We start from the raw sequence: 69,392 nt of genomic DNA on the forward strand, positions 1-69,392 counted from the left end.
GCCCCACCCGGCCTCCCGGCCTCCTAGACCCGCTGCTCAGCTGCTTCTCGCTCCCATCCCCATCCGACTCTGGGGCTGTCGGTGCCAGAAGGGCCCCAGGCCCTGACTGTCGGAATTCCAGGCCTGCCAGAGCCACTTACCATCTGGAATGGTCTCTCCTCGGCTCTGTTTTTCCCTCTGGAAAATGGGGTTGATGCTCCCTCCACCGTGGTTGTTCTGAAAATTAAAGTGAGGCGGCGGGCGGCACTCGGTTGGTCGCGGCCCCCGGCTGGCACTGGGAGGCTGGGTGTACCTCTCCGCGATAACCCGCGTCCGGTGAAGCCTGCTGCGCCCGCGCATCCGCGTTGCCGTCCGGTGACTCGGCCGTCACCCGCTCCCAGAGGAAGCCGGTCAGAAGGTTACTCTTAAGTGGCCACAGCTCCGAGGGCGACGGCGTGGGCCGGGATGCACTTTGGTCACTGCACTCCCTGCTGCAGAAGTGGGAGGGGACTCCCCATCGCTTTACAGTCGGGGCCTGCCCCTAAGACCTACGCGGCCGGCCGGGGCAATGGCCCCCGCCCGCCACTAAGGCCCGAGCCTCTTAGGGAGCTGGACGGTGGAGACCTCCTCTCGCTCAGCGGGTGTGACATCGGGCGTTCTGCCGGCAGGGCCACGGGGATAGGGGCGGGGGCTAGCATTTTCTTACATTTTGAGCCTGAATCTGAGACCTAGAGAGTTCTATCGCACTACCTTTGGCATTAAATCCATATTTCATTAAGTGTAAATATTAAAAATATGCCACAATTTTGCAGCCTTGACATCCGGAGTCTAAAAAAATGACTAACCCATTCTCTTGCTGTTTCTTGGAAGCCCCGGGGTCTTCCTGCCACGGTATACACATGCACACAAATACATACAAGCACACACACACGTGCGCACACACACACACACACACACACACCACACTCGTGCGCGCGCACACACGCAGTTCCTCACTCTCGGTCCAACACTCTCCCCTCAGCGAGGTAATTACTGCCCTTGCCGGACACTGATTGGCCAGTCTGCTTCTCATCGGAGCCCCGCAGCCAATAGGCGGCCCCGCGACCGAGGCCCCACCTCTCCAACCCCCGGCTCGGGTGGCTCGGGCCGGGGGAATGAATCACGCGGGGCCGAACTGGCCGCGACCCCCCGCCTGGGCCGCCGGCCGCCCGCCCTCGGACGCGCGACCGCCTGCGCGCCCGGATCCGGGCGGCGTCTCCGAGCAGTGGCCGCACTCGGGGACGGCGCGGCATCCTCGGGCTGAGCTGGCTGCCCGCCCGGCCCGCGCCGCCCCGCCCCTGCTGGCCCCTCCCCTGCCCTCCCCGCCCCCAGCGGGGCCGGCCCGGGCGGCGACCAGAGCGGCGACGTGAAAGGCGAGCGAGGCTGCTGCCCGGCCGGCTGTCGGCGCGCACCCGCTCCCGGCCCAGCCCAGTCCGGCGCGCAGGCCGCTGCCTGCCCCGCGGGGCCCGACGCCAGCGCTCCGGGCAGCGGCTCCAGGGCCGGCCCGCGCGTGCGCCAGGGAGCCGCGCGCCAGCGTCCCCAGCGGGGACCGGGACCGGCCGCACCCCGGGCTCCCGGAACCCCGAGGAGCCCGGCAGAGCCCGACGGACCGGCGGCCGCGATGCCGGACGAGCTGACGGAGCCCGGGCGCGCCACGCCGGCCCGCGCCTCCTCCTTCCTCATAGAGAACCTGCTGGCAGCCGAGGCCAAGGGCGCTGGGCGCGCGGCCCAGGGCGGCGGCGGCCGCGAGGACGAGGAGGACGACGACGACGACCCTGAGGACGAGGACTCGGAGCAGGCGCGGCGGCGGCGGCGGCTGCAGCGGCGGAGACAGCTGCGCGCGGGCTCCGGGCCGAGCGGGGACGCGCGGGCCCGGGCGCTGCTTGGGCCGGGCGCGCTGGGCCTCGGTCCCCGGCCGCCCCCGGGTCCCGGGCCGCCCTACGCTCTGGGCTGCGGAGGCGCCACGCGCTGGTACTCGCGGCCGCACGGAGGCTACGGAGGCGGCCTCAGCCCTGACAGTGAGTGAGGGCGCGGGGAAGGGGGGGCCGCGGGGGGGGGGCGGGCTTCCTCCCCGAGCGTTTGCTCGGGGACTTTGGGCTCGTTGGCGCCCTTTCTGGGCCATCCTCCTCGTCTGCAGGAGGCTCTGGGTCGTGTCGGGCCCCAGCAGAGCCCCTGGTTGAGCAGGTCTGGAGGCCCACTCTCCAGGACAGGGTCCCCATGCAGGGAGAAGGTTTCGCAGGCTCTGGGCTTCACCCATCACCAGGCTCTGGAGTGCCCTTGGAGGGGAACCTGGGGACAGGGGACAACAGACAGCTAAGAAGAGAAAAGGAAGGGGGGTGGGGAATACAACAGGGGAAGGCAGGCCATGGGAGGGGGCACGGGGGGGAGGGGCAGAAAAGAAGAGAAAAGGACAGAGAAGAAAGAGAGGGATGTTGGGGGCGGAGAAAGGAGCGAGGGGGGAAGAGAAGGTGAAAAACAAAAAGCAAAAAGAAACCCATAAGTGATGGAGAGAACAGAGAAAAGATAAAGGAAGGAAAGAGAGAGGGTCAGGAGACAGAGTCAGACTCAGCAAAATAAAGGGGGCGTTGAGCAGAGGGAACCGCTGCTGTGGAGGCCTGGACGGGGGACAGCGGTCTTCCCCAGCAGCCGTGTCCCCAAAGTCCCATCTCCTCTACAAGCTGCAGCCAGGGCCTGGGGCAGGGGCCTGGCTCTCCCTCTTGGGCCTCCCAAGCCCCTGGGCTGTGGCTGTGCAAGGCCAGACGCCCCCAGTCCCACCCCTCTCTCTCCCTTTTCTGCTCCTCCCCCTCCCCCGCCTTTGTTCCCTGCTGAGGGCTCTGAGTCTGGGGGTGGGGGGTTTTTCAGCCCTGGAACCCGATCGATCGCCCCTCTTGACTGGGCGTCCCAGCCCCTGAGTTCTACTCCCCTCCCCGGGGTCGCTGCCTCCCTTGGGGACCTGCCGTTTGGAGGAAGCCCCCCGCCCCGGGCAAGAGAAGTAGGAAGCTATTCTAACCTCAGCCCCCAGGCTTTGCCAGCCCCCCCACAAACGCACACTGTGAGGCCAACTGAAGACTCTTCCAGGCCCTGAAATACTTTCAGCTCCAAGCGAAAGTTAGCGAGTGCTGGGGGGCGGGTGAGGAAGGGGGTAGTAGGTGGGCCAGACCCCTCTCACCTCTTGGATAACCCTTCTCTGGTGTGGGATTGAGCCCCTCGCAAAGGGACCCACATCTCAGAGCCTACACCCAGAAGGTCCCGGGCCCCTACCCCCTTCCCCTCTGGGAAGCTTGAGCAGGCCTCAGTGTTTGCCCCGAAACTGAGTGATCAGACATAGTGCCCTTCTGGGGGTGTTTGTGAAAAGGGTCTCCCTGCGGGGGGGGGAATGCATTCCCCGCTTGTCCCTGGGGTTCTTCTGCAGCTGCAGCCCCACAGGCGGCCGCCAAAGAGCCGGCCCTTCTTTCGTATAATGCGGGTTAGGGGTCCCTGTTTTGTACCAGAGCTGGCAGGCCTGTCTTGTCTTCGTGTGGCAGCACGTGGGCCTCTGTGAGTCTGTCCCCCCCCGTATCTGGTCGCACACATGCCAGCCTGGAACCTGACCCCTCTTTGGACACCATGAGGGCTCACGCCGCCAGGGTTGGGCGGGGACACACGCAAATCCGCACACCTCCGGGGGAGCCGCGGAGCGCAGGGACCAAGCTACAGACACAGCCTGCCGGCGCCTGCACACCCTGCGGGCTCCTCACGCTGCGGGCTCCTCACGCTGCGGGCTCAGCGCTGCCTTCTGAGGGCTGGCCGGGCCAAGCTCTACTCGACGGCCGCAATGCTGACCTGCGGCCTGTGTCCAGGAGCCTGGGCCTGAGGCACAGGGGAAGCTGGCCTGAGCTGGCCTCTTGAGCCCGGAAGTCAGGCGGCTGCCCTTTTCAAGCTGGGCCTGGAATCTGGACCAGCACCTGGGCCCTGGGCAGACTCTTTCACCTGGAGGCATCACCCCTTGCCAGCCCTGCGGAGGGGAGGCGTCTCCTCTGGGAGACTGTGTGCAGCTTGGTACTTGGAACGTGAGCTCGGGGACCCTCTGTGGGCTTTTGTAGCCCCAAACCCACAGGCTCAACCACGGGCCCAGTGTGTCTGGGGTGAGATGCGGCTGCCGCGTGTTTCTACGGAGCCAGAGCTGCCCTCGTCTGCACTCCCTCTGAGTGTGATTTTGGGTAGAGAGGGCACATCTCCATGGACATTTGAATTAGGGGCACAGGAATTGGGGGAGAATAGGTTCCCAGTGGCACCTGGTTGGAGTTTGGTTTGGGGAATTGTTTGCATTTGCTTATCCTCCATCAATGGGAATATTTCTGTGCACGCGGGCGTTCTGTATCTGCTCCTGGGCCTGAGCGGGGAGAGGTGATGGCAAGTCTTTATTTCTGTGTCTGGGGGACTTGGCCTAGGGCTGAGTGCGAGGGATGAGGCCCTCTCTGTGCGGGTTTCTGGTGTGTACATTTCTCAGAAGGACCATCCTTTCCTCCGTGAGGTGTACCTCCGGGGCTTTTGTGTGTGTCGATTCGAAGTCACTGTTTAAGGGAGTCAGTCTTCTTTTTGTGTTTCTGTTTGTGTTTTTGTGTTCCTTTTCTTCCGTCTTCCCTCTGTGGCCCTCCGTGTGGATGCGCGGTTCTGGGCGTGAGTGTGTGGCCAGCGTGTTGGTTTGCAGCATCGCTCAGGTCTTCAAGTTCACCTCCAGATGCTCTGCCTTTCTCCGGTCCCAGGGTGAGATCTGCCGTAGGTGGGGCTGCGTGGGGACAATTTCCCTGCCTGTGGCTGTGGGTGACCTCGCGGGGGAAGCAGCTGGCCTCAGCGACAAGGCCGGGGGATCAGCCTCCGGAACCAACCCATGTTCCTCCTCTCCCCCCTGCAGCCAGCGACCGGGACTCACCGGAGACAGGCGAGGAGATGGGCCGCGCAGAGGGCGCCTGGCCGCGGGGCCCCGGGCCGGGAGCGGTGCAGCGGGAGGCGGCGGAGCTGGCGGCGAGGGGCCAGGCAGCCGGCGCGGAGGAGGCGGCGGAGCTGGCCGAGGCCCGGGCGGCGGCGGCGGCGGGGGAGGCGCGCGGCGGTGGCGGGGGCGGCGGCCGTAAGAAGAAGACGCGCACGGTCTTCTCGCGCAGCCAGGTCTTCCAGCTCGAGTCCACCTTCGACCTGAAGCGCTACCTGAGCAGCGCCGAGCGCGCCGGCCTGGCCGCCTCCCTGCAGCTCACCGAGACGCAGGTCAAGATCTGGTTCCAGAACCGCCGCAACAAGTGGAAGCGGCAGCTGGCGGCCGAGCTGGAGGCCGCCAGCCTGTCCCCGCCGGGCGCGCAGCGCCTGGTCCGCGTGCCGGTGCTCTACCACGAAAGCCCCCCGGCCGCCGCCGCCGCCGCCGGAGCTCCCGCCGCGCTGCCCTTCCCGCTGGCGCCCGCCGCGCCCGCCCCGCCGCCGCCGCTGCTCGGCTTCTCCGGGGCCCTCGCCTACCCGCTGGCCGCCTTCCCAGCCGCCGCCTCCGTGCCCTTCCTGCGGGCGCAGATGCCCGGCCTGGTGTGAGCCCCCGGCCGGCCGGGCCCACTCCCCGTGGCCAGTGGGGACTTCTGCGGACGCGCACACGGGCCGAGGCGGCAGCGGTGGCGCCAGGGGCCGTCCGTCAGGGAGGGCAGGGACGCTCCCCTGGCCCTCCCGCGCCTCGGGGAGCGCAGGCTGCCGCCCGGGCGAGCCGAACCCCTGTCCGAAGATCGGAAGATCGTCCAGAATGTAACAGAGACGCAGGTGACTGTGGCTCCCCAGACAGTCGCAAGGCTGGATCCCCGCTGGGAAGAGAGCATCACAGAGACAGTCGGCCATGCAGCCCAGAGCCTCCCCCAGCCCCCTGCCCCCGGGGACAGGCCTCAACCTCGGAGCAGATCCAGCCCCCGCCCTGCCGGAGCCAGCGGCTGGGCGCAGTCCACGGCAAATCCAGGCTGTCCCAGGTGCTTCATGGAGGTGACCACTCTCCAACCCGAACAGCCCTGCCTGGGACTATGCACGGGCAGGGCAGCAGGCCTCCGGGGCACTGTGACCTTGGGCCGGCAGAGAGAGAATCCCAGGAAGAGAGCCCCTGTGGAGCGGAAGGGGTGAAGATCCTTCCAGGTGGCGCTGCTCTCAGATTGTCCATTCTGGAGGTGGGGCCAGACTGGGGCTTCTCTCCCAGGCTGCAGCCCCTGGTTATCCTGGCGAAGACATTTTTTTTTTTAAATGAATCTACTTATTTGCGTATGGAATAAAAAGGGACGTTTTCTGGACACTTGCCGCTGCTCTGTGATCACTAGGGCTGAGCCTCTCCTCTGGTAATGGGCTATGGTGGGCACCGTCTCCCCGCTCCTGGAGCACCCTCCAATGCTGGCCAGGGGCAGGCAGGAGCTGGGGTCTGCGAGCTGTACTCTCAAGCCCCCACGTTCTCCAGACAGGGAGACCCAGCGAGACCTTAGGGGAAGTCGGGGTCGGGGGGAGAGGGGCCTAGGGTGGAAGAGAGGATTCTGCATGCTCCGTCGCTCAGTTCCGGGGCCTTGGCGACAACCGAAAGCCAGTAGTCAGGCGAAGGCAGAGCCCGCGGGCCACCCACCTGGCACGAGGGGCTGCCAGCTGTGTGGCCCCCTGCATCCACTGCCCCGTCCCTCACTGGAGTTGAGAGCCATCTCTAACATAAGGGTTTTTTTCTTTTGGCCAAAACAAAACACCGGCGCCAGACAGCCCAGCAAGGTCAGGTGGGGAACAGGGCTCTCTGGCCTGGGCCTCATCCCCTGGACCATCCGCAGTCTCTCTTGAGCTGGGGGACTCGGACCCGTGGGCAAAGTCCCGGGTCAGGGCCCGAGTTTATGGGCTCTTGAGGAAAGCTTATTGAAAGCTTCTTCCAATGGCTGGATCTCTACAGCCGGCCTGTTGCAGGGTGAAGACAGGGCCCTCCTGCATGGGGGGAGGACACTTTACTGGGTGTGCTTCTCGAGCCCAGAGAGAGAGGTCATTCGGTGCTTGAAACGGTCACTTCTGTAAGAAAACTGAGCCCCCTCGGAAACCTGTCTCTGCCCCCTGGCTTTGGGACTTTGGGTGGAACGGACGCTCCCAGGCTGAGCTGCACAGCAACAGGGCCACCCTCCGGTGTCCTTGGAGTTCTCAGAGGTGGCGCCAGACAGCCCAGGAGAAGGCGCCACGGGGGTCACCCCCAGGCAGGAGGTCCGGCTCCCTGACCCGGAATCATCCCCTGCCCCAGCCCCTCCAGTCAGTTCCCAGTGCCCTGAGGCCAGGCCCTGGAAAGCCCCAGCAGCCCTCCTGGGGAAGGGGGCAGCAGTCCGTGGCCTAGGTGGTCCTTCCTCTGGGCTCTAAGGTCCCCACCTTCAGACTCCCAGTGCCCAGGGCATAACACGGGTGGGCAACCTGAGAGACGCATGGGGCACCTCCTCCAGCCCAGCCCCCGTCCTGTTGCCGCATTTGCTTCCCTTTGAGGGTTGGCTGTCCTCTCCCTGAGGGAGGGGGCACCTGCCCCATGCTACTGCTTCTCCTGTAGCTTTCACTCGATTTTGCCAGGAGGGACTTACGGTCTGCTTCTCTACAGCGAGCTTGCTCTAGCTATTTCCAAAGGCCTTCGCTCCTGACCAGCGGCCACGGGGGGAAGCGACGTGCCAAGAAGGCCACTCGAGGGGCAGCACAGACCCATGTCTCCCTCCTCCCGCTCTCTTCCCCACTGTGCCCTCTCTGGGCATCGGCACCCTTGGCTTTGCCTCCCCTGGGACCCTGACCCTCCCTCGCTTTGGTGGTGACCTCATGCTGTCAGCAGACGAATCATTGCCAGTCCTCAGAAGGACGCGTCCAGAAGGCCTGGGCAGAGCTGGCCGCACCGCGGAGGCCTCCGGGCCAGCGCAGGTCCCCCCGCTGGCCGCGGCCACCTGCTCTCTGCCGCTGTCCCTCCACGCACCAGGCGGGCCGCGTCAGGCGGTGCCGGCGCTCTGTGCTCCGCGCCGCACCTGCGCGGCGTTGCACCGCGGCGATGGGATTCGGCAAAGGCCCGAGCTCTCGGACCACGACTGGGATCCTTACAACCCAGGTTAAAGGGGTTATCACCACGAGGCAACCGTTTTATTCGACTGTTTGTGGCCTGTGCGGGTGCGGTCTCGAGGTGGTGGCGACCAGACCGCAGGACGCAGCGAAGCGCTGTGTGATGCCGAGGTCCCCAGGCGGCTCGCCCACAGCGGCGGGTCGGTCTGCGCCAACCAGAGCTCCGCGTCCGCCCGGGAGCCACCTAGCGCCAGGGCCACAGGCGCGCGAAGGGGAGGAGCCGTGGGCGCCGTACCCTCGGACCCGCCCGCCGGGAAGCAGCGAACCCGACGGCCTGCCGCTGGAGTCAGAGGGAGGAAGGGTCTACGGGCTGCAAACGCGGGGCGGATTCGGGGAGAAGGGCTGCGTCTTTCGATGAAGCAGTGAAAAGATGGGCTGGAGAGCGGCTTCCTTGCCGCAGGCTCCTCCGAGATCCGCCGGGTGGGAAGGAAGGTGCCAGGAGGAGGAAGGAGAGGCTGTTCCCCTGCGCAGGAAGGGTCGGGAGCTAGAAGCCTAACACTGAAATACAGAAAGTGGATCCAAACCTGGATCAGGGCGGGGGCTCAGGGAAGCTGGCTTTACCCCATGATTACCCAGCGTCCGGAGTGTCGCACCAGGGGCAGCACAAACCAGAGAGAAGCGCGGTAGGGAACACGCAGCCCTAGAGGGCGCGCGGGACCAGGCTGGGGATGAGCCTGGCTCCAGGCTCTGGCGCCATCACTGCGGGCCAACCTCACCTCGCGCACGTTGGCTCCGCTCGTGGTGGGAGAGGAATGGCTTTGCTCTGTCTCTACCGCACGTGCCGTGGCCCTCCCCAGCCCGCCAACCCTAACTTCTTACGTGAGACCCGATTCCAGCCACCCTGGGCCGCCTAGGGTTTCAGGCTGCAGAGTCCCTGAGCGCAGTTGGGTCCACCAGGCTTCGGACACCCTGGCCAACCTGCAAGGATTCCCAGCCAAGTTCATGCAGAACCAGACCTGCTAAAAGGGACAGGCCAGTCTCATGTCCCCCAGGGTGGTTCTCTGCCCGCCCCACCCCACCTGGGCACTCCGGGGTCCTGGCCGAGAGAGCAGGCACCGCCCCACCCCAGCTCACGTCTGCCCGCCTCATTCAAAGCCCTGGCGAGGGAGAGACGGGCATCCCGGTAAGTGCCCTTCTCCTAGCTGGCAGTTCCCCACCCGCACCCTGCACCTTGGAAGCCCCCGCTTTTGTACTTCTGCCCACCCAGGGCCTCCCCTCCGGCTGACCCCTTCTCATCAGATACAGGTCAAGGGCTGTCCGTGGCCCCCAGCCTCCTCCCCACATGCTTGGCCTGGCTTCGTGGGGTGACGGTTTCTCAGAGCCTTGGCTCTGAGCCTACCCAGAAGGCGACCCACCTGGGCTGAGAGCTGGGTCAGGTGGGTATCAAGAGGGAGGCCAGAGGGGCTGGGCCAGCTTCTCTCTCTTTCTCCTGTCTGTAGCCGTCTCCCAAGCATCCTTCAAAGCCTTCTGGCCTCACCTGGCAATTCTCAGCAAGGTAAACTGGGGACCGAGGGGCAGAGACTCTGGGGCAGGGACTCCGTGAAGTCACTCAGCCACCGAGGCCCCGACCCCCCCCTTCCTCCACCTGGTGCTATGGAGGTCAGGGCCCCATCGTGGAGTCACCCCTCCCTGATAGCCTGCACACTCAGGCAGTGTTTGCCCTCCTTTCCCACCCGTCAGAATCACCTGGATCTTTTCCTTTGGCCGCCCTCAGTGCGCATGCCTCCTGCATCCCTTAGCTAGGAGCAAAGCCTGAACTTGGTGATCCAAGGTGGGTCCCCAAGGCGGCTCACCACACAACTGGGTACAAGCCCCGCTGCCCTCTCGCGGAGAGGGACACTCCCTCATGGGTAGACCGGAAAGGGGGCCACCCTGTTCTGATAGCACCGAGCTCTGAATCTGGACCTCGGATGGACACTTGGGACAAAGGTGCAAAGATAAAGATCAAGAAGCACGAGGCAGCCTCCGGCTTCACCACCTGGAGAGCAAACGACAGCTGACCGCCTGGCCCGTGCCAGCTCCTGCAGCTGTCGGCCTCAGTTTTAGTCTGTTTGTTTTATTATAAAAGTAAGAATGCTTATGATTGATTATCTGGAAATTGCAGTAAAGTCAAAACGGAAATACTTGGCATTTCCACCATCAAAAGTCACCTGCTTCTGGGCTTTCCTGGTGGCGCAGTGGTTGAGAGTCCGCCTGCCGATGCAGGGGACACGGGTTCGTGCCCCGGTCCGGGAAGATCCCACGTGCCGCGGGGCGGCTGGACCCGTGAGCCCTGGCCGCTGAGCCTGCGCGTCCGGAGCCTGTGCTCCACCACGGGCGAAGTCAACTGCTTCTGAGTATTAGATGAAGCTGTGGATTTATTGTGAGGCGACTTATAGATGTATTGTTAATTTTTAAGAGTTCTTATCTTTTAATTTTTAAAAGTTAAAGATGCACTTATGTATTTACCGCTGAAATGATGTGATGTCTGCGTTTGTTCGAAAATATCTCAACAAAACTAAACAAACTAATTAATTAAACAGTAAAAATGAAAGGGAGACGCACAGATGAAATCGGATTGGCCAGGAGTTGATCATTGTTGAGTGGGGGCCGGCTACATGGGGCTTCATTTTAAGGCTTCCTCTACTTTGTTTTATATTTGAAAACTTTCATAATAAAGATGCTTTAAAAAGTGACTGCCCAGAAACGTCAGGGGTGTGTATCCCTAGCGGCTGATTCTCTGCCGGGGGCCGTTTTCGTTATACGTTTATTTTCATCGGATCGCAGTCTGACCTCGGTTCGGTTTACATCCTGCTTTCTTCCCACCCCCCTCCTTGCTTACTTCGCAGTGCGCATTAAAGCCCGTCAATTCGGTCTCTGCAGACATGTTTCAGGCTTAAACTTCCCTCTTTCTCCACGTATCTGTCCCTGCCTCCCTCCCTCCCGCACTGGTCCGGGCGCTCCTCTGGGTCCCCGACCTGAGCGCCAGCGCCCGCCATCACCTCCCCCCGGGAGGCCTCTGAGAGCCGCGGAGGACGGATCCGGGCTGCAGGATCGCTGGCGCCGCCTCCCGGCTCTCGCGGCCGGCGTCACCCACGCGGACCGCGATCTCCCACTGCTTGTGCAACCCAGGTCCGACCCCGCTGCGGGCTGGGGAGACTGAGCCCGGCGGCCGCCCCTCTGGTCCTGGGTTCGTGTCTTCGGTTTCTCGGCACCTCCTGGACGCTCTCGGCGTCCCTGGGTCCGCAGCGCCAAGACTCGGACTGAAGTGGGGTGGGTTGGCTAAGGCTGGGCCGGACATCCCTGGAGGGCAGATGGGGAGGGGCTCACGTGCTTGGAGCTCCATCCCGAGAGGCAGACCAGTCCGAAGCGCGCTCCCCATCCCCTGGATAGAGGGTGAGCTCTCGGATCCTGGGGGTGTGAGGGCCCCGCCCGACGCGAGAGCCGGCAAGGTGCATGCTGGGGGCCTCTGGGGTGCGGGCGCTCCAGCCCCGAATTGCGGGTCTCCCTGGGGTCTCGCCAACCCCCTGGAGGGGGACCTGGTGAAGGCTAGCCCGCACGACCGCGGCGGTGCCTCCGGGGCCCCGGCTGCGCGTTTCCTTTCTCGCAGATTCTCTGCTTTAGTCTGTCTCCTCCTCTCCGTCTCTTTCTCTCCATTCTTCTCTGCTCTCTTCCATCGGAGCTCAGGATTCCGCCCGTGCGTCCGTCCCCCCTGCCGCGGTGCCCCCCTTGGCTCCGTTCCCCCCTCTCCGGGAGGAGATTCCTCCCCCTTTCGAACCGGCCCAGATAGGAGTCGGGGAGGCCCGGCCCCCTTTAAAGGTTTTATTTCTTTGCGGAAGAGCGCACTCCGGGACGCAGCGGCACACGGATCCCGACCCGCCGAGGCCCTACGTCGCCTCGATCCGGCTGGGGGGAGTCGGCGTCGCCGCTTCGCGTCCGGATCCCGCGCCTGCCCCTCTGGGGCCCTCGAGCCGGGCTGTCCCCTCTCCCGGCCTGAGTGTCCCCCCGGGCTGCCCGAGCTTGAAGGAGAGAAACTGGCAGTGGCGCCAGCTCCGCGGCTCCCGGGACCCGGCGGCCGGCCGGCGCGGAGCGGCCCCCTTCTCCTCCCAGGCCGTGGGGCGTCGGAGAGCACGGCCAGCGCCGCTCTAGACCCTCCGGGCCCGCGGCTCTCCGGGGTGCCCCGCCCCCTCCCCGCAGTCCTTCCGGCCCCGCCCCCACCCTTCCCGCCGGAGCCCAAGCCCCCTCCCCGCCCCCAGCCCGGCTCACCTGGCGTCTCCTTGGCGTCTCGGAGTCTGGCTCGGCCTTCGGGCCCCGCCCCTCGGTTCTCACCTCGCCCCTTCCCGCTCCCTTCTCCACAGCCCTTCCCTTCCCCCTCGGGCTCCGCGCCAGCCGTGCGGTCCCCGCGCCACCACCTAAGACGCCGAGCTCTAGCCCAGGGGCCGGGGCTGGGTCCGGGGAGAAGGGAGGTGCCTGAGCCCGCCCGGGTCCCCGAAGGCCTCTGGGAGGAGGCGGTATTAAACCCGAAGGCTAGAGAGGAGTGAAGCTCCGGGCGCGCGCAGGTGGAGACCCGGCGGTTCGCCTTGTGTCTCGGCCCTTGGTGGGAGCAACTGGACCCCACTCTCCGCCGTCTGGCCCTCGGGTCGGGCTCCCCGTTCCACTCTTCCCTCCCGGAAAGATGGGGCGCAGAGTTAAGACTGCCGGACCGTGTGCTTCCTTCGCCGGCCCGCTGCGTGGCTCTGGGAAAGTCCTTTGCCCTTTCCATCTGTGGAGTGGATAGGTAGCAGTGGCGAAGGTCGCGCGGCCTATTGACAAGAGCGCGGGCTCAAGGCTTGCTGCTGGGTGCACAGCCATCTGTGCCCCTGCTCAGTGCTGACCACCCCCGGGGGCACCTGCCGCCGAGACCCTCAGCCCACAGGTCCGTTTCCTTCGGCCTGTGCCGGGGCCGCCGCCTGCCACGGCTTGGTCCTGAGCGCAGAGTCAAATCGCTCCCACCCCCATTCGCGCGCCTAGTCAGGCTCCCACTGGGGCTCCAGGACACATGAGGGTGCCCACGCACCCTGTCCCTGCAGGCCTGCGCACGAATGCGCAACAGCCCTCCAGAACTACAGCTGCACCCCTAACCCCGCCAGCACCGTCGACATCTCCGTCTGCCCCTCCAGGGCCCAAGCGCCCACACTCCCAGACCCATAAATCCTGACCTTTGCCTCATCCCCAGCGGAGACCCAGCGTGTCCACACGCGTGTGTCCCCCACCCCCACCACGGGCAACTGCGCCTCTTCCGTGCTAACCACACAGCTGGCCTCGGAAATTTGACATCCGGAGGTGCACACAGACCCTGGCCCAGACAGAGCCTTGGGCCAACCAGCCTTGCTCTGCTGTTTCTTTCAAGAGCTCCTGGTGGATGGCCCTTGACCCTCATCCACATCACATTGAGGCTTTCTTTGAGCTGGGAGCTGATCAGGCCCTTTACCCGAATTGTCTCACTACATCCCCACAATAACCTGGTGGGCGGAGTGCTGTCCCCAGTTTAGGAGTGAGGATTCCGGCTCAGATGTGCGATCACACCCAACCCCAGATCACACAGAACATGTGTGTGGGAAGGCAGAGCTGTGTCCAGCTCTCTTTCCAGTGAGGAAATGACACAAGCCAGCGCGTGTGGAGAGCTCAGCCCTGCACGCGGCGGTCCTCCTGGACAGGCTGCCGGAAGGTGGGTGGGTGACGGCAGCTCATCAGCTCAGCAGGGAGGTACCTCCCGTTCTGTTCCTTCCCCTCGCCATTCCTCAGGCCTCCTCTCCCTCGTCCAGATGGACTTTCCCTACCTGAGTCCCCCCTACATGGGGGGGTGTTTGGGGGCAGCACCTCTGTACCCTAGGCTGCCCCTCAGGAGGCCCCACACTGCAGAGCGCCTTCCTTGGAATTCTCTAAGTCCCTCAAGAATGGCTGGGACCCTTCAAGCCTTGGTGGGATGTGAGAGGGAAGCCCCAAGCCAATAGAGACCTGTGTGGGCGAGAATATTTGAAGGGCAGCCTGGCCAGCTGCGGGATCAGAGAGATTAGGTCGACAGACTGATGCAGACACACTGATTCGTGATGATTCAAATTGCTTATGTAGACAGGGGGCCCTTAAAAATATTCCATTTCCCTGTGTGTGCGGGTGGGGGCGGGTGGGTGGTGGTGACAGCCTCTGGGACCCCTCCCCAGGAAGCCTCCAGCTTCTTGAAAGAGACCCTTGCCTGCCTCAATCTCACCTTCTGTGCCCATTTCACAGATTAACCCGGTGTGGCCCCAAGAAAGGCAGAGACAGGCTCTCCAGAAGCCCGAAGCCACACCTCCCTCGGCACCAGGGGGAGGTCCCTCCCCAGCCAGGGGCCTCAGGAACCAGAGGGGCCATTGCCCCACCCCCCCACCCCAGGGTGGAAGAGAGGAGGGAACTGGGAGGCCCCGGTGGAAAATGGGTCTTAGAGGAAGCCCACCCTGCTCTGGTGCCCTCTCTGATCTCCCGTGTTTCCCCGGGGGCTTCCCAAGGGTCTCTCCACTGGAAGTCTGATTCTCCCGCAGAGCCTGGAGGAGGGAGGTACTGGGCCCCAGGACCCCAGCCAATCATCAGAGGCTGACTGGTGTGTTTGTGTGTGTGTGTGTGTGTGTGTGTGTGTGTGTGTGTGTGTGTCACTGCAGACCTCTCCCAGCCGCTGGGAGGGAGGCTTGACCCGGGGCCCGAGGTGATGGAATCAGGGTGCGTGCATGCCGAGAGCCCGAGTGAGACCTGCAGCCGCGCGCTAGGGGGCTGCCCAGGGCGGGAGCGGGGCCTCTCCGTCTTGCGCAGGCGTGGGCTCCTCCAGCGCGCACAGGGGCTCGAGCGGGCACCGGGGACCTGGGCCCAGGGATTGCCCGGGTCCCGCCGACCCTGGCCCAGGAGCGCAACCTCAGCCGCACGGCCCGGTTCGTTCTGCCCGAGTTCACTGCAAGCCTTTCCGGTCCCCCGCGCCCCCGTCTCTGCATCCCAGCCTAGGCCTCTCGCCGCCCCCCTTCCCGGAGCCGCTCTCGGGGCTCCTGCTGCCGGAACCGCAGCGTCAGCACATCCGGGCCTACCTCACTTTGGTTTGAGTTTTCTTAAATCGCGAAAATCCATTTCCCCACATGGGAGGGAGCTGAGCCTCGCGTGGTCAAGGGGCGGTCGGCCGGCTGTCCCCACCCCACCACCCAGCCCCGACCCCCGAGGCCCGGCATTGATTCCGCAGCTTGTGCGTCTCGCATTAGTCCTAATGGTTTCGCTGATGATTCAACTTTTTCGTTAAAAGCCGCCCCTCGGTCCTCACCCCCTCCTCTGCGTCCGCTTCTGCCGGCCGCCGGCCCCTCTGCGGCGCGCCCGCCCAGCGCTTTCTTGGCCGGTAGAGACGCGGCTCCGGCAACCGGGGTCCGCCACCCTGCGTGCGTAGACGCCGCTAGAGGAGCGCGCTCCCCGCGGACAGGGGGGAGGGCTGGGTGGGCGGAGGGGCTGCGGCAGCTTGGGACCCTCGGGGACCTTGCGCACCCGGAGACCTACGAAGTCAGATCCTCGACCTTCCAGACTCAGACCTCGGCAGAACCGAGGATCCTAGAAGGATCCAGAAACTGAGAAGCCCCGCGCCCTCGCAGAAGGGTCCTCCGGCGCCTCGGCTGCCCATTCTACCCGCGGGGAGGCCGAGGCCCAGGGACTGGCCCCAGGTCGGCCGTCACTTGGGAACGGAGCTGGGCCTGAGCGCAAAGCCGAGGAAGCGCTCGGCCCGGTGAAGGGGAGGTCCCGGGGACCGCCTCCGCCCTGCGCTCCCTCCTCGGCCTCCTTCCTGGGGAGGGTCCCGGCCTGCACGAGGGGCCGATGCCCGACCGCCCGACGGCCCGACCTTCCGGGGCAAAGCCCGGAGCCCGCAAGGCCCCGCGGCCCAAGCCCTGCGCCCCGGGCGCCCAGCGCAATCGGCCCCGACGCCTCCCGGCGGGACCACGTCTGATTGCACGAGGAAAAGCTCTTTGTTTCTTGTTCGTTTCTTGTAGCAAATTCAGAAAATATAGGCAAGAAAAAAAAAAGAAAAAAGGCACCACAAGTGCAACTAGCTACCCGGAGATAGTTGGAGTTTTCAATAGTTTGGGTTTTTTCCTCATTGTTTATTTAGTTTTTCGACTAGGCAATACATTGGCATGGCACAAAATTCGAACGTATAACAAGGTATACTGTGGGAGGACTCCCCGCCCCCCACCCACATCCTTTTTAAAAAATAAAGGTACATTTACCTATGGAGAAAAGTACAGATCTTAAGAGGACGATTCGAAGAGTTGGGAACCAATGTACACACTCGTGTACCATCGTCCGAATCTTTTCTTTATGAAGAAAGGAAAAAATTTACGCGAATGTCTAGAAGGTTTAAATTGGGAGAACCGCTGTACCCTTCTTCTTTTTCTTCTTTTAATTTGCCAATTACTCATGCACACAATCTGAAACGTCCTCTAGTTCTGCAAAGAGATTAAACAGCCTCAAGCGGAAGAGACTCGGCATGCCAGCCCCGCCGGAAGACACAGCTGCCAGCCTGCCAGCCGTTCCTCTCCCACCTGCTCACATCTCTCCGTGGCGCCCTTAGCCTAGTTCTTGACTTTATTTTTTAAAAGAAATCTATCGAGTGCCTTGGCCTCCTGTCTGGAAGACGGAGAGTTACTTGTTCACGAGTCATGCTCACAGGTCAATCAAGTACTCACAGCCCTTTCCTACCCCCTCCTCAGAACGCTGTCCCCTGGCCGACTGTGATGAAATGGGGACCCTAGGGTCGCAGTGCTGCCACCCCACAAATGCCCTTCACAGCTGGACGTGAGCTGGGATCCATTTTTTTCTTTTATGCTAGTTTTTCCCCTTGGCTTTCTCTATACCTGCCATTCATCTGTCTCCAAACTCCCTTCCAGAGGTCGGGTCCCCTCTGGAAGACGTAAACACCCACGGACCCCATCCCATCAGGTGGGGAGGCTGGGGGAGGTGGGACGCAGGCTGGAGCTTCTAAACAAGACCCTCCTGTTTCCAGTTCTGCCTGGATCCCGCTTTCCGAGGCCACCAATCCCCAAGGCTTTCTGCAGCTCTGCAGGCCGATCAGCTGCTCCTCTCGCCTGCCCCCCGCCATTCTCCAGACCCCCCCTCCACCACAGGAGTGCTTTGGGAGGGGCTGGATGCATCCTTCCCCGGGGCACATTCCCGAAGGCTTTTGAGTCTGCCTCTGTGACGACTGGGATGCGTTCCACTGTGGTTCACAGCCTTCGAGGGGCAGATGGGTTGCCCAACACGGACTCTGAATTTTGCAGGGTCCTATGGAAATATGGCCCTGGCTGGGGCTGGTTCCCTGAAGGTGAATTCGCTACTGGTTTCCCTGGGAAACCTTGTTTAATGAAGGTGCCAGGCGCTCAGTGCCAGGGAAGGCAAACATTCCTTATCTCCACTGGGAGCCCTTCAACAGGGGCTCACTGTGCAATGAGCCTATCCCGGTCCCCCCACCCCATTCTACTCCCACCCCCACCTCAAATCCCCACCCTCCTCTCGGCCAGGTGACCCCTCCCATCACCGCAGCATCACTCGGTCTCTGCGGTCACTACTGTTTCTTATGTGACCCCTTTATGAGACCGTGAGCTCTCTGGGGCTCTGCCATCTGCGCAAACAGCTCAGAGGCGCTCCCCGATGGGCGCTTAATCAACAGTTGTTGGATAAATAGTGAATGAGATTGTGGTTTAATCCTCACATCAACCACGTGACGTGGACGAGGCCCGCGTGGCCAGCTAGCTGGGGACTGAATCCAAATCTGTAAAGCAAATCTAGTCATATGGGTTCTCAGGTTTGCAAGGAGCCCAGGGAGACTGGCCAATACATCTGTATTGAGTCGCAGCGTGAAGGTGCTCGGGTGCAGCGGGGAGAGCCTGGGGGCGGGGCCTGGGCCCTGTCCAGCCCTTCACAGGGGGCGGGGCCTGGGCCCTGTCCAGCCCTTCACAGGGGGTGGTCACCTGGGTGCCTATGCCCTGCACATGTGTGTCCTGTGCATAATAGAGACGCTAGGTGAAAAAGGAATCCAGTGCTTCTAACCTGTTAGGATGAGCACTGTTGATTGAAATTGCTTTCCCTACCTCTATATTTGTACATTTATTTCAGGATGTAAAATGCGTTTCTTACTGCGGTTATATCACAGAAAGAGTTCGAAGTTCACTGGATCATGTTGGAATTATTTTTGTTTCCTTATACTTTATGTTTTTTTTTTTTTTTTTCCGGTACACGGGCCTCTCACTGTTGTGGCCTCTCCCGTTGCGGAGCACAGGCTCCGGACGCGCAGGCTCCGCGGCCATGGCTCACGGGCCCAGCCGCTCCGCGGCACGTGGGATCTTCCCGGACCGGGGCACGAACCCGCGTGCGCTGCCTCGGCAGGCGGACTCGCAACCACTGCGCCACCAGGGAAGCCCTATGTTTTTTAACTTGGTAGTGCTACATATTTTTCTTTATATTGTTCTTAGGTATTGTATTAGTCAGGGCTCTCCAGAGAAATGAAACCAACAGAAAAAATGCACATGTACATATAGAAAAATATAGGACATATACATAGAAACAAATATATAGGAGACAGAGGGGGAGAGAGAGAGAGAGGATTTATTCTAAGAAGGTGGCTCCTGTGATGTGACGGTTGGCAACTCTGGGCTCTGTAGGGCAGCTGGCAGAGGCTGGGAATCCAGACAGGAGTGGATATTGCAGTGTGAGCCCAAATCCTGCGGGACAGCGGGCCGGAACCTCAGGCAGGGTTTCTAGGACGCAGTCTCAAGGAGACTTCCTTCTACCTCGGGGACCCTAAGTCTTTGCTCTTAAGGCCTTCAACTGATTGGGTACAGCCCACCCACACTGTGGAAGGGAATCTGCGTCCCTCAAAATCTGCTGATTTAAGTGTGAATCTCATCTGAAAAAGACCTTCACAGCGACATCTAGGCCGGAGGGTGAAGGAACACCCAGCCACGTTGATGCGTAACCTTAACCATCTCAAGTATTCAGGCCTCCGTCTGAATTTTGACGTCTTCCCTCATCATAAAGAAACAAAAGGACATCCCAGCGCTGGTATTTTCACTGGTATGATAAGAATGTGTAGGTGGGTTTGAGCGGCCTCTATGACTCTGGGGCTCTTCAGTCGACTCAGGGGTCCCCAGGTGCAGGCCCCGTTTTGGGCCCTGTCCCTGTGGGGAGTAGGACAGTCCCACAGGGCTGGGCTATAGCACTTCTCAGGCTGTCTGGCAGCAATCCAACCAGACAGTGAGCTCCTGGACAGCAGGGACGTGTGTGTCCATCACATCCGGGTCCCCAGGACCCACCAAAGGCTGGGCCAGTGCAGGGAGAGGTGGCAGCATGGGTGCGGGGGTCTGTTTCTCCCCCATCGTCTGGGTGGTGGCTGTGGAGGAGGGCAGGACGGAAGGAGGGGCCACAAGACAGGCCACAAAACACACCTGGGTTTATCTCAGGTCGAGTCAAGATGCAAATGCAAAATAAAAAAGCATCAAAATACTCAACATGCTCTTAAGTTTCCCCCTGATCCCAGGTGAGGGGAGGTGTATTTATTCTCCCCTTCGCCTTTCACCAAGTTTTGCTGGTCACTCAGCTGGAGACCCAGCTACCTTTCCCAGCTACCTTTGCTGCTCTTTGCTTGGTCACGTGACAAGATTCTGACCGGTGCTACCTGCCACTCCAGACCTTTCTCTTAACGGGGAGTTGGACAGAACTCTGTACCATTCTCTCCCCTTCCTGGCAGCCTGGGAAGGGGTTGTAAAGGTCCGGTGAGGACATGCCACTTAGAGCAAAGCACAGATGCCCACCCCCTGGACCATTTACCGCCTGCATTTTCATGTGAGAGATAAAAGCTTCTGCTTTACATAGGCCACTGTGACTTGGTGTCTACTCAGGTAACTGAGTCAATATCCTAACTAATACAGGAGGCCTTTCTAAACTGGGCCGGTCAGCATCTGCATGTGGGGTCATCAGCATCTGCTGATGACCGAGCACTGGCCACAGCAGCATAAAACAAGTCCGGAAGTGGGCAGCCCAGAGCTGTGTGGTGCTCCACGGAGGCACCAGGGACGCAGGGACTCCTGCCTTTCTTCTCTGCCATCCTAATACATGCATTCCATCCTCCAGGTCACAAGACAGCTGCTGAAGCGCTGGCCCTCACATCTTTGTTCTGTTCAAATAGAAGGGCAAAGACAATAGGCAAAGGGGCCTTCTCCCCTCTTTTGGGAATGTCCCAGAGGGTCTCTTTCACAGACTTCTGCCCTCATGTCTTTGGCCACCCCTATCTTCCAGAGAGAGTTTTGTTACTAAAGCAGAATGGGGAATGGCTATTGGGAAGCAACTAGGAGGCCCTGTCCAGAGAAAGTTGTGCACTAGGGCCACAAATCAGCAACAAGGCCAGGACTTTTTGTTTTGTTTTTTTTTTTTTTTTTTGCGGTACGGGGGCCTCTCACTGCTGTGGCCTCTCCCGTTGCGGAGCACAGGCTCCGGACGCGCAGGCTCAGCGGCCATGGCTCACGGGCCCAGCCACTCCGCGGCATGTGGGATCCTCCCAGACCGGGGCACGAACCCGCGTCCCCTGCATCAGCAGGCGGACCTCTCAACCACTGAGCCACCAGGGAAGCCCAAGGCCAGGACTTTTAAAAGACCTTCGGTTGGAACCAATCTCCCCAGGTCTTCCCCGGCCAGTGCCCTGCCAGCAGCTCCACTGAACTCAGCCAGCGGGGTGAGGCGTGTCCTGTCCCCTACACCCAGGCCAGGCGAAGTCATGTGCCAAGGGGAATACCGCTTCCTTGGAGACTGGTGGTACAGGGCTGGGAGCCTGGCTACTGTCAGACAGACCGGGAGGAATCCCGGCACCCCTGCTCTCTTGCTGTGTGGATTTGGCCAAAGCCCTTGACGTCTCTGAGCTGCCACTTTCTCCCTTAGCTATTGCTCCCCTGGGGGCTGAGGGGATCACAGGAGGTAAGGCTGTGCAAACACCTCCCCACCCCTGGGGCAACAGTGAACGGTAGCAACGTTGTCCCCGCTGTTCCTTGGCGAAGCACAAGAGAGCAACCGCTCAGCCACAGGCCTGGCTCTCCAGCATCCTGGCCGGTTCCCCTCCTCCCCTGAACGAACCATGTAGGTTGGACGCTTGCCCCACTGGGTGAGCCCATCTGTTATTTTTATTACAGATCACTACTCAGTAGGCTTAACTCAAAGCCTGTTACCCAAAATAACACAAGCGGTTGCCTGTGAACCCAGGGTCAAAACTCCTTCCACACTCCTTGCCCACAGCCTGAGAGAGCTCCCACAGTGGGTGGGAGTCACCCCCTCCCAGTGCCTGGGGACCAGCCCCGTTTAAAGATCCCGTCTCTCCCCAGGGACTTCAGAGACCAGGTGTCCTGTTTGTGCCACCTTGAGACGGAGCCTGGGTTTGAGGGCCTGCCAGCTTGTGATCAAACCCACTGGCCTGGCACTTGGGGGGTCTCTCCCAAGCCTGAATCTGAGGCTGGGGGATGTGAGGGTAGGGCCAGGGCCCGTGCCTCTGCTGTGTGGGCAGTGGGTGGTCTGGTGCTGCCTCTGGAAGACGGGCTAGAGAGCTAGCAGCTTTCGTGTGGATTCCCAGGAATTGGGGCCAACTAGACACAGACGTGCTGGCAGGTGAGTCACAGACGGGATGGAGGGCTCCCACTGCTAGAGCGCCATGCTTCCCGGGGCAGGGACTCTGGGGGTGGGGACGAGATCCCTGCCATTCACAGTCTTGCATTCTGCCATAAAGACCCAAACCCTCTTCAGACCCTGCCTGTCCTTCCCACACTGCGATGGGGATGCCCAGGCTTGGCTCGGACACCCGTGGGTCCTGTCTCCCGGCTCAGTAATGGTGTCCCCTGGGCAGGTGGCCGAGCTGTTCCTATCCCCAGTTTCTGCATCTGCAGACTTCCAGAGGTCCAGAGTGCCCGCCGTGGGGTCCTGCACTGGGAACCGGGCGCCAGCGGCGGATTCGAGGGCTCCCGGTCCTGCTGAGGGGGCGGGTGAGCCCAGAGGCTGCAACACCCCTCCCTGGGGGGTGCACCTTCCTGGACATCCGCCGTGTGCAGGGGCCCTGCAGGCACCTCGGCACCTGGCTCTAGGGAGCCCCAGTCTAGCAGGAGAGACCACCATGTGCCCGTAAGAGTGGCCGCAGGTGCAGACGCTGGGCAGGGGCTTCTGAGGACGTGGCACCAGCACTGAGGGTGAGTGGGAATTACCCAGAATGGAGGCGGGGGGCAAATGGCTGGGAGAATATTCCAGATGGAGGTGATGGTTTGAGGGAAGGTTGGGGTTCGCCGGGGCACGCTGGAGGTGAATGAGGGCGGGGCATGGGTGGTGCCTGCGTGCAGCAGGTGTGACCGGGTACAGTAGCCTGGAGGAAAGTGCGGCCTTGACCCCTGGCTAGGAGTCTTGGCTTCATTCCAAGGGTCGTGGTCGGGGAGGGGGCCATGCGGGCTTTGAACCTCTCCGGCCTTAAAGGGCTGTGATGGGTGTCAGCAGGGCCGGCTGGATGCAGAAAACCAGGGTCCAGGAGGTGAAACACTTCCACAAGCTGGCCGGCCCTCAGACCCAGGCTCCATCTCAAGGTGGCACAAGGGGGTGGTCAGAGGGCAGAGCTGAGCACCCCAGGAGGTTCCGGGACTCCCCAGGTCATGCGGAGGCTCCCTGCAGATGGGGGGCGGGTGTGGGCTCAGTGTGAGGTCCAGGGGCCCAGTGCTCGGAGTCAGTCGGGCTTGGGACTCCCTCTGAAACCCCGCCTGCCGCCCCCAGGGTAGCACGTGCTCTGAGGGGCCGCGTGCCCTCTGCAAACGGGGTGGGCGCCCTTCAAGCCACTCACTCAGCCAGCGCCGCCTGCACTAGTTCACTCACTCACGCATTCAACACTCTTGTTCCCGGCCCATTGGGTGCCAGGCCCCGGGGGACCTTCCCAGTGTCGTCTCTGGAGCGTGGGTGGGGTGTGGGAGACTGGAGTGACGGCGACGTGGGCGGAGGCCCAGAGAGACCTGGAGTGGGGTCATGCCCAGGGGCCACCCTCTGTGTCACGCACGGCGTGTCCCCCCCACTGGACCCACGTGGCAGGAGGCAAGGGCCGAGGATCCCTGTGTGACGCATGGAGATGCCGGCCGGGTCAGGTGACGAGCTGCAGACCACACAGGGTGACTCAGCCGGATCCACGCCCCACAGAGCCTCTAGAAAAGCGGGTGCTCACCCTTGGATCCCCTCCTAGGTCCCCCATTCGTCCTGTCACAGCCAGCAGGGTGGGGCTTGGAGGGAAGAGGTGGGAGGGGCTGGGGTGCTGGAGAAAAACATGGGGGGCAGACATGGGTCTGGTGAGGGCTGGGCTGGGGGCTCGGGGTGGACCACGGGACACAGCTGCTGTAACAGCCCACATTCTTGTCTCACGGCTCTGGGGCCGGAAGTCTGAAATCGAGGCGTTGGGCGGGTCCTGCACCCTTCCGAGGCTCCAGGAGAGAATGCTGCCTCTGCCCCCGGAGCTCCTGGTGTCTGTTGCCTCCTTGGTGCTCCTGGGCTCCTGCCACGTGGCCGTCTTCTCCCTGTGTCTTCACATCATTCTCCCTCTGTGCCCCGGTTTCCCCTTCTTATCAGGACACCGTCCTATTGGACGGTTCAGGGCCCACCCTGATGACCTCATCTTCACCTGATCACCTCTGGAAAGGCCTTTTCAGGTCACATTCTGAAGTCCCGGGGGTTAGGACTCCAACGTATGGATCCGGGGGACACGATCTAGCCCTCAACAGCTGCCGTCGTGCCAGCTTTTCACAGTCTCGTGAGGAGGCTTCCTCACGGCAACTGCTGTCCCCGTTTCACACGCAGGGAACCGTTTCACACGCAGGGAAATCGAGGCTCTGAAGTGCCCAGATTGGGCAGCGGGAAGAGGGAGGAGGGGAACTGCCCCTGGTGACTCCCCAGGTCAGGGCACCTGCCTCCAGGCACAGCCCCACCCACCCCCAGACGCAGCCTGCTCTCTTCGGAGGAAAGGAATGTCTATCCTGGTGTAACGTGAGCTGCTCAGGAGACCCTGGGTTTGGTAGGGCTCTCTTTTTAGCAGAGGGGAACATTTTTCTCTTTGTAGTTAGAGGTCACCTGCTGCTCACCAGGAAGGTTGGGCCATGTGCCAGATGGCCGAGTGGTGAGAGGACTGGGCCCCTCTCTGGGCAGCAGGCTTTGGTCTGCACGGCTGGGAAAAGCCCTAATGATGTCTCCTCGCTGCCGGGGTCACATGTCACCCTTGTCTTGCTTACTTCTTGTGGCCTGCAGACTTGAGTCCCCGTGGGGTGTGTGGGGAGCCCAGTGTAGGTTTGTCACAGAGCGGCTGACTCCTCCAAGCCTGTCTGGAGCAAGTGCTAAGTTCTGGGCCTGGCTCCATCCACAACCTGCCGTGTGACCCCAGGAAACTGACTTGCCCCCTCTGGGCCTGTGTTTACTCATTTGTAAAACAAAGGCCCTGAACTAGGGCATTCCAAGGACTCCCTCCAAATGTGCCAGAAAGAATCGTAGACGTTTTCTACAAACTCTTTATTTCCATTTCATTAAAGTATCACAGGCTTTAAGGCAACGCCGTCCAACAGAAAATATGAGGCCATGTACGTGATTTAAATTTTCTATTCCGTAGTAGCCACATTAAGGAAGTAAAAAGAAACAGGCGCAAATAATTAAATAATAATTTAATCCAATATGTTCAAGATTATTATCATTTCAGCATATGATCAACATCAAAATGGGAGACGGTGTACATTTTTGGTACCATCTTTGAAATACGATGTGTAAATGTGGTACATCTCAATTCCAATGCCGAATTTTCACTGGAAATAGTTGATCTCTATGTAGATGTCATGAAACTTACAACTGAAAAAGCAGATTCTCACACCTGAGTTTTTCCAAACACACTGACGTCTAACAGCCGAGTCAGTATCGGTTTCTAGATTCAAAGTTCAGCTCCTCATCTGCACTAGCCACGTCTGTTGTGTCACTCGTGGTTCGTGGCTGCCCTGCTGGACCACTAGGTGTGCCTGCTCCAGGTACCGTAAATCCTGGGTTGCAGGAACCCTTTACATCTTTCTTTTAATTGAAGTATGACAATATTATATTAGTTTCAGGTGTACAACAAGGTGACTCTGTATTTTTATAGATTATACCCCATTTAAAGTTATTACAAGGTACTGACTCTCTTTCCCTGGGCTGCACGATAGATCTTTGTGGCTTCGGGGACCCTCATTCCCAGCTCAGACTCCCTCCCTCTCAGCTCAAGTCCCCTCCACAGCCATCCCACCCTCCCCTGAAGGCCCTTCCCATCCCCATGCGCTTGTCTCCTGTTTCTGAATCCTGTTTTCTTTATTCTTGTACCCAGAAAACATCTACGGAGCACTGACTGTGGACAGGCGCGACGTGGTGAGGCGCGGGTAGAGACAGCGCGAGCCCCACAGTCCCCAGTTCGAATCCAGGTGCTGCCAGCGCCTTGGGAGCCTCAATTGCCATGTCTGTAACCCAGGAGCCCTGGTCGCTGGCCAGCAATCCGCCTTGGCTCTCAGAACAGCACCTCCCGGGAGTGTGGCTTGGCGCTTCCGGTCTGCCGGTGGCGTTCTTTTAGAGAAGCAGCTGCTACCTGTGGCTTCACCCGGGACAGCATTTTCCAAACCACGTTCCCGGGGCATCTTATTCCTCGTGGTGTGAACAGACGGTTCTCAAGTCACGGATGCTGTGGTCAGATGGAGACGTCTGGTCAAATGGAACTCAACGGCTTTTGTTTTCATCGCAGCACCTCTCAGAGCGTGTGATGTGGCCGTGAGGGCTGTGACTAGGTGAGGCAGGGGATTCCCATTTTGCCAGCGCACTGAGAACCCTGGGCCTGGTACTTCGAGGCAGGGACGGAGTCATTTATCCCTGTGTCTCCACGTCACTTTGGCACGCGGTAGCCCCTAGCTGTGCCCTGCTGCGGCAGGCACCTGGCAGAGCCCAGTTATTAAAACATGGGCTAAAGAGAAGAGCTAGGACAAGGATATGCTGCAGCTCATAGGAAGGGTCAGATCCCCCAATCAGAGGCTCAGAGAAGACTGCCTTTAGGAGGTGACGTCTGAACTGAGCCTGAGGGGTAAACCTACAAAGAACAGGGTAAGGGGTGGGAAGGGGATTGCCGACACACGAAAGGGGATGTCAGGGGTCCAGAGGGAGCTCTGTGCATGGCCTGATGCCCAGTGTGGCGTGTGGGGTGTCAGCAGGGGAGCGTCAGAGGCCTGCCTGGGATGCGTGGTGTCGCAGTGCACACTTCACCCCGTGCAGGTCAGTGCTGCCCAGGGGCCCCTGCATTGGAATCCCTGGAAGTTTGTTAAACCTGGACTCCCCGGCCTGGGAATCTGCATGTTGATAAGTTCCCAGGGGACTCCTGGGTGCCCTGTTGTTTGAGAACCACTTCTGTGAGCCAGGGTTCGGTTTTGAGCCGCTGTGGCAGGTCAGCGGAGCACCCAGGATCAGCTGACACCCTGTGTAGACAGGACATGTGCCCCCCGCCCCCCATATCTGGTTTTTCTCTGCCGCAGGCACATAGAAGATTGCACCTCTCAGCCATGCAGGTGACTGGTCCTGACCAGTACGAAGCGGACAGAAGGGAGCTGTGGAAAACCGGACGATGCTCTGATCTCTCTCCCCTTGCTTTGGAGGCTGAGGAAGCTGCAGGTGCCGGACGGTGCAGCTACGATACGGTGGAGCCTCCACCAGCCTGGGTCCCCGGGCGACCGTGGGAAGCAGCGTCCCCACATGGGATATGCAGCGTGAGCAAGAAATAAACCTTAGCTGTGCTAATCCACTTGAGATTCTGTTCGTTATTGCTGTGTAACAGCCTGTTATGACGTTATGACGAATACAATCCACCCGTTTCCAATTGCTCCAGTGGGCACATTTCAAAATGTTTGTGAGCACTGATTCTGAGCCATTAAAAAGGTTCACATCCCCCTCCCTCCTTCCCTCTCCCTCCCTCCAGGGCGGCAGCTAGTGGGTACAGCGCTCTCTCGTGAGAATGATGAAAAGGCTTTTGCTCCCTGGGCAGAAGCGGTTCTGGGCTGCCCAGGTTGGTGAGCAGAGAGCGAGCTCCATTTCAGCCTTGACCCACCCTCTCGGCCAGGAACTTTTGAGCAGTGCACAACCTGCACAACCGTACAGGGAGGCTCAACCATTCATCTGTGGGGAGCAGAGGACACAGGGAGAGGCAGGGGTTTGAGGAGGGGAGGGGGAGAGGAAGACTGTTCAGTTTGGGACCTGTAGCACCTCCGGCAGATAGATGGAAGAGGTGAGGTGGAGGCTAGGGAGAAGAAAAACCTGATAGATGGAACTTTCCAAATGCTTTTTCCCTGCTAAGCAGGACTTGCTGTTGCCTAGGGGATGTTCCTTAAGATTCCCAGAGGAGGGAATTGGGGCTGGGGTCTGTGGGGTTGGGGTCTCCACCACAGAAGGACATTTCTCTCCAATCCCCTCCCGCCTGCTGTGCCCATCTGTCCCTGGCCTCAGAACCCTGGAAGGAAACGCTGCAGTGGATGTCCAGCCCAGGACCACCAGGCAGTGCAGAGAGTGCTACAGAGCCAACCAGCCCTAGGGCTCAAGGCTAAGGAGCCCCTTTAGCAGCGCAGAATCCCATTGACCCCACATTTCCCACTTGGGAAAAATTCTTACCACTCGATCTGTCAAGATTTTTTAGGGGATTCTTTTTTAAATAACAACTTTATTTAGTTATAATGCACATATCATAAAATCCCCCCATTTTAAAGCACACAGTTCAGTGGCTTTTAGTGTATTTCGAATTAGGTAACCATCATGACTATCTAATTGCAGAACACTTTTATTGCCCCTAAAAGAAACCTGGCACCCCATTCCCTTCGCCCCAGCGTCCTGAAGCCGCTAATCTATTTCTGCCTCTATAAATTTGCTTACTCTGCACATTTTGAATACGTGGAATCATACACTATGTAGCCTTTTGTGTCTGGTTTCTGTCACTTAGCTTAATGTTTTCAAAATTCATTCATGTTGTAGCAAAGATCGGAACTTCCTTCCTTTTTATGGCCCAATAATATTCTGCTGTCTGGATATACAATTTTGTGTGTCCAGCAGTCGATATATGGACATTTGGGTACTTTCCACTTTTTGGCTATCATGAATACTGCTGCTAGGAACATTTGCATATAAACTTTTGTGTGGATGTATGTTTTCAGTTCTCCTGGGTACATACGTAAGAGGTGGATTGCTGTGTCCTACGGCAGCCCTTATGTTTTTGAGGAACTGCTAGACTTTTTCAGAATGGCCGCATCATTTTACCTTCAGCAACGCATGAGGGTTCCAATTTCTGTACATCCTCACCGACACTTATTATTATTTGTCTTTTTGATTCTAGTTGTCCTAGTGGGTGTGTAGTGGTATCTCATTTTGCTTTTGATTTGCATTTCCCTGATGACTAATGAGATGGAATATCTTTGTATGTATCTGTTGAGTTTGCATATCTTCTTTGGAGAAATGTCTATTTGCATCCTTTCGCTATTTTTTATTTGGGTTACCTGTGTTTTGTTTCGTTTTGTTTTTAAATTTTATTTATTTATTTATTTATTTCTGGCTGTGTTGGGTCTTCGTTTCTGTGCGAGGGCTTTCTCTAGTTGCGGTGAGCGCGGGCCACTCTTTATCACGGTGCGCGGGCCTCTCGCTATCGCGGGCTCTCTTGTTGCAGAGCACAGGCTCCAGATGTGCAGGTTCAGAGTTGTGGCTCACGGGCCTAGTTGCTCCGCGGCATGTGGGATCTTCCCAGACCAGGGCTCGAACCCGTGTCCCCTGCATCGGCAGGCGGACTGTCAACCACTGTGCCACCAGGGAAGCCCTACCTGTGTTTTTTATTCTTGAATTGCAAGAGCTCTTTATATATTCTGGGTACATGTCTCTTGGCATATATATGCATTGCAAATATTTTCTCCCATTCTTTTTGTTGTCTTTTTACTTCCTTGATGGAATCCTTTGTAGTAAAGTTCTTTAAACTTTGATTCAGTTATTGAGGAGATTCTTGAATCTCAGATAATAAAAAACAATGTGGCAACTGCCATGTGCCGCTGTAGTGTATTTATCGAATCAAGCCTCACGCCACCCAGTGAGGTCAGGACTGCCATTGCTCCCTGGTTACGGTCAGGGATATAGAGGCACAGACAGATCAAGAAAGAGGTTCAAAGTCATGAGGCCACTACATGACAGAGGCACAATTTGAACAGGCCATGTGGGTCCAGAGCCCAGGCTTTTAATCACTGCTTAGTAGAGGCTCTGCACTGTAGCCTTCACCATGGAGGGAGAGAGGTCGTCATCATCACCCTATCATTATCATCCTCACCGTCATCATCTTCATCCTCACCATCACTACCACCATCATCCCCACCAGCATTATCATCCTCAGGCTCGTTCTCATCACCACCACCACCGTCATTATAACAACATCATCATCAACATCACCATCATCACCATCACCACCATCACCATCATCACCACCATCATCACCATCACCACCATCACCATCATCACCATCATCACCACCATCACCACCATCATCACCATCATCATCATCACCATCATCACCATCATCACCATCATCACCGTCATCACCGTCATCACCGTCACCATCGTCACCATCATCACCATCATCACCGTCATCACCGTCATCACCGTCACCACCATCACCATCATCATCATCACAATCACCATCATCATCACCACCATCATCACCATCATCACCATCATCATCATCAACATCACCATCATCACCATCATCACCATCATCACCATCATCATCACCACCATCACCATCACCATCATCACCATCATCATCACCATCATCACCATCGTCACCATCATCACCATCACCATCATCATCATCACCACCATCACCATCATCACCATCATCATCACCATCATCACCATCGTCACCATCATCATCACCATCATCACCATCGTCACCATCATCACCATCATCATCACCACCATCACCATCATCATCACCATCATCATCACCACCATCACCATCATCACCATCATCATCATCACCATCATCACCACCATCATCACCATCATCACCATCATCATCATCACCATCACCATCATTGTCACGTCTCTGGGACAGTCTGCCGAGCTCCTCACTTGGGGCCATGTCTGGAGCTCTGTGCTTCACATCTGCCACCTATTCAATCATCCCAACTGCCCTGCAAATGTACTGAAGCTGGGAGAGTCACGGTCACCTGCCCTGCCCAGAGCCTCATGGAAGCTTGACTCGGGCCTGCTGGCCTCTGCCTTTGCTTTTAGCCAAGTCCCCACACCCGTCTCACAGAGATGTGAATGGAGGACAGGTGTCAGAGTCGAAGGGGGAGATGGGCAACTGGAGTCAAATCCTGGTCAAAGCTGAGGGCTGGCCCAGTGGTCCCTAGACTGTGGCCCCCAGGAAGAAATGCTCCAGAGGGCCCTGAGAGAGGGAGGTTGGAGGCCTGGAGGCCTCTCGGGCATGAAGCCATCCTGGAGGAGGGGGAGGGCGGGGGAGGACTGCGCCAACCCCATCAATTAGTGCAATTAGCTGTCAGGATGGAGGCCCCGGCACTAATTGCCTGCTGGCCAGCCGAGGTGCTCAGTAATGGATTAGCAGAGTGCAGCAGCCACTGCAGAGGTGGCCTTCGGCTCCCAGGGTCAAGGCCAAGTGCTCCACAGATGCCTCCTCTCCCAGGGCAGCCCAGCCGTGCCCAGCTGTGCACAGCCCCTCTCTGTTGCCCCCGCCCACTTCCCAGGACTGAGAAGAGATGGCTCTGGGCCCACCTGGCCACAACCCAGGGTAGGCAAAGGTCGTGGTCACCAGAGGCCTAGGTCCTGGGAGTTTGTCTGTTCACCGGGGACAAAACCCCTCTTCTCACAAGTGGGCTGAGCTCTGGGGATTTAAGTCCCTCTCCCCAGGAAGCACTGGGTCAGGCAGGACCTTGGTAAAGACCTTGGTCCCCTCCTCTGTAGGATCGGGGGATGGGGGGAGCTCTACTGCCTCCCTTGCATCTCCGCCAGGGATGAGAGGGACCCATGTCCTGAAGGGTCCTCGAGCAGGACCTGCCACCTGGGGCAGCTCAGCCCCGTTGTTGGTGGGCTCTGATTGGCAGTTCCCAGCCCACCTGGAGTGGTCCCTGAGCCTTCATCCAGCTGTCACTCACCTGGCTGGGTCCTCCCGGGGAAGACGGGGTTGGTGGCGGCAGGGCTGGTCTCTAGGGCTGGAAGGCAAGCCAGGCACTGGGCTTTCTCCCGAGGGCAACGGGAAGCGCCAGAAAGGTTTGTGCTGTACAACAGCCTGGGGGGCGACTCTGTGGAGGGGCTTGAGAGGAGCGGGGAGAAGCCAGGGTGGGAGGGCGGGTCCTAAGCCTGGTGGGCGGAGGCACAGATGTGCTAGACTCGGGTGGGACTGGCCTGAGGGAACGGAGCCTCCTCACTGGCCCTTGAGTCTCAGCCAAAGCACCCCTCCTCCAGGAAGCCTTCCAGCTCTGCCCCCGCTTGTCTCTGGGGCCTCATCACCTCCCCTTCCCTGTCTCCATCAGGGAGAGCCCAGTGGCCCGTTCCACTGACTTCCCCCTCTTCCTCGGGGCCCCAGGCCTTGTGTCCCCAGGCCTCGTGTCCCCCTCCCTTCCCAGCTCCGCACGCCCATCCCTGGCAGGGCGGGACTCCTCCAGGCTCCCTGAGCAGTGTCGGCTCCCAAGCAAAGCTGGCCCTGAGCAGTGAGCCGGGCTTCATCCCTGTCCAGCCTCCTCGTGCAGCAGCTCTGGGGCAACCAACAGAGGATTTTTTTTAAAAAAATTAATTAAAACCTTAATTTTTAGAGCAGTTTTAGGTTTACAGAACGGCTGAGAAGGAAGTGCAGAGTTCCCTCCTGGCTTCCCACAGATTCCCCTGTTGTTAACCTCTGGCACTGGTGGGTTACACTGTTACCATTGATGAGCTAATATTGATACACTGTTATTAACTAAAGTTCATGGTTTACATGCGGGTTCACTCTGTGTGGTGCGCTCTATGGGTCTGGACAAATGTACAATGACGTGTATCCACCATTGTAGGATCACATGGAGTCATTTCACTGTCCCTACTCCCAAATCCCCGGCAGCCACTGACCTTTCTACTGTCTCTATGATTTTTGCCTTTTCCAGAATGTCGTATAGTTGGAATCATACAGTCTGTAGCCACTTGAGATCGGCCTCTCTCACTTAGTGCTATGCATTGAAGGTTCCTCCAGGTCTTTTCATCGCTTGATAGCTCATTGCTTTTCAGTACTGAAAACTATTTCATTGTCTGGAGGTACCCCAGTTTACTTTTCCATTCACCTCCTGAAGAGCATCTTGGTTGTATCCAACTTGTGGTGGACGATTATGAATAAAGCTGCTGAACGTTTGTGAGTAGGTTTTTATGTGTTTCGGTTCACTTGGGGAAATACCAAGGAGTGCCATTGCCGGGTCGTGGGGTAAGGGTACGTTTAGTTTTGTAAGAAACCACTGAACTGTCTTCCCAAGTGGCTGCACCCTGTTGCGTTCCCACCGTCACCGAGAGTTCCTGTTGCTCCACAGCCTTGCCACCATTTGGTGTTGTCAGTGTTTGGAATTTTAGGCATTCTCGTAGGCGTGCAGTGGTGTCTCATCATTGTTTTAATTTGCAAGTCCCTAATGATGTTTAAATTGGAAACTGACCCGGACGATGGGAGGCTGGATGAACCTTGTGGAGTCAGCCTCGGCATCCCTCCTGCCCTTCCTCCTCTACCCCCTCGCCAGGTCCTGCCAATTCCAGCCTGCCCACTCTTCCTGGCCACCCACATCATCTCCCTGCCTCCCCTTGTCCTCTCCACGCCTACCCCCAGCCCCACCGGTGACAGCCAGAGAGACCCCCAAACCCAAACCTGCCTGTTTGATGCTCTCCACAGCCCCGGTGGGTCCTCTGTTCTTAAGTCTCCAAAGGCCACCCACACCTACCTGAGTGCCCTGCCTCCCTCTCCAGTTCGGAGGGGTTGGGGGCCAAAGGCTGGGCTCCTGGGGAGAAGCTGAGTGTAAAGGGTTGATTTGGGGGTGCAGGACACACCAGCAGGGGGGTGCGGAAGGGAGGCAGGCGAGGATGTGGGGACGCCAGTTTCCCGCCTGGTCAAGGAGCCATCCTGCCATCATGGAGTCATCCCATGGGGCCAGTATCTGACCCCAACCCTCCAGGCATTGGGTCAGAGCCGCTGGAGGTGGGGGGGTGGATTCCCTCACCACCTCTCAGGCAAAGAGATGCAGACCCTGAGGAGGGGCAATTGGCCACCAACCTGGAAGAGCCAGGGCCAGGGGGTGGGGCACAGCCCCTGAAGTATGGGTGACGGAGCTGGCATGGGTTGCAAAGGGGGTTGGAAGCAGCAGCCAGGGAGAGTGGCACAGGCCGTGTCCCCAGAGCCTCTCTCCTCCTGCAGCGCCTGGCGTCCCTTCCTCGTCCTCTCTGGGGAGGGCTTCCTGGCCCTCCTGCACAAGGATTAGGCCCCAGTGAGGGGGCCCAGGCCTTCTCAGGGCTGGCCGGGCTCTTCTTTAAAAAAATTTTTTGGAGAATAGTTGATTTACAGTGTTGTATTAGTTTCAGGTGTGCAAGCAAAGTGATTCAGTTTATATATATATATATATATATATATATATATATATATATATATATTCATTCTCTTTCAGATTCATTTCCCATCCAGGTTATTGCAGAATATTGAGTAGAGTTCCCTGTGCTATACAGTAGGTCCTTTTGGGTTATCTATTTATATAGAGTAGTGTGTCTATGTTAATCCCAAGCTCTTAATTTATCCCTCCCCCTACTGGACGGGCTCTCATTTTCAGGCCACCAGAGTCCGATGAGATGCCATCAGCCAGCACTTCTCACCTCTTCTGTGCCCTGGAACCAGCTGGGATCCTGTTAAAATGCAGATTCCAATTCAGCAGGCCTGGGGTGGGATCGGAGACTCTGCCTTCTTGACAAGCTCCCGGGTGACACCCGTGCTCCAGGTGCAGGGCCCGATCACACTTCGAGAAGCCAGGTGATAGCATTCAGCTGTGAGCTCCAGACAGCTGTACACATGTTCTGAAATGTTACCCTCTAGAAGAAACTTTGAGAGAAGCTTTGACTTCTCTTTCTGGCTCCCGAACAAACTGGCTGTGTGACTTTGGGAAAGTTGTTGACCCTCTCTGGTCTGCGTCTCGCTATATGAAAAGTGGGGCTGGGACTAAGCCGTAAGTATTCTGCAATTCCAAAGACAGGGACAATGGTTTCTGGTTTTGCAGCACCTTCCTTGCACCAGGCGACACTCATTTATAACCACAAATCTAGAAAACATTGCTCCCACTTTACAAATGGGAAAACTGAGGCTCAGAGAGGTGAGGTCCTCTGCGGGAAATGATCACCCAGGTTTCAGCGGGACTGAGCCAGCTTTGAACCCGAGTCTGCTTGCTACAGAGCCCTTGTTTTTTTTCTACATCAAGCTGACTCCCGTGTTACCTCGGGAAATCAAATAAAACTTTCTCACAATGAGAAATGAAATGTGAAAAGGGCTTGAATTTCTAAATCCAGAGAACAATCATCGCTTAGGCGGAGGCATTTGTGGTCGTTTACGGTTCCCTCCAAAGTAATTTTTGTAAGTTGATGAGAAAGGCTCATTTTATGTAGTATAAGGAGGGGAGTCTGGAAACAATAAAATCAGCATTCTCATAATTAGCCCTTAAATTGTTCCTCGGTATAAAAGTTTCCTCTGGTCCCAGCTCCATCTTCCTCCTTGCACATTCTCACTACACAAACCTGAACAATTTTTGACAAGATTTTTGAGTTTTGTCAGATGTGAATTGTTAAGATTTAATTGAAAAAATGAACAGAACGCAGCCAGTATTTCAAAGGGAGTGACCCAGAACCAATTAGAATTTAGTAACGATTGACCATTCAGCACTGAAATCCATGTTGGGAGAATCAGATTAAAGCCCCTTTAACTCCCCCCAGCACCCCCGTTCCTGAACTCAAAATATCATTAGTGGGAGATTTCCCTGCAATGTTTTCCAATCAATTTTCCTGGTTTTAGAAGTTGAAGTTCAACTGGCGGGGACTGTGTGAGGGAGGATGCTGGCCGATTATCTCCTGGGCTGAGATGATACACAATATAGGTTACGGTCTTGAAAAAACAGGTCAGGCCGAGCAACATTCCTCGTCAAATTGCTGCTGACAACCCAAACAGGAGATGGGGAAGCGCCGCAAAAAAGGGCCTTTCATCTGAAGACAACACAGCGAATAATTGGTCATTCTTTCCTCCTTTTGCGTCTCCTTCTCAGCTGGGGTAAAGTTCCCAAACAAAGCCAGGGCTTCCTGCAGCAAATTCTTAATCCTTTCTGGCATATGCTCTCAGGGAAGTGTCAGCTGAGGGAACGCGGCTGTGCTCCACGGGCACGGTGCCTGGAGCGTAGTAGGTGCTCAGTAGGGGAGCTGGGGAGGGTGGCCAGCCCAGGAAACGAATGAATGACGGTGGAACTCAGCAGCTCCCGGCCGCTCAGCTCTGTCCACTGCACAAGGTCCGTCAGAGAGCTGGTCTGTGCGGAATCACTTTTCTGATCTGTTCCAGCCCTTCTCTGCAGACAGGGAGCCCCTCTGGGGTTCCAGAAGCTTCCAAGCCACTCTCAGTTGCACAACCCACTTTTGCTCTCCTCTGGGGCTTTCTTGGGTCTCCTCCCCGTTTGGATGCCGTATGCTGTAAGGCTTTGTCTCATCCTCATGGCAAACCTAGAAGGAAACTGAGTCTTGGGAAGGCCAGGTGGCCTGCCGAGGTCCCCAGCTGGTACCAGCTGAACGAGGCGTGGAATCTGGGTGACCCCATGAGTATGTCTATAGCATGGGGGTTCCACCAGTTCCCACCAGGGCTCCCATTCATTCTCCAACGCTGGGTCCTGGAGCTTCTAGAAGCAGGGCCATGTCCCAGGCCCTTGTCTGTCTAGTCCCAGTTGGAAGAGCCATAGCGCAGAACCAGGGCATATCCTGTACCTGACACTTGCATAGGAAGCCACCAATGCTAACAGTGTGGGGTTATTTTCTCTGCTCTTGTCATTTCATCATTACTGTTAAGATGAACTTGAGGAGCTGTCCTGGAACCAGCGACATCCAGCACCTCCATGACAGCTCCACCCCAAACTCCTTTTTGATATATTTCCTTTCATTTTCAGAAGTCGAGTGAGACCCCAACGCCTCAATGTGAACTATCAGAGTACAAACACACGAAAAGCAAACTAAAACAGCCCCCAAGGCTTAGATTACGAAGGTGTCTTTTAGGGTGTCCTAGAGGCTTCAATCTTAGACCTTTGACGTCAGCAGATGCTGAGACAAAGACTGATCGACCAGTCCTTACTGGGAAGGGGTCCTGGGAAACGTGCGGGGGTGGTGGTGGGGGAACCAGCACGTGCGGTACCACCGGGCAGGCCTCCGTGTGGGCAACTGGGCTGGGTCCGGTCGGACCCACCAACGCCTGCCAGCCTGGCTTGAGGGCTGCTCCGGGGTGGGCGCGGGACAGGAAGGATTCCCTGGCACTGCAGGCTGCACGTGGGCACAGACACTTCGGGCAGCCAGAGAGAATTCCCGGGCAAAGAGACTGGCGCTTGGCAGTCAGGGCACCTGCTGCTACTGAGGCAGCTGCTACAGTAGGAACCTGGGGTCTGCTGAGCGTGGGAACACAGGCTCAGCCCACCCTTCGGTTCAGAGTTGGCAGAAGTGGGTCTGTCACCCCTGGCTGTGTGGCTTTGGGCAAATCACTGTCCCTCTCTGAGCCTCGGTTTCCTCTCTCGTGCACTGGGAAGAATAGGACTCCCTCTTAGGTTCGTTGTGAGGCTTAACCCAGCCCCTGTGGGTAACTCTCCCGCTCCTGGAAGGCACATTCCTGAGAGCAGCTCTGGTGTGCCGCGTGCCATAGCTGGGTCAGGGTCAGGGCTGGGTCAGGCGCACCGCCCCACTGAGACGCAGCTCACATACTCCTCTGGGTACCTTGAAGTTGCTCAAAGATTGAGGGCAATTAGATCATGCCCGGGGGTGCTCCCAGGATGCAGAGCGAGGCCACAGTAGGAACCAGGCCTTGTCACCTAGGGGACTTTGGGACCTGGGAGCACTGTGGCTGGGAAGAGGGGACATGCACATCCTGTGTGGCCCGAGGGCAGTGCTGAGGACTGCAAGGGGAGATACGTGTCTCACCCATTGATGGTGGAAGCCGGGTGCTCTGCGATGTAGTGAGCTCTCCATCCCTGGAGGTGTGTAAGAGGCTGAGTGTCGGTGTTAAATTTTCTTGGTCACGTGGGGAGATCCGAGCCCTGCTTGGTGGTGGTGGTAGCTGGGGATGGCTGGATAGAATGCCTTTTAAGCTCTTTTCCACCCCAGAGAGTCTAGAATTCCATTTGTCTGTTCGGGGCCAAGCAGTGCAAACGTGCTCCTCATTTGATGCATTGCATCCGTGACTCCTTGAGGCTCCCCAGACAGAGCTCAGCAGCTCGGGCCTGGTCTGAATTAGCGGGACATTTACGGGGCGATTCTGGCTTCAGCCTGAATGATCCGCTGAGTGGTGACCTGAGCCTTGATGGGAGAAGAGAAGCCGCTCGCCGGTGGCGTCCCCCGGGCCTCAGGTTGGTATGAGAGCAGACGGGTGTCTGCCCTGGCTGCGGGGGAGCCTGGGGGTGCTGTAGAGTCTAACCAGGCGACAGCTCATGCTGGCGGGGGGGCCCTGGGCTCAGCCTACACGGAGAGCCCGGGGGAGGAGGGGCCGTGAGAAGACCCAGCCGCGGGCCACCTGAGCACCCATGCCTGGCTTTGCCGTGGCCCGTCTGCGCTCCTGGGGCCACAGGGCTGGGAGCGCATCCACCCTTTGCGTCAGTCCCCAAAACCTCCCTGAGCCCCCCTGCCTTCCCTGCGCAGTGGCGACGCCCCCAGGTTTCCCTCTGGGATGAGGGACTCGAGCCCGGCTGCTTCCTGAGAGGCGCGGCAAAAGCCATGCCCAGCTGGGGCTCTCTTGCTGTTCCCTGGGCTCAGACGACTATCTCCAGGATGCGTGGCCAACGGCCCCCGCGGTGCTGTCACCCCCTGTCCCCTCTTACTGTCCAGTATTATACAAATACTGTCATCTGCACTGCACACAAATGGAAGCACAGGAGACCCAGCTGAAGCGTGGGGGTGTCAGGCCCTGGGGACCCCGAAGTGAGCAAGGCCGGCGTGGCCCAGCTGACCCCCCGTGGGCCCTGGAGGTTTCCAGTGGAGAGGAAATGATGCACCCTTCATTCATTCGTTCACTCAGCAGACACTGAGCGCGCCTCGGTGTGAGGCAGGGAGCCTGACACTGATTGATACCATTGATCATTGTTAAGCATGAAGGAATGGACCAGGCCTCACAGTCCCGAGTTTCCTCGGTCTTTACCTAATTCCTGCATAATCTACAAGATACATTTCATGCCTAACACACGGCACCTTTACAACGGTGGGAGCAAATCGCACACGCTGTTTTGTCCAGCTCAGTTGTAAGAGCACATCTTTGCAGATCATTAACTGTGATTCCACATGGAATCACTATGCAACGCACATCTTTACAGATCACTAACTGTGATTCCACACGGTGAATCTTAGCCAGGTGGACGGCTCTTCTTTGAGCCCCTTTGTGCCCAGTGCTGGGCCAGGGGCTGCCCATGTAGAGGTGACCTCGCCACGCTCGTCCTAGAGGAGCCCAGAGGGTGGGGCCACCAGGATGGAGGGCCGACCCTCAGATGCTCCCCCTGGCTGCCCAGCTTCTCGTCCTCCTCTTTGCGGAATTCAGATGAAGGATCCAAACACACTTACCTAGAGACAGACAGTGGGTCCCAGTTGGGGTGCTGCAGAGACGTCTGAGGTGGCCCCTGACACCTGCAGGCACCTGGGCAATCAAAGCGCTAGATTCACATCTTGGGCTTGAATTGGGACGTCAGTGGCTTGTTGTGGACCCTGAACAAGTTTTTAAGCCCCCTGGGCCTCAGTTTACCCATCTGTAAAGTGGAAATAAGAACTCTGCCTTATGGGGTTTTGAGAGGATTAAATGAGTTAATTGTGCTTCCGGAAGGCTACCCAGCAGGATGATTTATTGAGCTTAATAAGGTCAAGGAAACTGAGGTGAGCAGAGGCAGAGCCTGGAACCCAGGTCTCCCAGCTTTCAGACTTCAGGGCTGGGCCCTGGAAACCCACACGTCGGGGCGAGTTTCCAAGGCAGGAGCATCTTGGTGGATTCCGCCCCCGCCCCCCCTCCACGCCCCGGAGGTTCCCATCTTCTGGAGGACCCGGCTCGCCTGTCTCCTTCGGGCGCAGGGGTGGGGGGAGAAGAAAGGCTGAAACTGTATCCTCTGTCGGCTTGGGGTCAGGGGATCAGACCCCCACGTTTTCTCCACCGTCAAAACCCCCATAGGATTTTCTTGAAGTTCAGTTTCACGTCATGTGGCTTAACATTTGGAACTTTTTAAACGGAAATTGTAGAAAAAAATGAAAAGTATTTTCGTCTCGGAACACAATACCTTCCTGGCAGGGAGCCACGAGAGAAAGCGCGATGCCAGAGAAAAAATGGTCATAATTGTCAACCTGGATTAATCCGGGCGCTCTTCCGCTTAACCTCGCGTCAGGCTGAGCGGGCTAATCAGGGGGCAAAAGACACTGTCTCTTGTAACTGTACTGAGACCCGGTCTTACGCGCCGGCTAATTTTCCGATCACATTTCTTTAATTATAAGCTTGGGTTAATGGAACCGCAGACAAAACTGAAGCATGAGGAGAACGCAGATGCCCGGGCAGAGTGTGCCACGCTCATCGCCCGCGGCTTAGGCGGGGAGAGGTCTAGGCACACACGGGCAGCCCCGGGAGAGCTCAGTTAGTGCGGGCAGGTGGGGCTGGGGCGGCACGGTGACGGTTAACAGCAGCGCTGGCTTAGCGGTTCCTCAGATCCCCCTGCAAGGGCTGCGGGCTGCATCCCCATTTCACAGACCCTGAAACTGAGGAGCAGACAGGGTGGAGCTGTCTTTTGGAACAAGTGGCTTCTGTCCCAGCCCCAGGCGGGGCCCGCACCTGTAGGACAGGTGATGCCTTGCTGGCCCTACCTGCGGGGCTGGGGTGACAGGAGGAGAAATGGGCACCGCTCACCGCAGTGCTGGCCGGGGAAGGGGGTGGTGCTCTGCCCCAAGCTGGTCGAAGCCCCTCTTTCTCCTTGATGGCAACGCCACTCCCACCCAGGCAGTGTGTCTTTGCCTCCCCCAATTTTCTTTACCCCCAGACCCTCATCCTCCCAGCCGCCACCCCTCTTGGAGCAGAGCAGGGTGGGCCAGACCCCATCCTCCCTGCCTGCCTGTTGGGCCCGTGGTGTCCTCCTGGGGCAGAGGGTGTCAGCGCCCTGGGCATCAGCTCTCGCAGGCTCTGCCCGCAGGAAGGGACAGAAACAGGCAGAGGGAGGGAGTTTAAGGTGGCAGGTCAAGGGAACGTGGAGGCCCTTTCCCACGTGACCCTGAATTTACACCAGAGGCAGAGGAAAGAGTGCTGGGCTGGGGGCCCTTGGGGGCCAGCTCTGGCTGTGACAGGTGGACCGTTCGGTGTGGCTCCGTGCCTTACCTCTGGTGGGGGGGACTTGACAGAGGACACCCGCTCCCTGCAAGCTTGCCCACCTTCTCCACACCCCAGGAGCCGTGCTCCATCCAGACGTCAATGGCCTCCGGCAGATTCGTCCACTCACGCGGGGCTCAGAGCGGCTCAGGGAGGCTGCGAGGCGCTGCAGGGCCCAGGGGAGAGCAGCCGGGACCCTGGGCATGTCGCTTCCCTGGCTGAGGCCGCTCCTGCTGCCAGCACTGGCTGGCGTCCGTGCGGGTTGTCAGAACCAAGCCCGCCTGGGGGCCGTCCCTTCATTCCACCAGCTCTCAGGGGATTCCTCTTTAGGTGAAGCCTCTCATCCGTCCCCAGATTCTGGGCACCGGGGCCATGGAAGTGAAGTGGGAGTCCGTCCTGTCCCTGGAGAGCACACGGGCCAGGGGAAGCCATTCATCGTCAACCAGAGGGGAATCCACTGTCGCCAGTTGCAGCACAGAGGTGGGAGATCAACTGTGCTTGGCACCTCCAGGAAGGCTTCCTGGAGGTGGCATCACTTCAGAGATTCTTAAAGATGAATTGGAATTTGCTAGCTGGATAATGTCCTGGGAGCAGTGGGAACAGAGGAACAGGAAGGCCAAGTTGGTGTGGCCCTCAGGGACCTTTGGGGCAGAGCACGTGGTCAGAAGTGTGTCTGGGGCAGTCTCCCTGGGAGACAGAAAGGGGACTTTGTCCAGCTGGCGATGGGAACCATGCAGGGTTTTGTGCGGTGGAGGGAGCTGAGCCAACCCTGGGGGCCACGACCGGGGGCCAGCCTGGGACAGGTGAGCTGAGAGGAGGTCCTCGAGGTTCCAGAGGGCTGGGGGGTGGTCACGGCAGCCCCACACGCAGGGCTGGGAGCATGGGTGGGCAAGGTGGAGCAAGGTGGTTCTGGAGGACTCAGTGCCTGGTGGGTGAGCAACAAAGCGATTTCTGTGTTCCTGGTCTAGGTGACCAGATGGAGTCAGCATGGAAGCTGCAGGAACAAGTCTCAGGGACCATCAAATACACTCCAGTCCCCGGAGTGACCTCTGAGACCCTCGCAGAGTCTTACAAGGATGAGAATGCACGCTGCTCGCGCCTCATCCCTCAGGTGCGTCACCCCTTGGTTGCTTCTGGAAGGAAAGCCTTTTGGATGTTTTCAGCCAAAGACCCTGCACCTCAGGGTCCCCGGTGCCCCTTGCACCCCTCCAGGGTCCTTCATCAGTCCAGGGAGGGCTCTGCAGAGGGAGGGCCAGCCCCGCATCTGGGCCAGCTGTGCCCCATGCCTGGCGGCGCCACTGAAGGGAATGATTAATGAGCACCTCTGTCCTCAAAGCTCTCGGGGTGAGTCAGCTCTGCAGACCAACGTGAAAGGGGGCTCCTTGAAGTTTCCTTTTGACCTTGGCTTCCAAGCTCGGATTTCCAAACCAGGACCCACCGGTGGTCTGTGTCCAGCCTGGGTGCCACCAGCATCCACTCTGTTTTCTTCACTGGCGCCAGGTGCCAGGGGTGGGGTGCAGGGCCGACACCACACCTGCCCTCCTGGAACCTAGCCACGCTTTTAAATGTTTCTGGTTTTGTCTTAATTGCCCTATTTCACTGAGCGTGCCGTCGTCTTGTTTTGTGCTCAGTCACTTTGGAAAGAGCTGGGGAATAAAACCGAAATACTTGCATCAAAAAGGTCTTGCGATGAATCTCTTCATACTTAGGTTGAGGTGCCGGCACTGCCCCCTGGGTCTGGCTCACTGAGCTATAGGATGGGGGGCTGTTGTGGGACGGCAGAGCTGAGCCTGTGCAGCCCTGGGTCCTTCCTGCCCAGACTTTCACCCACCTCTGCTCTCCATCTCCTTGTTCATGTACCTTGCCTGACCACCAAGGCTGGGCGTGGAAGAACGGTGGCAAAAATTGCCCGAGCTCTCCACCCTCCTCTGCATCTCTCTACAGCTTTGTCCTGTGACTTGGTAGCTCCACCCTCTGTAGGTGGAGTCGGCTTGGACCAATAGGATGTGGCAGAAGTGGTGTCTCGCCAGTTCCAAGTGAGGCCTCAGAGACAGTATAAACTTTATTTTTATTTTATTATTATTATTTTTTTGGTATAAACTTTAACTAGTCTAAGTTATCAATATTTCCCTTTGTGGTTTGTATTTTTTGTGCTATATTTAAAACTTCCTCCCTGCTCTGGGGTCATAAAGATACTATTTTATATTTTCTTCTAAAAGTTTTAGAGTTCTTTTCACCTTTATGTCTTCCATTGGACATTGATTTTTGTGTATGGTGTGAGGTAGGGATGCAATTTTCCATGTGGAAAGCCCCCAAGTGGTCCCAGTCAGCACCTGCATTGGACGATCTATCCTTCCCCCTGATTATTTGTGTTCCTGTCTTCGTCAAAAGTCAAGTTTCCATACACAGATGTGTTATTTCTGAGACTTCCAGTTTGTTCTCTCTGTCTCAACCCATTTCCACTCTTTCCTAATTGCTATCATTTTAAAGTAATGCTTTACATGTTTTTATTTCCTAATATTTTAAAGGTTATTTTGATCCTTTCTTTTCTCTTCTATTTTCTTTTAATACTGGCTTTCCAAATCTCATGGGGAAAAAACATCTGTTAGAACTTTTGATTCAAAGCTCATGGACACTATAGGCTAATTTAGGGAGTATTGATAACTGTTCCCAGTAAACAGCTTGCATAGTTCTGAAGATTAGAGTTTTAATTGCTTAAGATTGGGATCTTTTCTCTATTGATTTTGCTATTGGTCATTGGTGGCATCTAGGAAATCTGTAGGTTTCGTACCCAGCAAATTTGCTGATGACTAGTTATTCCTGTGTAATTATTTGTATTACTCATACCAGTTTGTCCGTAGATTATCTTGGGTTTTCTATGTGAACAATCATAGTATTTTCCAATGCTTGCCTTTTTGATTTTTTTTCTTGTCCTATTGCATTGTCTAGGTCTGTCAGTACCATGTTGAACATAAGTGATGATGAGGGCATCCTTGCCTTGATCTTGACTTTAATGAGAACACATGGAAAAGGTAATGGCTAAGCATGATGCCTGCTCTATGTTTTTGATAGATAATTTTTATTGGGTGTTGTAGAGCCTGCAAATTGCCCCTGGCTACACATTCTCCCTTAATTTTTCCTTCTGGTAATAGAACTACTTTGGGTTTTATCAGGGCACATGGACACCAGATGGAAAGTATGTTTTCCAGTCTCGGTGTGGCCGCATGCCCAAGTTCTCATTAGCAGATGTGGGGAGAAATGATGTGTGCAAATCCTATGTTACTTTTCCTTTCTGTGGAAGTGGTGATGGTGCTGGTGAGCCCACTTTGACCAGGTGGGTGAGGACCACATCCTGGGGCATGTGAACATCACACAGGAGGTGGGAGGAGCCTATGTCCCTGGGTGAACTAGGGGAGAAACACTGCCTGCCTGAGCAGTACCCCTATTCTCCCTGCGTTGTTACATGTCACGGAAACAGACTCCACCTTGTCCTGATACCTTTGGGTCTCTTTGTTTAGCAGCTTAGCCTGTACTTTTTCTACATTTAACCAAATAAGGAAATTTCATTCTGTTCATAGTTGATTCTTTTGAAAATGAAATAATCAGTGAATGAATTCTATTGAATGCTTGTTTGGCATCTCTTCAGATGACCAAATTGGGTTTCTGACCTCTCTCCTCCTTTCGCTCTTGATGTGCCGTTGTTTATTACTAAATTTTTGAATTGAGAGCTCTCCTTGCATTTGTGGGATAAACTAAAATGAGCTGTAGTTACCTTAATGCACTACTAGATTTGATTTGCAAGTATTCCCCTTAAGATTTTGTTTTACGTCTATAATTGAAATGGGCGTAATATCTTCTTTTTATGAACTGTCATTTAGCTTTAGCCATTAGGTTATACTAGTCTCAGAAAGTGAATTAGTTTCCCATTTTCCCCTCCATTTGATGAAGCAGAATGCATATACTAGGGATTGTCTCTTTCCTGACGGTTTGAAAACCCTTGCTGTAATACTATTCGAGCTGGGTAGCTTTTCTTCGTTATCTGGAGGTACATATTTTTGCAATCAATTCACCTTCTGCATTGGTTATTGGTTTGTTCATGCGTTCTATTTCACACTGAATTAATTTTGGTAATTCATTTATCTTCAGGAAAATTGTCCACTATACTTACATACAAAATATACTGACACAAAGTCAATTGTAGTATCCGTTAACAAATTCTAAATCTATACTGCATCTGTCATGTTCCCTTCTTCATTCCAGTGTTATCTCTCTGCAGCATTTTTTTCTTGTTTGGTTTTGCTAGGAATTTTTCTATCTTATTTTCTCAGAGAACAACATTTTGCTTTTCTTGATCGTTTCTATTTTCATTTTCTTTTAATCAATTTCTTCCCAGATTTATTTCTTTTTTATGTTCTTTAGTGTTATTGTCATTCTCCTGTTATTTCCTTTAGTTTAAAATGTAACTTATTTATTTTTAGATTTTCTTGTTTTGTAATGAATGCATAGTTTAGAGATATACCTCTAAAAACAAATTTAGGTTCATCCTGAAAAACTTATATGTCATGCTTTCGTGTCCATTCAGCATTAAATAATTTGTTATTTCTACTGTAATTTCCTTTTTAACACATAAAATTTTTAGGAGTGTGTCTAAAGTTTACAGACTTATATGTACATATATTTAAATGACTTTTATTGTTAATTTCTAAATTAATTGCATTGTGGTCAGAGAACATAGTCTGTATGAAACCTACTCTTTGAAATTTGTTGAGGTTCATTTTTCAAACTGTAGGTTGTCAAGTTTGGTAAATGTCTTACCTGTGTTTGAAAAGAACATTTAAACTCCCTGCAGAAGAAGGTGTCATCACAGAGACCATTTTTCACTATGTCCATCCCCGGGCAGCACAAGGCACTTTTTATTCCTTTATGTGTGATTCCAAATGGCCCTGGGAGGGAAACAGGGCAGAGATTAGATAACACATTTTATAGGAGAGGGACTGGAGCTCAGAGAGGGAGAGCAATGTGTCTGAAGTCACACAGCTCCTACGTGCCAGGTAACTAAGGAGGAGTGTAACTCCTTCTGCCTGTGCCTGTGGTGCCATCTTGATAGTGGCTGAAAGGAACAGCATGCAATTGCATGGAACGGCATGGGATGGCATTCATTCGGGCTTTGCCCAAGCTTGAGCGTTGAGTCCTGGGCCTCATGTGGGCAGGAGTCACAGAGATTTGTCACCTGCTGCATATTCTCACGTTTGTAAACCCCAGACCCTCTGTCCTGCCAAGTGGCCCCTTCAGCCTCCCTCCCTCTGAGGAATTGGGGCCCTGCCTGGAGTGCCTGCTCTGGTCCACGTCACCCCAGTGGGCTCCTCGACCTCCCATCTTGGTCCTCCCACTTCACGTTTCCTACAATCCGGGAAGTGGTCGGCTGTTATCACTTCCGCATGTTTCCTGCCTTCCCGCCTCCGGGTTTTAGCCCAAGTTGGAATGCCACCCCCCCCCGCCCCCCAACACACACACAATTCTTCAAGGTCGGTCTTGCTTTGCTCCAGCGCCCACAGGAATCTAAGTCGGCTGGATCCCTCCCTTTGCCTGGACAACCGCCAGGTCCGCACCTTTGCCTCCTTCCTGGCTCCTGTGTCCCTCCTGCCCTCCCCCTCCCATCTCTCTCCAGAACCGTCCCATGGCCCCTCACTGGCTTCCCTGCCTCCGCTCTCCCTTGTTCCAACCCAGAGCGCGTGTTTCTAACACGTGACCATCTGTCTCTGGCTCAACCCCTTGCGGCCTCCCCATTGCCCCTCATCTCCAGCTTCTTACCCCCAGCAGCCAGTGCTACAGTCAGTACAAGCCATCTGTCACCCCTTTCTTTGCCCCCAGATAATTGTCCACACTGCCTCCTCTCTGGAATCCCCTTCTCCTTCTGAGATGTTTGGCCAATGCTACCCAGCCTTGGAGACCTGGGTACAAGTCACCTCCTCCAGGCAGCCTTCCTTGATCTCCAGGTTGGGTTAGGGCCGCTCTGCCCTCCCATCGCACCTGGGCTGCCCTTTGGTCCTGGCTGTGGTGGCTGTGATGATGTGGTCATTGTTGTTTCTCTCATCATCAGGAATGGTGCCTTGAATCTCTGAGCCTGCCTCCCAGGCTGATGTCTGCGTCCGCTGCCCCGGGAAGCGGTCTCCATAGTTGCTGGGCGAGTGCTCTGGTTGGGTGGGTGAGGGGGGGCAGGTAGACGCATCATCACCCTTCCTCTCTCTCCTTGCAGTGGCCCCCCACATGCAGGGCTCCTGCCTGCTGACCAAGGTCAATGCCCTTTCCAACGGCCCTTCATTAGCGAGTGGACATCTCGCCGAGTCAGCAGGGACCTCTTTACAGCCCCTGTTCAGGGTCACTAGGTCCCTGGAGAATGTGGCCGTGGGCGACTGGCCAAAAAAAGGGACCATTGTCCTTGCCTGCCGCGGACAGGGTCGGCCCAGGCCCATCTGGACAGGGCAGGGGTCATGACCTCAGCCCCTCTCGAGAGGTCCTGCCAAGACCCCAGGCGCAGCCAGACCGGTGAGAGGAGAGCACAGATGGTATCCTCAGAGGCCAGACAGGACCTCCAGGGACCCATCTGAGGGTCTGAGGGGCAGCTTCATCTCCAAGCCCCTTGCCCCCCGCTGTCCCCCCAGGGGGCCTCTTCCAGAATGTCTCGGTGGGGGGCTCATCCACTCCCCCAAAGCCCCTCATCTCTGGACACCTGACATTTGCTGAGCCTTGAAGCAGCTCAGCCTCCAGGCTTTCCCTCTGGGGACATGGAGCCCGGTGACTGCGCCCTGCCCCGCCCCCTTCCCCCAGCCTGCCTGTCCCACTCCATCACCACTCCCCATCCGGTCCTCACCCGGCCCCTCCGCTGGGCACGAAAGTGGCCAGTAATCATCACAGCACCAGCTAGGCGGTCACCGGGCTCTGTCGTCACGTGGATGTGTTCTCGGGCCCCGTGGGAGACGGGGCCCTGGAACCCCAGAGTGGGAGCAACTTCCCCAGCATCACCCCGGAGGTACGGGCGGGCACAGCGGCTGGAGAGAGCCCGTGGGGAGGACCGTTGCTGGGGTCCCCAGCAGCGACTGGCCTGAGCGACGCGTCTCCTCTGTTTGAGCCTTAGCAGAGGCCCAGCTGTATTCTTTCTGTCGCTGATGATGCTGTTCTGCCTTCACATACTTTCGGTCTTTCAAGAAATCAAACTTTACAGGCTCAGCGGAAGTCCTCCCTCTGACCCAGCCACCTCCTCCCTCCGTGAGGCCAGCCCGTTCTGCACACGCAGATTCAAAGGCTTCAGCTACGTGTGGACGCGGCGTGGACTGAGGGGGTTATTGAGTTGGGTGTCTAAGACGTGAACAAAAAAATCGAACCATGTTTAGTCCTTTTCCGTAGCTCTTTCCACCCAACCTTGGGTTGCTATTAAGACTTGCTGTCCAGGGACCTCCCTGGCGGTCCAGTAAGACTCCGCCTTCCAATGCAGGGGGCCCGGGTTCGATCCCTGGTCCGGGAACTAGATCCCACATGCGTGCCGCAAGTAAAGATCGTGCATGTCACAGCAAAGATCCCATGTGCCGCAACGAGACCTGGTCAGCCAAAATAAATAAATGAATAAAAATAAATAAATATTAAAAAAAAAAATGACTTGTCTGTCCAGAGTCGAGTGTCTGTTGTAGGAATCAGGATATCGGGGTGGCTTCTACTTTGTGGATGAGGAAGCTGAAGCTGAGACAGGCGAGGGGCCCGCACACACAGGCCTGTACCCGCCAGAGCCGGGCCTCAGAGCCGGCCTGGCTGCAGAGGTCGTCCTCTGACCACCAGGCTGCAGCGGCATTTCCTGGAAGGGAGACGACTTCCCGTTCTTCCAGCATCATGGCCCCACTGGCCCCGAGCTGAGTTGAGCTCCGGCCCAGGTATCCCCAGGCCTGGACCAGCTGGCCCGCCCCCTCTTGTCTACTCCCCGCACCCGTCAGCCTCCCATCGCCCTGGGAGGCTCAGACTCTGCTCTGCCAGGCGGGGCTCGCCATGCTCTGAGCAAGCCCGTGTGTTCCCGAGGCCGGGACTTGCCCAGGCTGTTCTGTCCCCACTCAAGTTCTTCCTCTTCCCTTGCTCGGCTGCCTGGGGCCCCCTTGGTCTTTAAGGCCCAGCTGAAATGGCCCTGTCAGGCGCATCAGCTCAGGGTTAGAAGGGGACTCAGGGGGTCCCTTCGCCAGGCCAGTCCCCGCTGAGGACTAGCTGTGCCCTCCGGAGATCCAGGGCGAGACCCACGAGACAGTGCCTGCCCCAGCTCGCAGCAGGTTCCAGCCCTGCAGGTTTGGGGACCACTCTCTGCCAGGCTGTCCATGTGCTGCCCTCGGCTGCCCTCACCCTCCCGGCCGAGGACCACGCTCCTTGCAGGACCTTCTCTGAGGACAGGACTTCAGGTCTGCACCTACGGAAGGGAGACGTTGAGTGTCCTGGGCCAGGCTGGGCCCAGAAGTGAGCCATCAGCATCCCTCAGCCTCGCAGGCCACGCGCACACCCCACACGTGCATGTAGGGCCACCCCGGCGGGCGCCAGCACCCAGCAATCCACCCGGGAAGCCAGGATTTCCGGCTCAGACACGTTAAGAGATGTCTGGGGCTCGGGCTGCTCCGGAAAAGCCACTAGTTAAGTTGTCTCTTGTCCTGGTGCCTCACACTCTCGTCCTGTCGCTGACCAGGTTACAGCGAGTGGCAGCCTGCAAGTGCTACCTCGGGGGGCCGGCATGGGGAGAGGGACAGGTGGCTACGTGGCCTGGGGCTGCCTCTCTGAGCCTCCGGGGATGGGCCTGACCTGTGCGCGGACCCTGCAGCAAGGATCAGCTCGGCGCCCACCTTGTGGCGCGGTGCGCACAGTAGGTCCTCTGCTGAGTGGTCATCGACCCGTGACCCTGGGCAGGCACCCCTGGAGGTCGGCGTCTTCCTCTCTTGTAATGAGGCAGTTGACCCACACTGTAGGGCTGGACTCTGTCCCCTGCAGCAACCTGCGCACCTACTGTGCGCCTGGCCCTGACCTGGGCACTGGGGTTCAGCCCGCAGGTGGTCCGGTCCCCGTGCCTGCACACCTCTCCCGGGCGTGGAGAGCTGACACCCTCCCCGACCCTCCCATTCCCGCAGCACCGTAGATGGTCACGCGACCTGTGGGGCAGGGTCAGGTCTCTCCCCAGGAGAGACCCCAAACCCTGTCCAGGCCTAGCAACACAGCCATATGAACCCAGGTTCCAATCCAGACTCTCCTGCCTGCTGCATGGACGGCTACTTCACGTTTCAGAGCCCCGGTTCCTTCTTTAGGAGGTGGGGGTTATAAGGTGAAGTGCTGACATGAGGAGGAGGTGGGAGAGCTCGTCAGGCAGTGCATTTGTCTCTGCTCCAGGGACTGAGGCGGGAGGTAGGCGGAGAGCACACGGCCCCGGGGAACCCTCCCCACTGCCGTGCAGGGGTTGGTTCCCATCGCAGACGGGGAACTGAGCCTCAGAGACGTTGAGTCAGTGGGCCAAGGTCACTGCCAAATGTCAGGATAGAGATGGAGATGGAGGCGAGGCCTTCGGGAGCAGCTGGGCTCTGCACGGTCAGCAATGCCCAGCTGGACCCCAGAAAGGCAGGCCTCATCCCCCGCATTCTGCACACTGAGTCAGGTGGGATGGGGGCAGGTCGCCTGGGAAGGGTTCACAGACAATGCGAGACAGAGCAGGCGTGGGATGGAGGCCTGGCTGGCCCTGAAGCTCTCCATTCACTCATGCAACCCAGATTCCTAGAGCACCCGCCCCGTGCCGGACGCTGGGGACCGAGCACGGGCCTGCGCCCGCCGGGAACTCATATTGAACTAGGGCATGCTGGGAGACGACACCACAGAAACCACAGACAGAAAGGAACCGTGAAGCTGGGCAAAGGGTCGAGGGCAGCAGAACAGGGCAGGGCCAGGCAGGGCCGGGCGGGGCAGACCCGGGAGGAAGAGTGTGCGGCCAGAGAGGATGGCAGGCCTGTCAGGCAGGCAGGGCAAGGACTCATGGGAAGTCCAGATGGACGTGGCTTGGACTGGCAGGAGGGCAGCGGGGGCTGCTAAGGGGCCGGATGGGGGTGTGCTTGGAGGGTGATGCTCCACTGGGGATGAGGGTGAAGGGCAGGAAGTGCCGTTTACACACATGGTTTATCCAGGAGGAGGCCTGCTGGCTGGAGCACAAACACAGCCCCTGCAGGGGCTGGGCTTCCCCACAGCATGGCGGCCCGGGGGGTGGGGCAGATCTCCTATGGAGGCTCAGACTCCAAGCACTGGGGTCTCCGTGAATGAGGCAAACCCGCCTCCAGGCAGTTTCACTTCTACCACATTCTGATGGTTTCAAGCAGGTCCCAAGCCTGCGCAGATTCGGGAAGGGATGCAGACCTCTGCCTTTCCATGGGAGGAGCCCCAAGGAATTTGTGGACGTGTTTTAAAAAGACCACGGTCTGCCCTCTGACTACAAATTATTTATGTTCCTCCCTTGTGCAAAACACACTCACATCCTTCCACACCCTGGAAGGCTCACTATCATGGCCTCAGTCCCAGACATGAGGTCCAGGGTCTTGTCATGTCCATCAGGCCCCAGTGTAGATCTGCTTTGTACAGTTCCCTAGATTCTTGAGTGTGGAGTTAAAAAAAAAAAAAAATCTGAAGATCTGTGAACTAAAGAAAGAGGTATCCGCACCCCTGCCCACACCCAACATACAACCGTGGGGACATTTAAAAAGCAGGAGTATGGGAAGCCCGTGGAAATCTCCAGTTCATAGCACTTCCGAGGTCCAGCTTGGATAGGTTCAGTTCTGGTTCATCCCTCCTTTACCATAAGAAGTGGTCTGTGTTTGCAACTCAGTGACCTTCTCAGCCTCCTTGGCCATAGTAGTTTAGGGTCCAAGAGGCTCTGTACTTTTTACCATTTCCATTCCTTCTTATCCAGGCTGCTGGCGTTTCCACCAGTATAATCCTCTTTGAGACACTGTGGGTTTTCCATGAATCTTACTGACATCTGGACCATTAGATCAGACACAGACACACATTTATTTAGGAGAAGATCTTCTCTCCTTTATTTAGGAGAAGATCTTCTCTATCTTGGGGTCCCTTGGAGTTTGCTGAGATTCCTAAAACCTACTCTTTAAGGGAGAGGGTCGAGGAGACATACTTTAAGCTCCTGAGAGGGTCTTTATCTGTGAGGTTCCCCCTTCGATCTTCCTGAGTGCTTATGAAGAATCTTGTAGCTCTACTCTGAATCTGATCTTCTCCCAGAAGCTATGGTTAATTTTGAGACAATTTTCAATTTTAAAAATCGAAGACATTTTAGAATCTGAGCAGGCTGGCGACGAGAAACACTTCGGTTTTCCAACCCAGTAAGTCCTGGTTCCTTTCAATTTTCTCTAACGTTTTCTTAAAAATTACACAGTTCAGGGAATTCCCTGGCGGCCCAGTGGTTAGGAGTCTGTGGTCTCACTGCAGAGGGCCCGGGTTCAATCCCTGGCCAGGGAACTAACATCCCCCAAGTCTTGCAGTGTGCCCCCCCCCCAAATTACACAGTTCACTCTTTGGTTCACCTCTCTCTTCTTGCATTTTATCCTGGGCAGGAAGGAGAAGAGAGGTGGCCCTTTCGATATTTTCCCTGGAAATCTTAGCTAGATCAAGGGTCAGCCAACCATAGCCCATGGGCCAAATCCAGCTGCTGCCTGTTTTTGTAAACAAAGTTTTCCTGGAATGCAACCAGGCCCACTGATTCATGCATCGTCAGTGGTTGGTTTTGAGCTATAGCCACAGATTTGCGGAGTTGCAACAGAGACCATCTGCTTCTCAGCATCTCCAATATTTACAGCCTGCTCCTTTACAGATAACATCTGCTACATCACTGAGTTCACTAGGTACAGTTTCTATTTTCCTTCTTACTTCTGGAGACAGTTGCTCTCCTTTGGGCCGCCACGTAACAAGGGTCCCCTTTTCTCCAGGCCCCCATCACATCTTAGTCTTCCTGAGGCGCTCACTGGCAGTCTCCTCAAGGCCCCTTTAGCTCCCGTCGACTGGCCTAGTCAAGACCTAGTGCTTTGGATGTGTCAAGGCAGCCAATCTTCGTCCTGTTGCCGTATAACAAACCACCCCAAACTTAGGGGCATGAGACAATAATCTTTTTGGAAAGAGCCAGTGTGGGTGGCCTGTCTCTGCTCCGAAAGTCTGGGGTCCCTGCTGAGGAGCCTTGAGTCTCCTCACGACCCCATGGCTGGGGGTCAGGATCTGTCCGAAGCCTCATTGCTCCCATGGTAGGTGCCTGGGCTGCAAAAACTAGGACTGCTGACCCGAGTGTCCAGGCTTGCCGTGTCCACATGGCTGGGTTTCCTCACAATATGGCTGACTCAGGGAGTGGAACTTCTTCCATGCAGCTCAGGGTCCTCAGTGTGAGTGTTCTGATGAGCGTGGGGCTGGAGCCCCAACACCTTTCCCCTCCTAACCTCACTTCCACGGCATTGGTTACAAGGAGTCCCAAGCACAGCTGGATTCAAGGGGTGTGTGTGTGTGTGTGTGTGTGTGTGTGTGTGTGTGATATACTATGACCCTGCGTCTTGATGCAAGGAGGTCCCAGAATGTGCAGACATGTTTAAAGTGCCCCTGCCTCACTTTCCTCATCTGTAAAATGGGGATGATAATAATTCCTACCTTGTGAGGGTGTGAGCATCACATGGGCTACTCCACGTAAGGTACGTGGGGTAGCGCCTGGGGTTCTGTGACTGCTCTCTGACTCTCGGCTCTTATCATCGTCATCCTAACTTGTATAATAATTGTAATATGTACACTTATTTTGTGTCTGTCACCTGGTCTTTCCAGCTGAAATGAGACCTCCTCCTGAAAGGAGTTGAAGCCAAAGGAAGCTGCCTTCCTGAGCCTGTGCCACGGGCCAGGCAGGTACTAGGGGCTGCCGTGCACTGTGTCACGAGGTTGTCACTGTCATCCTGCCTTCCCATCTTATTAAGAGAGAGATGCTGGCTGGTTCACGCGCAGAAGAAGACACTGAAGCAGTGGAGGCTGACACATGCCTGTGTCCAGGGCCTGCTGGTCACTCATTCCGCCCGTTAGCTATCCGTTCATCATTTGCACGTCCGAGCAGCACATATGGAGCTCCCACGAAGTGCCTGGTCTTCCCATGGGTGGGCAAGCTGACCAGCCGGAACCCTGCCCGTATGGGTCTTCCCTTCTGGGGTCTTTGCGGCAAATTGTATTAGTGCTTTTGGCTCTCCATTCCACCTTCCTGGAAGCTGTCCATCCAAGCCTCTGGTGCCCTAACCCATGGCCGCAGTGCTTCCTGGGGGTGGCGTCTACTTCCCGCCCACTGATGGTGGCACGGTGGCGGTGGGGGGGCCAGATATGCTGGAGCAGGATCTGTAGGGGCCATTCCAGGTTTTCTCCAGCCCTCTCACTCTTTTCACTCTTCCGTGAGGAAAGCAGGTTCCAAATTGCCTCCCCTTCAGCCTGGGTCCTGGGATGGGAAGTCATGGGGCACAGCTGAGCTCCTGACACGGGCTCTGAGTGAAAAAATCAGTGCGTGTTGCTGTGAAACCAGGGGGTGCTTGTTACCAGGCAAACCTGACTGATAACGGTCCTGGTGGAGGATCCAGAATGCTCATGGACAGGTGACCCAGTTGGTCTAGAACCAGAGTCATACCCAGGCAGGAAAAATATGTTTCACTCAGTCCACGGGTCAAATAGCTGGACAGCTGTCACGGCCAGAGGCAGGTCACAGTCCCCGGCCTCCTGTTCTCCCCTCCCCACTCTGCTTGGTTATTTTATTTTACTCATACCCCCACCCTTTCAACAAAGGATTTGAAGTGGCTTACAGTGCGAGGCACATTAAACAAACATAATAAACTCCAGACAGAAGCCACAATACCAATGCAAAAGAGAACGCAGGTGTTACATTACAAAGGACCAGCCTTGCTAATGTGCTTAGGTTTTTTCTTGGCTTCTGAGCTTCCTGGCAGCCAAGAGGAAAATAAATCGCGATCAAGTTTATAGTCTTCACTGGGGGATGGAGAAAGCATATAACTCCCTCCTTGAGCCAGAGCTCTTCCCAGCACCAATTTTAGGATAGCAAGCCCCTGGGGGATGCTACCTACGGGGGCGGCGTGACGGAGAGCATCAGCGAGCCACATCCTTTCACAGTCTGCTTCATGGCCTGCCTTCCACCCGAGGCCAGTGTGAGGTTCCGCTTCAGAGCTAGCTATTTACAACATCTCCAGGCTCAAGCGGAAACAAGCCCTGGGATTATCTCTCCATTTGGGGTCAAAAGGCATGAATTTCAGCAGCAAAATGGTCCACGCTGCAATCTTTGTTTTCTGCAGGATAAACGCTGAGGCCAGGCCCACGGGGCCTCCCGCTGCATCGCCCATGAGTTTCGGTAAATCTTTTGACAGGAGTCATTGTCTGGGACAGCGCCCCAAACGACTTCTCTAAACGGAGTCATTCATTTGGCAATAACGAGAGGCTGGCGGCCGCGCCCTGCTGATGGGATGATTTCACACTGATGACCCATCTTGTCAGGGCATCTGTACACAGAATGCCGGCAGCGCCTCCAGCAGGGGAGAGGGCTGCCCTTGGGTCTAGGGTCTGGGCTGTGAGTTGGGGGTTCCTGGGGAGGAACCCCAGACATCAGCTCCCCCTCTCCTTAAACTCAGGAAAAGGCTGCAGGGAGGGAGGGTGCGCCCCTTGTAAGTCAGGAGGACGGGCCAGGGGTTCATCTTGGGGCCCAGTGTCACTTTAGGACACTGACTTCACCTCTTTGGCCTTAGTTTTCTCATCTGTAAAATGGGATTAAAAACACCTACCCCTTGGGGGCTCTGCGAGTGTTAGAGAGCACAACACCGTAAGGAGTTTTCTGTCCCAGACCCACGGAGGCACTCAGTAAGGGCTGTCACGTGGGTAACTGGCAAGTGTAGAAGGGCCAGTGCCCTGCCACGGTGAACGCCCAGCAAGATGCCCAAGGAGGGGTGTGCAACCTTGACTGTGCGGTGGGGACATCTCCAGACTGAGCACCCCTGGGGGGCCGGCAGCGGGTCAGGACCAAGGCAGCGGCAGCCAGAAGTCCCTGTGCCACCCGGGCTTCCTCAGAGGCGGTCCCCGGGGAGCAGTTGCCCGTCTTATGCTTTGGAAACATGGCATCGCCCCGTTCTTTGCTCTACGCTGCGTCTGGGAGCAGCGTCCTTACGGTCGTATGTAGCGTATCTTGCCCTCGCTCACGGCACATCCTGTTCCCGTAGGTGCAGAGACCACGCCCTGGTCTTGCACACCTGTCTGTGCCAGGCCTGAGGCCGGGGCCGGGGCTGTGGGGCAGTTGTCTTCTGTGTCCCTTCTCCTGCTGCTTGCACCAGTCGGGGTGACTGGAGAGTGGCTGACCATCCCGGTTTCCCTGGGACCGTGTGCACTTTGGCGCTGGAGGTCCTGCGTCCTGGCACACGTCTCAGTCCCCAGCAGTCCTGGGGTCACCCTTGCGGCCTATTGCCCACGTGGCCTTCCAGAGCAGCGGGCATCGCCTTCCTTGATGTTGAGAGGCAGGAGGGTGAGACGGGGCCGAGTGGGAGAGGCTGGGGCATCAGGAGGACACGCGGTCCAGGGTGAGATGGCGGTGGAGGTCAGATCCCCGGCCCCCCAGGCACAGGTCTGCTTCCCACTGTCCCCAGGGTTCTGCCCCCTTATTTCTCCTTATGCCCTCCCCCACCTAGCACCCCCTGGGAACCCAGGCATGGCTGAGCCCCCTCGGCTGGACTTGGGGTTGGCGCCCTCCTTGGAGCCTAGCCCCAGCTCCTCTTTGCTTAGCTCCAGGGTCAGCAAACTACCGTTGACCGGCCACAACCAGCCCACTGTCTATTTTTGTACACCTGGCAACCTAAGAACGGTTTTTAGGTTGTTCGAAGACTGAAAGAAAAAAAAAAGAGTGTTTTGTGACATGTGAAAATCTTATGTGAAATTCAAATTTCTGTGCGTATAAATAAAGTTTTATTGGAACCCGGCCACACTCATTCTCTCACCTGTAGTCTCTGGCTGCTTTCCTGATCCAAGGGCAGCGGAGGCTGGATGGCAAAAGCCGAAATGTTGGTCTCTGGTCCTTTGAGGACAGTTTGCCAACTCCAGTTTGGAACCTTGTGGGAACGGTTTTGCTACCTATAGCTTTTTAAAGAAAACATGGAATACTTCACCAATTTGCAGGTCATCCTTGCACAGGGGGCCATGCTAAGCTTCTCTGTACTGTTCAATCTTTGTATATGTGCTGCCGGAGCAAGAATTATATATATTTTTTCTAACCTATAAAATGGGGCATCTGCAAACATCTGCACCGTGCATTCTATTAAAATTATGGTAAAATATACTTAACATCATGTTTAGGATCTAATAATCTGCAAGGGTATAATTCAGTGGCATTACATACCTTCAGCGTGTACCCAACACCACTATTTTTACCCAAACCTTTTTCACCACCGCTGTGAAGGTGAATTTTATCTGTCAGCTTGCCTGGGCTACAGGTGCCCAGGTGTTTGGTCCAACAGGGTTCTGGGTGTGTGTGTGAGGGTGCTTTTGGATGAGGTTAGCATGTGAATCAGTGGACTGAATAAAGCACACTGCCCAGCCCCCATGCAGGCGGGCATCGCCCAACCCCTTGAAGGCCTGAATAGAACAGAAAGGCTGACCCGCCCCAAGTCCGAGGGAGTTCTCCTGCCGGATGGCCCTCCAACTGGACCATCGAGTCTTCCTGGTTCTACGGCAGCTTCTGCCCTTTGGGCTCCAACTGAGACATCAGCTCTGCAGCCTTTGGACTTCCCAGCCTCCTGCATAATCCTGTGAGCAATTCCTTCTAATAAGTCTCTTTGTATCTATATCTGTACACGTATGTCTGTATCTATATCCTTATCTGTACCTGTAGCCGTTTCTTTATATATTTATCTCCTTTCTCTCTGTCTCCTATTGCTCTGTTTCTCTGGAGAGCCCTGACTAACCCAACCCCCAACATAAGCTCTACCCACGGCGCACGGCCCCCTGCCCCTCCCCCAGCCCCTGGTTACCTCCATCCTTCTGCTTATTTCCTCTTGGCTCCTTGGAGGGGGGGACAATCGTTCACTTCTATGACCTAGCTTTAACTCCAGGGGATGCCATTTCACAGGCTTGTTAATCTCAAGAGAACATCTGTTCTCACAAAAGCGGGGCGACTGTGTTCTCGGGGCCCCCAGGGGTGATGAGTCTCCGGTGCCTGGTTCCAGACAAGAAGTCTTGAGCTGGTGCTGCCCTTGTCTGGACTCGATCACGGATCACAGCTTCCCGGTAGGAATGTCTGAGCTGCACACGGGGAAGGACTCACGCATCCCCTTGTCGCAAGCAGGCGGGGTCCTGTCTGAGCCCACCCTGACTTTCTCCGCCTGTTCTAGTTTTCCTGTTCCCTCCTTGCCAGTTTCTCAAGACTGCCGAGCCGGAGCCCCGCGAGGCTGGAGCATCCTGGGCAGGAGGTGGCACCAGGCCAGAGACTGGCTCGCAAGTCAGATCTCCTTCCCGCCCTTCAGCTCCCTCATCTGCGATTTGAGGATCAGAGACAGCCCCGGACACATGCAGGAGTTGCCCTCGGAACACACCCAGGACCCCGCATTCGCAGAAGGTCTGCCCATTGACTCCAGTCCTCAGTAGATCCGAGAGAACCTGCTTTCCAAGGGGCTCGTACCGACCTTCCCTCTCTCCACATCCTCAGCGTTATTCCCAAGTGTGAGACTGAATGTCACGTCCGCTGGGCGTGAGATGGCCTTTCCGTGTCATCCAGTTGTACTTCCCTCATGGTTGACACGGATCGTTTCTCCATCAGATCAGGGGCTGTTCCTTTTTCCTCTTTTGTGAAACACTGTTTGTATCTTTTCCTATTTAAAAATTCTTTTCCTATTGATTTGTAGGGACTCTTTATATATTTGTACATAAACTCTTCATCCATCGCGCATGTTGCAAATACTTTCTCCCAGATTGTGGGTTGAAGTTCCATGTTCTTTACACTGTTTTTGATGATTTATAATTTTTACGGCTCCTTCTAGCTGTTGCTTGGACAGTGGACCATCCTGAGGACTGCTGTGGTCCAGGCCAAGAGGACCATGGCTTGGTGTGGCAGAGTGGGGGTGGGGAGAGGGGAGACGCGGGAAGGCGAGGAGACCTGCTGGCAGGTGTGAAGATGAGGACAAAAGGGCATCAAGACTGAGACCGGTTCAGGGACCTGTGTGTGCCGGAACCTTTAAATATTGTGGATCACAAGCTCCACTGAGGAAGGAGCTGCCCTGGCACAGGGACTCGGGCGCTCCCTTCTCCCCAGAGCCTGGGGTCACCCTCCCTGCTGTTGATGGAGAAAGGAGGAGCCACAGGCTGGACCGGGCTGCTGGCTGTACCCTGCCTGGCCCCACATGTCCTCCGGGTCAGGGCATCCTCCCCTTCCCTTTGGGCACCTGCTTGTCCTCTGATGCTCAGCGCCCCCACCCTCCGGGGCCTCTCCAGTAGCATTTAAAGCCCCAGGTCTCCTCCTCGACCCAGTTCCCCTCCCCCGCTGCCCTCCGACTGGCTCTTCCCTTTCTCAGCCAGTCCCCTGGTGGTGTGGGTACCACTTCCCTTACTTTCTCCCTTCTCTTACCTGTGCCCTCCTCATCCCGCAGTCTGCCCTTGGTTCCTGCTGAGGTCACAGCCTCCTTGTAGCCAAACCCCACGGACGCCGCTCAGGCCTTGTCTCAGGACTTGTCTCAGGAGACGTAGAACAGCGTTCCCAGGGCTGGGCTGTCTTCCTCCTTGAAGCGCCCGCTTCTCCTCATTCATCCTCGTCAGACGAATGAACCTCCTCCTTTCCTGCCCAGCTCTCCCTCAGGTTCCCCCCGGGGTTTGCCAGAGCCCTGTCTTCCTCCCTTGATGCCCTGGCTTTGGACAACCTCAGATGGGTCCACGGCTTCAGGGATGGTTGTGGGTGAATTGCATCTCCCAAAGGGATGTGTCCATGTCCCAACCCTGGTGCCTTTGAATGTGACCTTATTTGGACATAGAGTCTTCGCAGGTGTCATAAAGATGTGTGTTAAGATGAGGCCCCACTGGAACCTGGTGTGCCTTAAATCCAGCATGACTAGTGTCCTTGTAGGAAGAGGGGACCCACGGAGGAAGACGCTGTGTGAAGACACAGACAGAACCCTGTGTCATGACAGAAGCAGAGACACAGGTGATGCTTCTAGAAAACAAGGAATGCCAAAGATCGCCAGCAAACCCCCAGACGCTGGGAGAGGGGCCTGGACTGGATTCTCCCTCACGGCCTCGGAGGGAGCCAGCCCTGCCGACACCTTGATTTTGCTCCTGGCCTCCAGAACTGGAGAGAAGAAATGTCTCTTGTTTGAAGGCCCCCAGTCTGTGGTCCTTTGTTGCGGCCACCCCAGGACACTGGTACAGTGACCACTGACGTGTGGACAAGTCCATATGGGGCTGGAGGCTCAGAATGGCCACTGAGGGTAGGGACCCTGTAGCTGACCACAGCCCAGGCGTCTCTGCTCGGGCCTCGAGAGGTCCCCAGCGCCAGGCTCTGGACCAGGCCCCCAGTCAGAGAAAGGGGATGATTCCAGTGAAACCAGCCTGGTGGCAAGGGCCAAAGTCTCTGAGTTATAGTATTACCTTATCGGCAGAAAATGGAGACATTCATGCATTCAGTTAGTTTCTATCGAGCGCCTGCTCTGCTCCAGGCACGAGGACGTGTGAGGCTGGAGATCAAGGAGGCGTGGCTCCACCCCTAAGGCATCACGTCTCGTGGGGGAGGTAGGCGTGTCACCACAGAGTGTGACAAGTGCAGGGGCAGAGGGAAGCCCCCAGCCCAGCTCGGAGGTGAGGAAATTGTTCCTGGGGGAGAGGATTCCCAGCTGGGTTTTGAAAAGGGGAAGAGATTGGCTGAGCAAAGGCAGGGAGCGCTCTGGGCAAAGGGAACGGCTTGTGCAAAGGCCCTGTGGTGTGAGACAACATCGCCTTCGGGAAATGACCTTCATCCTTAGAATGAAGGCAGGGGTGTGCCTGTGTGTGTGTGTAGTTAGTGATCCCCAGTGGATTGGGAATCTGGGTTCTTTCATGAAGGACTTTATGTGCTAAGCTTAAGAATTTTAAGAATTCTGAAAAAATTTTTTAACAAAACTGTGGCGTTCAGTTACCTGCTACGTGGCTCAGGGCAAACCTTTCGCCCTTGGGTTTCCATCTGTAAATGGGACCTGGGCTGGGCCCTTGCAGCTCAGATGTCCTCAGCCTCCAGACCCCAGCCTCCAGGGGAAGGAAGGGGACCCTTGGCAGCTGCCTCCACGTCCTTTGGCCCAGCCCAGGGCACCCACCTGTGGCTCCCGGCGCCCAGCCCTGTGGAGGAGCACGCTGTCTGTCCTGTGCGCTGCCGTCAGCTCCGTGTAACGTGAGCCGGGCCACACGGCCATTACAACACCAACAAAAATCCCGCTATTAATTCTGCAACAGGAGAGGGGACAACCTCGGGTGACTTATTGATTCATCAAGGACACATGTCAGTGATTGGAGTGAGGGGACTCTCAGCTGTCGGAGAGTCTGTCAGAGGAAGACCCCACCTGGGCACCCAGAGAAGCTTGAGCTCAGAGGCCAGAAGTATCACATTTTTTTAAAAAATTAATTAATTTATTTATTTTTGGCTGCATTGGGTCTTCGCTGCGGTGCGCCGGCTTCTCACTGCAGTGGCTTCTCTTGTTGCGGAGCACGGGCTCTAGGCACACGAGCTTCAGTAGTCGTGGCACGCAGGCTCAGTAGTCGTGGCTCGCGGGCTCTAGAGCGCAGGCTCAGTAGTTGTGGCGCACGGGCTTAGTTGCTCCGCGGCATGTGGGATCTTCCGGAGCAGGATTTGAACCCGTGTCCCCTGCATTGGCAGGCGGACTCTCAACCACTGCACAACCAAGGAAGTCCCAGAAGCATCACATTTGTACATTCACTTCCTTAGAGAGAGGGTGGTATTGACAATCCGATTTCAGTTTGCCAAAGAAACCGTTTAGGTGCCAACAGTAACGGCTGCCTGCCATGCAGCAACTCACCAGGGCTGCCGAGACTATCTGTGCTGCCACGAGAGGAGGCGCTGGGCTTACGTGTGAAGTTTGTTGAGGGATGGTCCAGGGTGGCAGGTGGGGCACGGAGCCGGGCCCCCCCACCGGCTCCTCTCTGACCTTTCAGCGCCCAGCCCCTGACTGCAGCCTGGAGCAGCCCTGCTGGATCTGATCTGCTCTCTCCCCCATGTCTCCAGTCCTGCCCTATGCTCACCCCATCTCCCCAGGCCCCCTTCACCAGCCACGGTCACCTCCTTCCCGATGATTCCAGCCGTGCTCCAGACACAGAAACCACCCTACCCTTCCCGCAGGTCCTTTCCCGGGCTGCTGGGTGCCTTCCACCAACCAAGAGATATGGTGTTTCTCTTTCATGGTGTGTGCTTAAATATATAATATAGAATTTGCCTTTTTATCCATCTTTTTTTTTTTGGTCACCCCATGCGGCATGTGGAACTTCCCCGACCAGGGATCGAACCCCTTCGCTCCTGCAGTAGAAGCGTGGAGCCTTAACTACCGGACCGCCAGGGAACTCCTTAGCCATCTTTCAAGTGTACAATTCAGTGACGTGAACTACGTTCACAGTGTTTCGCAATCATCACCACCATCTATTCCCAAAACCCTTCCATCGCTCCCGTGTGAGGGTTTCATAGAGTTAATGGTGATGATGCCATTCGTGGCACACGGACTGGGCTCACCGTGCCCGCATAATCTCACCGCATCCCCGCAGCAGCTCCGGCACATGGCTTTAGCGGTTGTCATCAGATCACAGACACCAACAGCCCTCACATGGGAGCAGACAATGTCAGGCTTGTCTGTCTCTAGCTGTGCCGGCTCATTGCCGAGGTAAAGGCTGCAGTTCCCCAGACTGGAGACCCCTGGGTTGGAGGTGTATGAGCCTCAATTTGACACTTTTTTTTTTTTTTTGCGGTACGCGGGCCTCTCACTGTTGTGGCCTCTCCCGCTGCGGAGCACAGGCTCCGGACGCGCAGGCTCAGCGGCCATGGCTCACGGGCCCAGCCGCTCCGCGGCATGTGGGATCTTCCCGGACCGGGGCACGAACACGTGTCCCCGGCAGGCGGACTCTCAACCACTGCGCCACCAGAGAAGCCCTCAATTTGACACTTTATTGTAGGTCCCTGGGCTGGGCAGGCACTGCTGCTGTTATGTGCATGTCCTGATGCCATGGATGCACACCTACAGCAGGTGAACACCTGGTTAGCTCACACCTGGAGGGGGGTGGGAGGACCGTGGGCTGGGCCAGTCTGGGTCTGTTCCCAGCCTCTTGGAGACCAGCAGTGGCAGCCACTCTGACTTGTCCCCGTCGTTGTTCTCTTTTCTTTGGTAGCAATGGAACCTCTGACTCGTAGCTGGGCCCTGGAATGAGGACGACATCCCACCCCCCAACCTGCGGCCGCCTTTGGCCCTGGGACCAAGTTCCGGGGGTGGGATGGGAGGGGGAGCCCCTTCAGGCCGGCCCAAGAGGGAAGGGTCACCCCCCTCCCGTGCTGATGCAGAGTGGAGGTGGCCCTCTCAGAACTGTGCAGAGGAGGGGCCGCCAGGACAGGTGACAGAGCAGAGGATACGGGACCACGCTGGGGAAGGGGCTGCCCTGCCAGTCCGGCTCCCCTGTCTCTGCACAGTTAGGAGCCGGACATAAATCACTTTATTTGTTTCAACCCTCTTCAGCTGGCCTCTGACACAGCAGCCCAATTTTTACTCTGACTGTTCCACCCTTGTCATCATGTTTTACTCCATAAACTGGGAGCTCCTGGGGGGAGGAAAGTTCCTGATTCACCTTGTTCCTGCAGCCCCCGCCCAGACACCGCGCGCGGACACTGTGGATAAGTATCTGGGGGGCGGTCAGTGCCCTGGATGCTCACGTGGGGATCCTGGAGCTGCAGGATGACCGGCGCCGGTACCGAAGGCCCGGGTGCCAGGAGGCGGGGGTCCCTGTGCCTCTAGAGACTTTTCCTTTGCCGTCAGTCTACCACTGCTTCTTTGGCCTCTGTCCTGATCAAGACCCCTTCCCTCCCCACATTCAGAGGTTTTCAGCTGCTCTTCGCTCCAGAACTGACGATGGGGTGGGTGTACCTGTGGGGAGAGAGGCAGCTGGGCCTGATGGGCACCGAGAGTCACTGTTAGACGTGGACTTTGGACTGTGTGTCAGCAGCCCAGAGAGTGTTTGTCGGTCCTGCTTACTTTGGACTGAGAGCTCTGGGCACGGAGGTTGGGGTCCTGCTCCGACTGAGGGGCTGCTGCTGACAGAGGAGGTGTTTCTATCAGGCGTCCGTCCCCAAATGCTCTCCTAGTGGCTGTGGGGCAGGAGCCGGCCCTAGGGGACGCTCTTTCTCGGGTGGCGGGACCCTGGCTGCCGTCCTCCCTGGCGGCTGCCCCTCCCTCTGTCAACTCCCAGGCCGGCAGCCCAGGCTCTGCCCTCTCACCTCCGGTTGACCTCGGCTGGCTCTACAGGTCTCCTGCTCGTATCCAGGCCCCCATCCGCCCGTCATCCTTTCTGGAACCCGGGGGAGACACCATCAGGCTCCCTGTTCCCTCCTAGAGGGCGTCCGGGCTCCTTCCAGCGGCTCCGCGGACACCCTCTCTGTGCAGCTGGTGCCTGTCCCCGCCCAAGGGGCCCGCTGCTCAGCTGAGGTCTGGCCAGGACCCTCTCTTGAAGGCCTGCACTGGGCTTGGCAGGAGTAGATGCTGGAGACAGGTGACCCCTGGCCCTGCACGGCCTGGGGCAGACCCGGCTTGGGTGGTGCTGACGCAGCCCCAGAGGTGCTCTCTGAACGAGACCACCAAGCAGGGCCTGGGTGTCCTTGACCCACTCACATCGCCCGTCCTCAGGCTTCTGCAGCCGGCATCCAGGTTCTGTGCAGAAGGACGGATGCTAGGAAACCTACTGGCCTCTGCCCTTGGGCCAGCGGAGCTGTCCCCATGTCCCCTGATGACCTCCCCAGGGCACAGGGCCCCTGAGCGGGCCTTCCCCAGGGTCGACAGCCGAGACGATCAGCTGGCAACGTGACACTAATGGACGCAGAATTAAAACGCGAGGCACATATTAATCTGGACAGCCACAGGGGCCCGGACGGGGCGGGCGGGCAGGCCTTAATGGAGCCGTATTGACCAGGCCACGGAGACCGCAGCCCGGGTTGGATGTCACTCTGCAGCCCGGGAACTGGGTGTTTATGGATTTCAGTGTTTTATAGGTTTGGGTTAAAAAAATAAGTGACCTCTCTTTTTTCCCCCAATCAATATACTCTTTTTAGCTGAGCGTGACCACCAATGTTCCATCAGCGCAGCCTCGGGGGAGGTTTGTAAGTATCGGTGTTGGAAATATTAATATCTGATGGTAACAGGGCCTCGGCGGCACGCACGCCGGGAGCGGCCGGCAGGCTTCCCTCGCAAACACTCTCCTCTCCTTTGGACTAAGTTTTCAGTCACTGGAAGGGCTAGCGGGCATCTGGATCGCCATGGACCACTGGCAGGGGACATCAACCTGCCCTCCCAAGTTCGGGGCGCTCTACAGTTTGCAAAGCCTCCCTGGGAGGATGGTACGGTGGGGCTGTGACCCCATCTTAAGGATGAGGCGACTGAAGCTCAGGGGTGTCCAGCCACGACAGAAAGCCATGCCGGGCGGGGATTCCAGGCCAGCCGGCCGTGCTGGCTCCAGCGCTGACAGGAGCCCCTGTGCTAGGCTCTGTCTTCTCCCACCGTCTAACTTTTCAGGGAGGCAGGGGCTGGACCAGCGCCCCTCTCACCAGGGCGCTGTGAGGTTGAAGTTGAGAAATCCTGGGCCTTGTGCATTTTAAAGTTCCCTGGGAGTGGGGAGACAGGCCCCGCCCACCTTCCCCACTGCTCCACCCCCCTTGCCCTGCCCCCATGGCCTCCTGGTGCCTCTCATGTCCTGGCCTTTGCCCCCACGCCTCCCACCACCCTGGGGCAGTAATGGACGAAGCCCACCAAGTCCAGGGCAGGCCTGGCAGCTCCTCCGTGCAGCCCACCTGGCCGCACCCTGGCGGCCACCCACCGTGCACACCACCTGTGGCTCTCCTGTTGGGCTCCACGGCCCCTGCCCACCCCAGACCACTCCTCCTCTTCCTCCCTTCTGCTCCAGCCGCACCCTCCCCGATCTGTTCCCTCCGCTGCCAGACTGACCTTCCTCAAGGTCAGATCTGACCTCGCCCCTCCCCTGCCCTCCGGATAGAGTCCACTCTGCCGGGCTTTCGGCCGGCGCTGGGCTGGCCCCCGCTGACCTTGTGGGCCCGCCTGTCGCCACCCTCCTGCTGCAGCTACACTGCCCTCAGGCCTGTCTCAGAACACACGGGGTCCTTGACCCGGCCTGTGCCAGCGCCACCCACCCCCAACATGAAAGCTAGAGCTTGGCTCCGTGGGCAGTGGGCCCTGGGCAAGCTGGTCTCTGTCACATTGCCTCCCCTTCCCCCAGGCCCCTCCCTCCTCCGGGCACTGGCCACTCCGTGACGCCTTGACCCAGCCCTGGCCTCCCTCGGAGTAACTCCTGCTTGGGTCCCGCTGGACTCTGCTCTCCAGGGGCCCAGGGCCCTGTCCACACCCTCCTCTGCTTCCAACAAGCCAGGGCGCTTAAAGGCTTAGAGCCCAGGACAGGCGGAGGGTGGATGGGGGGAGGGTGGGGAAGGAGCCGGCAGACGGAGAGATGGAGAATTAAGGGCAGAGGACCTGGGAGCGCTGGGAGCTGAGAGCCCCCCGAGGCTATGGGGGTCACGGGCAATTCCGTGTCGGGAAGCGAAGGCTCTTGGACGTGTCCCGCTCAGACGCTGCGGCGACAGGGTCCCCCATCCACACGCAGCCCCAGCCCGCCCTTTTCCCAGCAGGGCCCTGGGCTCTGGACCCTCCTTAAGGCTCAGTGTACTCACCTCCCTTATCTAGAGGCCATCAGAGCTCCAGCGGGCAGCCAGCCCTGGGCCCTGGTCGGCACGTGCTCCCATGCCCGCCCCCCGCCGGGCTGTGAGCCAGAGGCTGCTTCTATATTTGGCCAAATGTGTGAACGAATGAATGAAGGAGTGAACGCACCAAAGCCACAAGAGCCGGTCGCCTTCCTGTCTCTTGATGGGCCACGCCGACTTCTCAGATGCCAGGGGTCCCGTCAGGAGGATGGGGGGAGGCTCCAGGAAGACTGCCTCTGCACTGAGAAGCCGGTCATGTCATGTCTCCGTGCGTTTCTGCACCTGGGGCAGAGGAAGCGGGAGAATCGGGGACAGCAGGTGCAGGTGGGGGGCCTGAGGCCTGGCTGTGTGCTGGGGTGGGAAATGACACCTGAAACCCTGAGCGAACGAGGGCCGTCCCAGCCCCGCCGTGGGCTGAGCCCTGCAACCCGCACACCTCCCACTTCCCAGAAGTGTTGGGGGCAAAGCTTCAGAAGGGCGGGCTCAGCTGCTGCCACTTCGTACTTGGACCCCAGCAGGACGAGCTGGCTGAGCCGTGACCAAAGGGCCGTGGGGACGATGGAGCGAAGGGGCAAAGGGGCCCCGGTGGAGCCCGCCCACCGCTCGGCCGGTGGCTTTGCGGCGCTCGCCACGTGCGTGTCCATCTTAGGAGGAGCGGGGGCTTGACCTGGCTTCTAGCGAACTCGGTGTGGGGCTTTGGGGCGGCAGAGCTATCTTGAAATGCAGGACGGCCCCTCCTCTCTGCACCCCTGCCCCGGCCCGGCCCCCCTGGCCTCTGTCTCCCTCTGTACCCCTCGAGGGCCCTGGGAGGCCCACCCCGGAGTCCAGCCGGCCCTGCTGGCAGGGAAGTGAGCGCGAACATGTTTGACACTGAATAATTAATTTTCGTTCCGAGATAAAAACGTTGTCTATTGATTTACAACCCCTCCCGGCAATAATGCTTCTCAACGGAAACCTGATTCTTAATTATTGTCCCTGGACCGGCCAGGAGGCGTGTCCAGCTGCCTCAGGACCAGCCCCAGCTGTTCCCAGGCGTATCGGGCCTGTGGGGACAGCTGCTGCCTGGACGCCCGACTCGGTCTGTCCTTACGACTGCGCCGACTGCAGCCTAGGCCACCCCCTGGGCAAACGCCACCTTGGCCAGCCCTGGCCTGGGCGGGAAGCAGGTCAGGGAGGCGAACGCCATGCCACATCAGAAGGGCAGCGAGCTCTCTGAGGGATCAGGGGAGCTATGTCACTCGGGGGGCGGATAAGGCGGGGAAGGCTTAGAGCAGGCGTGACCGCCAGGCTGGCCCTGACTCCTCTCCCCACTCATCCCATCGCGAAGGAGAAGCAGGCAGCTGCAGAGGAGGAGGGGGCATCTGCGGTCATCCCCTCCGGGTGTAGACCTGGAGGGCCCATTCACATGCCCTGTACGCCCGTGCTCCTCCCCAGCACGGCCTCTGGGCTGGGCCCCGAGTGGGGGTCCTCACCCCAGTTCTCCCCCGTCTGTGGGGTGCCAGCTGCGTTTGGTCTCAAGTTCCCCCCTGCAAACCCAGCAGCGGTGAGGGTCATAAGTCCCATCCTAGGGCACCCAGGATGCCACGTGGCATTATCATCCTGTAAATGTTTGCAGAATGACACAGGGAACAAACATTAGAAAAGGCAGCAGACCGGGACTTCCCTGGTGGTGCAGTGGTTAAGAATCCACCTGCCGATGCAGGGGACATGGGTTCAAGCCCTGGTCCGGGAAGATCCCACGTGCCGCAGAGCAACTAAGCCCCCGCGCCGCAACTACTGAGCCTGCGCTCTAGAGCCCGTGAGCCACAACTACTGAGGCCGTGTGCCACAACTACTGAAGCCCACGCACCTAGAGCCCGCGAGCCACAACTACTGAAGCCCGCACGCCTGGAGCCCGTGCTCTGCAGCAAGAGAAGCCACCGCAATGAGAAGTCCGCGCACTGCAACGAAGAGTAGCCCCCGCTCGCCGCAACTAGAGAAAGCCCGCATGCAGCAACGAAGACCCAACGCAGCCATAAATTAATTCATTAATTAATTAAAAAAAAAAAAAGGCAGCGGAGAGACAAGGAGACTTGTCGAAACCTCCCCGCTGGATGAGATGCCAGCCGCAGCCTGGCCCTCCTCCCCCCCGCCGCCAGCTGGACGTGCTGGTCTCTGAGCCCCGCGCCTGGTCCGGATGGAACCCATTTCCCCTGCACTCAGGGGCGGGTGCCGAACATGGGCAGGGCGGGGGGCAGGGCGGCCGCGGGGCTCCTCCTGGGGCCCTGGCCCTCACGATGGTGCTTCGACAGGGTCACCGTGTACCTACTGCCCACTGTGAGCCCCTGTGTGCAGCGTATGTTATTTCACAATAGAACACAAGATGACAGCCAATGAAGCGCGGGAGGGGCCGAAACGCACACGTGAGGACGTGGGATTTCTTTTATTTCCGTCAGGCCCTCCCTCCCGTACTGTGTTTTCGCAGAATTGGCCGACGTCCTTCACTGATTGCTCTCAGCCCTGTGCTGGGTTGGATTCTGAGCTGAGGGTTCCAGGAACTGAGCGGCACATCCCGGGACAGACCCAGCCCGT

At 57.5% G+C, this 69,392-nt stretch overlaps 1 protein-coding gene, 2 long non-coding RNA genes and 1 other non-coding gene across 4 annotated transcripts; 3 read left to right on the forward strand and 1 right to left on the reverse strand.

The window, feature by feature from the left end:
- Window positions 1-1,318: 1,318 nt before the first annotated feature.
- HMX1 (H6 family homeobox 1) lies at window positions 1,319-6,304 on the forward strand. The gene is made up of 2 exons (XM_067734968.1): window positions 1,319-2,036; window positions 4,913-6,304. Exons 1-2 carry the CDS (start codon window positions 1,640-1,642, stop codon window positions 5,569-5,571), a joined length of 1,056 nt encoding a protein of 351 aa, XP_067591069.1. The 5' UTR covers window positions 1,319-1,639; the 3' UTR covers window positions 5,572-6,304.
- Window positions 6,305-21,364: 15,060 nt separating this feature from the next.
- On the forward strand, window positions 21,365-26,959 carry LOC137223066 (uncharacterized). The gene is made up of 3 exons (XR_010942702.1): window positions 21,365-21,768; window positions 25,508-25,958; window positions 26,694-26,959. It is a non-coding gene; the product is annotated as an uncharacterized lncRNA (long non-coding RNA).
- Window positions 26,960-56,989: 30,030 nt separating this feature from the next.
- On the reverse strand, window positions 56,990-57,092 carry LOC137224205 (U6 spliceosomal RNA). Its single transcript, XR_010943299.1, has one exon. It is a non-coding gene; the product is annotated as a U6 spliceosomal RNA (small nuclear RNA).
- Window positions 57,093-57,503: 411 nt separating this feature from the next.
- Window positions 57,504-58,781, forward strand: LOC137223067 (uncharacterized). Its single transcript, XR_010942703.1, has 2 exons — window positions 57,504-57,648; window positions 58,254-58,781. It is a non-coding gene; the product is annotated as an uncharacterized lncRNA (long non-coding RNA).
- Window positions 58,782-69,392: the final 10,611 nt, after the last annotated feature.

Source organism: Pseudorca crassidens, chromosome 4 (genome assembly GCF_039906515.1).
Source record: "Pseudorca crassidens isolate mPseCra1 chromosome 4, mPseCra1.hap1, whole genome shotgun sequence".
Lineage (NCBI taxonomy): Eukaryota > Metazoa > Chordata > Mammalia > Artiodactyla > Delphinidae > Pseudorca > Pseudorca crassidens.

Bases quoted from the DNA above. Each gene is read 5' to 3' on its own strand.
- HMX1 (XM_067734968.1), top strand. From the start codon at position 1,640: ATGCCGGACGAGCTGACGGAGCCCGGGCGCGCCACGCCGGCCCGCGCC. The intron at 2,037-4,912 runs GTGAGTGAGGGC...TCCCCCCTGCAG, and splicing joins AGGCGGCCTCAGCCCTGACA to CCAGCGACCGGGACTCACCG.